The sequence below is a fragment of the Gorilla gorilla genome, chromosome 7 (assembly GCF_029281585.2).
Source record: "Gorilla gorilla gorilla isolate KB3781 chromosome 7, NHGRI_mGorGor1-v2.1_pri, whole genome shotgun sequence".
Classification (NCBI taxonomy): domain Eukaryota; kingdom Metazoa; phylum Chordata; class Mammalia; order Primates; family Hominidae; genus Gorilla; species Gorilla gorilla.
Window position 1 is genome coordinate 156,806,166 of NC_073231.2, and position 72,089 is coordinate 156,878,254.

Here is a 72,089-nt window from a genome sequence, read left to right on the forward strand (position 1 = left end):
TATTTCCATGTTTATACAGATAGCGTTGTAGATATTTCCATGTTTATACAGATAGCTGTGTAGATATCTCCATCTTAATACAGATGGCGGTGTAGATATTTATATGTTCATACAGATGGCGGTGCAGATATTTAAATGTTCATACAGATGGCGGTGTAGATATTTCCACGTTCATACAGATAGCGGTGCAGTTATTTCCATGTGTAAAGAGATACCTGTGTAGATATTTAAATGTATATGCAGATAGCAGTGTAGATATTCCCATTTTCATGCAGATAGCGGTGTAGATATTTCCATGTTCAAACAGATAGCGGTGTAGACATTTCCATGTTCATACAGATAGCGGTGTAGATATTTCCATGTTCATACAGATAGCGGTGTATATATTTCCATGTTTATACAGATAGCGGTGAAGATCTACGCATGTTTACAGAGATAGCGGTGTAGATATTTCCATGTTCATCCAGATGGCTTTGTAGATATATCCATGTTCATACAGATAGCGGTGTAGCTATTTCCATGTTCATACAGATAGCGGTGTAGATATTTCCATGTTCATACAGATAGCGCTGTAGATATTGCCATGTTCAAACAGATAGTGGTGTAGTTATTTCCATGTGTAAAGAGATAGCTGTGCAGATATTTAAATGAATATGCAGATAGCAGTGTAGATATTTCCATTTTCATGCAGATAGCGGTGTAGATATTTCCATGTTCAAACAGATAGCGGTGTAGATATTTCCATGTTCATACAGATAGCGGTGTGGATATTTCCATGTTCATACAGATAGTGGTGTAGATATTTCCATGTTCATACAGATAGTGGTGTAGCTATTTCCATGTTCATACAGATAACGGTGTAGCTATTTCCATGTTCATACAGATAGCAGTGTAGATATTTCCATGTTCATACAGATAGCGATGTAGATATTTCCATGTTCATACAGATAGCAGTGCTGATATTTCCATGTTTATACAGGCAGCGGTTTAGTTATTTCCATGTTTATACAGATAGCGGTGTAGATATTTCCATGTTTATTCAGATAGCGGTGTAGATATCTGCATTTTAATACAGATGGCGGTGTAGATATTTATATGTTCATACAGATGGCGGTGCAGATATTTCCATGTTCATACAGATAGCAGTGTAGATATTTCCATGTTCATACAGATAGCGGTGTAGATATTTCCATGGTTATACAGATAGCGTTGTAGATATTTCCATGTTTATACAGATAGCGATGTAGATATTTCCATGTTTATTCAGTTAGCGGTGTAGATATCTCCATCTTAATACAGATGGCGGTGTACATATTTATATGTTCATACAGATGGCGGTGCAGGTATTTCCATGTTCATACAGATGGCGGTGTAGTTATTTCCATGTTCATACAGATAGCGGTGTAGTTATTTCCATGTGTAAAGAGATAGCTGTGTAGATATTTCCATGTATATGCAGATAGCTGTGTAGATATTTCCATTTTCATGCAGATTGCGGTGTATGTATTTCCATCTTCAAACAGATAGCGGTGTAGATATTTCCATGTTCATACAGATAGCGGTGTAGATATTTCCATGTTTATACAGATATCGGTGAAGTGGATGCATGTTTACACAGATAGCGGTGTGGATATTTCCATGTTCATCCAGAGGGCTGTTTAGATATATCCATGTTCATACAGATAGCGGTGTAGATATTTCCATGTTTATACAGATAGCGGTGAAGATGTATGCATGTTTACACAGATAGCGTTGTAGATATTTCCATGTTCATACAGATAGTGGTGTAGATATTTCCATGTTCATCCAGATGGCTGTGTAGATATATCCATGTTCATACAGATAGTGGTGTAGATATTTCCATGTTCATACAGATAGCGGTGCTGATATTTCCATGTTTATCCAGGCAGCGGTGTAGCTATTTCCATGTTCCTACAGATAGCGGTGTAGATATTTCCATGTTCATACAGATAGCTGTGCTGATATTTCCATGTTTATACAGGCAGCGGTGTAGATAATTCCATGTTTATACTGATAGCAGTTTAGATATTTCCTTCTTAATACAGATGGCGGTGTATTTATATGTTCATACAGATGGCGGTTTAGATATTTCCATGTTTATACAGATAGCAGTGTAGATATCTCCATCTTAATACAGATTGCGGTGTAGATATTTATATGTTCATACAGATGGCGGTGCAGATATTTCCATGTTCATACTGATGGCGGTGTAGTTATTTCCATGTTCATACAGATAGTGGTGTAGTAATTTCCATGTGTAAAGAGATAGCTTTGTAGATATTTAAATGTATATGCAGATAGCAGTGTAGATATTTCCATGTTTATACAGATAGCGGTGTAGATATTTCCATGTTTATACAGGTAGCAGTGTAGATATTTCCATGTTTATACAGATAGCCGTGTAGATATTTCCATGTTCATACCGATAGCGGTGCAGATATTTCCATGTTTATACAGATAGTGGTGAAGATGTATGCATGTTTACACAGATAGCGCTGTAGATATTTCCATGTTCATCCAGATGGCTGTGTAGATATATCCATGTTCATACAGATAGCGGTGTAGATATTTCCATGTTCATACAGATAGCGGTGTAGATATTTCCATGTTCATCCAGATGGCTGTGTAGATATATCCATATTCATACAGATAGCGGTGTAGCTATTTCCATTTTCATACACATAACAGTGTAGCTATTTCCAAGTTCATACAGATAGCAGTGTAGATATTTCCATGTTCATACAGATGGCGGTGTAGATATTTCCATGTTCATACAGATAGCGGTGTAGTTATTTCCATGTGTAAAGAGATAGCTGTGTAGATATTTCCATCTATATGCAGATAGCTGTGTAGATATTTCCATTTTCATGCAGATAGCGGTGTATATATTTCCATCTTCAAACAGATAGCGGTGTAGATATTTCCATGTTCATAGAGATAGCAGTGTAGATATTTCCATGTTTATACAGATAGCGGTGAAGATGTATGCATGTTTACACAGATAGCTGTGTGGATATTTCCATGTTCATCCAGAGGGCTTTGTAGATATATCCATGTTCATTCAGGTAGCGGTGTAGATATTTCCATGTTCATACACATAGCAGTGTAGATATTTCCATGTTTATACAGAGAGCGGTGCTGATATTTCCATGTTTATACAGGTAGCGGTGTAGATATTTCCATGTTTATACAGATAGCAGTGTAGATATTTCCATGTTTATACAGATAGCGGTGTAGATATTTCCATGTTTATACAGATTTCGGTGTAGATATCTCCATCTTAATACTGATGGCGGTGTAGATATTTATATGTTCATACAGATGGCGGTGCAGATATTTCCATGCTCATACCGATGGCGGTGTAGATATTTCCATGTTCATACAGATAGCGGTGTAGTTATTTCCATGTGTAAAGAGATAGCTGTGTAGATATTTCCATGTATATGCAGATAGCTGTGTAGATATTTCCATTTTCATGCAGATTGCGGTGTATGTATTTCCATCTTCAAACAGAGAGCGGTGTAGATATTTCCATGTTCATACAGATAGCGGTGTAGATATTTCCATGTTTATACAGATAGCGGTGAAGATGTATGCATGTTTACACAGATAGCGGTGTGGATATTTCCATGTTCATCCAGAGGGCTGTGTAGATATATCCATGTTCATACAGATAGCGGTGTAGATATTTCCATGTTCATACAGATGGCGGTGTAGATATTTCCATGTTCATACAGATAGCGGTGTAGATATTTCCATGTTCATACAGATAGCGGTGCTATTTCCATGTTTATACAGGTAGCGGTGTAGATATTTCCATGTTTATACAGATAGCGGTGTAGATATTTCCATGTTTATACAGATATCGGTGTAGATATCTCCATCTTAAGACAGATTGCGGAGTAGATATTTATATGTTCATACAGATGGCGGTGCAGATATTTCCATGTTCATACAGATGGCGGTGTGGATATTTCCATGTTCATACAGATAGCGGTGTAGTTATTTCCATGTGTAAAGATATAGCTGTGTAGATATTTCCATGTATATGCAGATAGCAGTGTAGATATTTCCATTTTCATGCAGATAGCAGTGTAGATATTTCCACGTTCAAACAGATAGCAGAGTAGATATTTCCATGTTCATACAGATAGCGGTGTAGATATTTCCATGTTCATACAGATAGCGGTGTAGATATTTCCATGTTTATACAGATAGCGGTGAAGATCTATGCATGTTTACACAGATAGCGGTGTAGATATTTCCATGTTCATACAGAGAGTGGTGTAGATATTTCCATGTTCATCCAGTTGGCTGTGTAGATATATCCATGTTCATACAGATAGTGGTGTAGATATTTCCATGTTCATACAGATAGCGGTGCTGATATTTCCATGTTTATACAGGCAGCGGTGCAGATATTTCCATGTTCATACAGATAGCAGTGTAGATATTTCCATGTTTATACAGATAGCGGTGAAGATGTATGCATGTTTACACAGATACCGGTGTAGATATTACCATGTTCATCCAGGTGGCTGTGTAGATATATCCAAGTTCATACAGATAGCGGTGTAGATATTTCCATGTTCATACAGATAGCGGTGTAGATATTTCCATGTTCATCCCGATGGCTGAGTAGATATATCCATGTTCATACAGATATCAGTGTAGATATTTCCATGTTCATACAGATAGCGGTGTAGCTATTTCCATGTTCATACAGATAACGGTGTAGCTATTTCCATGTTCATACAGATAGCAGTGTAGATATTTCCATGTTCATACAGATAGCAGTGTAGATATCTCCATTTTCATACAGAGAGCGGTGCTGATATTTCCATGTTTATACAGGCAGCGGTGTAGATATTTCTATGTTTATACAGATAGCGGTGTAGTTATCTCCATCTTAATACAGATGGCGGTGTAGATATTTATATGTTCATACAGATGGCGGTAAAGACGTATGCATGCTTACACAGATAGCGGTGTGGATATTTCCGTGTTCATCCAGAGGGCTGTGTAGATATATCCATGTTCATGCAGATAGCGGTGTAGATATTTCCATGTTCATACAGATAGCAGTGTAGATATTTCCATGTTCATACAGATAGCGGTGCTGATATTTCCATGTTTATACAGGTAGCGGTGCAGATATTTCCATGTTCATACAGATGGCGTTGTAGATATTTCCATGTTTATAGAGATAGCGGTGTAGTTATTTCCATGTGTAAAGAGATAGCTGTGTAGATATTTCCATGTATATGCAGATAGCTTTGTAGATATTTCCATTTTCATGCAGATAGCGGTGTAGATATTTACATGTTCAAACAGATAGCGGTGTAGATATTTCCATGTTCATTCAGATAGCTTTGTAGATATTTCCATGTTCATACAGATAGCGGTGTAGATATTTCCATGTTCATACAGATAGCGGTGTAGATATTTCCAGGTTCATACAGATAGCGGTGTAGATATTTCCATGTTTATACAGATAGCGGTAAAGACGTATGCATGCTTACACAGATAGCGGTGTGGATATTTCCATGTTCATCCAGAGGGCTGTGTAGATATATCCATGTTCATGCAGATAGCGGTGTAGATATTTCCATGTTCATACAGATAGCAGTGTAGATATTTCCATGTTCATACAGATAGCGGTGCTGATATTTCCATGTTTATACAGGTAGCGGTGTAGATATTTCTATGTTTATACAGATAGCGGTGTAGATATTTCCATGTTTATACAGATAGAGGTGTAGATATTTCCATGTTTATACAGATAGCGGTGTAGTTATCTCCATCTTAATACAGATGGCGGTGTAGATATTTATATGTTCATACAGATGGCGGTGCAGATATTTCCATGTTCATACAGATGGCGGTGTAGATATTTCCATGTTCATACAGATAGCGGTGTAGTTATTTCCATGCGTAAAGAGATAGCTGTGTAGTTATTTCCATGTATATGCAGATAGCAGTGTAGATATTTCCATTTTCATGCAGATAGCGGTGTAGATATTTCCATGTTCAAACAGATAGCGGTGTAGATATTTCCATGTTCATACAGATAGCGGTGCAGATATTTCCATGTTGCTACAGATAGCAGTGTAGATATTTCCATGTTTATACAGATAGCGGTGAAAATGTATGCATGTTTACACAGATAGCGGTGTAGATATTTCCACGTTCATACAGATGGCTTTGTAGATATATCCATGTTCATACAGATCGCGGTGTAGATATTTCCATGTTCATACAGATAGCGGTGTAGATATTTCCATGTTCATCCAGATGGCTGTGTAGATATTTCCATGTTTATACAGATAGCGTTGAAGATGTATGCATGTTTACACAGATAGCGGTGTGGATATTTCCATGTTCTTCCAGAGGGCTGTGTAGATATATCCATGTTCATCCAGATGGCTGTGTAGATATATCCATGTTCATACAGATGGCGGTGAAGGTATTTCCATGTTCATTCAGATAGCGGTCTAGATATTTCCATGTTCATACAGATAGCGGTGTAGATATCTCCATGTTCATACAGATAGTTGGGCTGATATTTCCATGTTCATACAGATAGCGGTGCTGATATTTCCATGTTTGTACAGGTAGCGGTGTAGATATTTCCAGGTTTATACAGATAGCGGTGTAGATATTGCCATGTTTATACAGATAGAGGTGTAGATATTTCCATGTTTATACAGATATCGGTGTAGATATCTCCATCTTAATACAGATGGCCGTGTAGATATGTATATGTTCATACAGATGTCGTTGCAGCTATTTCCATGTTCATACAGATGGCGGTGAAGATATTTCCATGTTCATACAGGTAGCGGTGTAGTTATTTCCATGTGTAAAGAGATAGCTGTGTAGATATTTCCATGTATATGCAGATAGCTGTGTAGATATTACCATTTTCATGCAGATAGCGGTGTAGATATTTCCATGTTCAAACAGATAGCGGTGTAGATATTTCCATGTTCATACAGAGAGCGGTGCAGATATTTCCATGTTTATACAGATAGTGGTGAAGATGTATGCATGTTTACACAGATAGTGGTGTAGATATTTCCATGTCCATCCAGATGGCTGTGTAGATATATCCATGTTCATACAGATAGTGGAGTAGATATTTCCATGTTCATACAGATAGCGGTGTAGATATTTCCATGTTCATTCAGATGGCTGTGTAGATATATCCATGTTCATACAGATAGCGGTGTAGATATTTCCATGTTCATGCAGATAGCGGTGAAACTATTTCCATTTTCATTCACATAACGGTGTAGCTATTTCCATGTTCATACAGATAGCAGTGTAGATATTTCCATGTTCATACAGATAGTGGTGCAGATATTTCCATTTTCATACAGAGAGCGTTGCTGATATTTCCATGTTTATACAGATAGCGGTTTAGATATTTCCTTAATACAGATGGCGGTGTAGATATTTATATGTTCAAACAGGTGGCGGTGCCGATATTTCCATGTTCATACAGATGGTGGTGTAGATATTTCCATGTTTATGGATATAGCGGTGTAGTTATTTCCATGTGTAAATAGATAGCTGTGTAGATATTTTCATGTATATGCAGATAGCTTTGTAGATATTTCCATTTTCATGCAGATAGCGGTGTAGATATTTACATGTTCAAACAGATAGCTGTGTAGGTATTTCCATGTTCATTCAGATAGCTTTGTAGATATTTCCATGTTCATACAGATAGCGGTGTAGATATTTCCATGTTCATACAGATAGCGGTGAAGACGTATGCATGTTTACACAGATAGCGGTGTGGATATTTCCATGTTCATCCAGAGGGCTGTGTAGATATATCCATGTTCATACAGATAGCGGTGTAGATATTTCCATGTTCATACAGATAGCAGTGTAGATATTTCCATGTTCATACAGATAGCGGTGCTGATATTTCCATGTTTATACAGGTAGCGGTGTAGATATTTCCATGTTTATACAGATAGCGGTGTAGATATTTCCATGTTTATACAGATAGCGGTGTAGATATTTCCATGTTTATACAGATAGCGGTGTAGTTATCTCCATCTTAATACAGATGGCGGTGTAGATATTTATATGTTCATACAGATGGCGGTGCAGATATTTCCATGTTCATACAGATGGCGGTGTAGATATTTCCATGTTCATACAGATAGCGGTGAAGTTATTTCCATGCATAAAGAGATAGCTGTGTAGATATTTCCATGTATAGGCAGATAGCAGTGTAGATATTTCCATTTTCATGCAGATAGCGGTGTAGATATTTCCGTGTTCAAACAGATAGCGGTGTAGGTATTTCCATGTTCATACAGATAGCAGTGCAGATATTTCCATGTTCATACAGAAAGCAGTGTAGATATTTCCATGTTTATACAGATAGCGGTGAAGATGTATGCATGTTTACACAGATAACGGTGTAGATATTTCCATGTTCATACAGATGGCTGTGTAGATATATCCATGTTCATACAGATCGCGGTGTAGATATTTCCATGTTCATACAGATAGCGGTGTATATATTTCCATGTTCATACAGATGGCTGTGTAGATATTTCCATGTTTATACAGATAGCGTTGAAGATGTATGCATGTTTACACAGATAGCGGTGTGGATATTTCCATGTTCATCCAGAGGGCTGTGTAGATATATCCATGTTCATACAGATGGCGGTGAAGATATTTCCATGTTCATACAGATAGCGGTGTAGTTATTTCCATGTGTAATGAGATAGCTGTGTAGATATTTCCATGTATATGCAGATAGCTGTGTAGATATTTCCATTTTCATGCAGATAGCGGTTTAGATATTTCCGTGTTCAAACAGATAGCGGTGTAGATATTTCCATATTCATACAGATAGCGGTGAAGATATTTCCATGTTTATACAGATAGCGGTGGAGGTGTATGCATGTTTTCACAGATAGCGGTGTAGATATTCCCATGTTCATACAGACCGCGGTGTAGATTTTTCCATGTTCATCCAGATGGATGTGTAGACATATCCATGTTCATACAGGTGGCGGTGAAGATATTTCCATGTTCATACAGATAGCGGTGTTGATATTTCCATGTTCATACAGATAGCGGTGTAGATATTTCCATGTTCATACAGATGGCTGTGTAGATATATCCATGTTCATACAGATGGCGTTGAAGATATTTCCATGTTCATACAGATAGCGGTGTAGCTATTTCCATGTTCATACAGATAGCGGTGTAGACATTTCCATGTTCATACCGATACCGGTGCTGATATTTCCATGTTTGTACAGGTAGCGGTGTAGATATTTCCATGTTTATACAGATAGCGGTGTAGATGTTTCCATGTTTATACAGATAGCGGTGTAAATATTTCCATGTTTATACAGATAGCGGTGAAGTTATCTCCTTCTTAATGCAGATGGCGGTATAGATATTTATATGTTCATACAGATGGCGGTGCCGATATTTCCATGTTCATACAGATGGAGGTGTAGATATTTCCATGTTTATAGAGATAGCGGTGTAGTTATTTCCATGTGTAAAGAGATAGCTGTGTAGATATTTCCATGTATATGCAGATAGCTGTGTAGATATTTCCATTTTCATGCAGATAGTGGTGTAGATATTTCCATCTTTAGATAGCGGTGTTGATATTTCCATGTTCATACAGATAGCGGTGCTGATATTTCCATGTTTATACATGTAGCGGTGTAGATATTTCCATGTTTATACAGATAGCGGTGTAGATATTTCCAAGTTTATACAGAGAGCGGTGTAGATATCTCCATCTTAATATAGATGGCGGTGTAGATATTTATATGTTCATACGGATGGCGGTGCGGATATTTCCATGTTCATACAGATGGCGGTGTAGATATTTGTACGTTTATAGAGATAGGGCTGTAGTTATTTCCATGTGTAAAGAGATAGCTTTGTATATATTTCTATGTATATGCAGATCGCTGTGTAGATATTTCCATTTTCATGCAGATAGCCGTGTAGATATTTCCATGTTCAAACAGATAGCGGTGTAGATATTTCCACGTTCATACAGATAGCAGTGTAGATATTTCCATGTTTATATAGATAGCGGTGAACATGTATGCATGTTTACACAGATAGCGTTGTAGATATTTCCATCTTCATACAGATAGCGGAGTAGATATTTCCATGATCAAACAGATAGCGGTGTATATATTTCCATGTTCATACAGATAGCGGTGTAGATATTTCCATGTTCATACAGATAGCGGTGTAGATATTTCCATGCTTATACAGATAGCGGTGAAGATGTATGCATGTTTACACAGATAGCGGTGTAGATATTTCCATGTTCATCCAGATGGCTGTGTAGATATATCCATGTTCATACAGATAGCGGTGTAGATATTTCCATGTTCATACAGATAGCGGTGTAGATATTTCCATGTTCATACAGATAGCGGTGTAGATATTTCCATGTTTATACAGATAGCGGTGAAGATGTATGCATGTTTACACAGATAGCGATGTAGATATTTCCATGTTTATACAGATATCGGTGTAGATATTTCCATGTTCATCCAGATGGCTGTGTAGATATATCCATGTTCATACAGATAGTGGTGTAGATATTTCCATGTTCATACAGATAGTGGTGTAGATATTTCCTTGTTAATACAGATAGCGGTGTACCTATTTCCATGTTCATACAGATAGCGGTGTAGATATTTCCATGTTCGTACACATAGCGGTGAAGATATTTCCATGTTCCTACCGATAGCGGTGCTGATATTTCAATGTTTATACAGGTAGCAGTGTAGAAATTTCCATGTTTATACAGATAGCGGTGTAGATATTTCCATGTTCATACAGATAGCGGTGTAGATATTTCTATGTTTATACAGATAGCGGTGAAGATGTATGCATGTTTACACAGATAGCGGTGTATATATTTCCATGTTCATACAGATGGCTGTGTAGATATTTCCATGTTCATCCAGATGGCTCTGTAGATATATCCATGTTCATACAGATTGCGGTGTAGATATTTCCATGTTCATACAGATAGCGGTGTAGCTATTTCCATGTTCAAACAGATTGCGGTGTAGATATTTCCATGTTCATACAGATAGCGGTGTAGATATTTCCATGCTCATACAGATAGCGCTGTAGATATTTCCATGTTCATACAGATAGCGGTGCTGATATTTCCATGTTTATACAGGTAGCAGTGTAGATATTTCCATGTTTATACAGATAGCGGTGTAGATATTTCCATGTGCATACAGATAGCGGTGTAGATATTTCCATGTTTATACAGATAGCAGTGTAGATATCTCCATCTTAATACAGATGGCGGTGTAGATATTTATATGTTCATACAGATGGCGGTCCAGATATTTCCATGTTAATACAGATAGCGGTGTAGATATTTCCATGTTCATACAGATAGCGGTGTAGTTATTTCCATGTGTAAAGAGATATCTGTGTAGATATTTAAATGTATATACAGATAGCAGTGTAGATATTTCCATTTTCATGCAGATAGTGGTGTAGATATTTCCATGTTCAAACAGATAGCGGTGTAGATATTTCCATGTTCATACAGATAGCGGTGTAGATATTTCCATGTTCATACAGATAGCGGTGTAGATATTTCCATGTTTATACAGATAGCGGTGAAGATGTATGCATGTTTACACAGATAGCGGTGTAGATATTTCCATGTTCATCCAGATGGCTGTGTAGATATATCCATGTTCATACAGATAGCGGTGCAGCTATTTCCATGTTCATACAGATTGGGGTGTAGATATTTCCATGTTCATACAGATAGCGGTGTAGATATTTCCCTGTTCATACAGATAGCGGTGCTGATATTTCCTTGTTTATACAGGCAGCGGTGTAGATATATCCATGTTTATACAGATAGCGGTTTAGATATGTCCTTCTTAATACAGATGGCATTGTAGATATTTATATGTTCATACAGATGGCGTTGTAGATATTTCCATGTTTATACAGATAGCAGTGTAGATATCTCCATCTTAATACAGATGGCGGTGTAGATATTTATATGTTCTTACAGATGGCCGTGCAGATATTTCCGTGTTCATACAGATGGCGGTGTAGATATTTCCATGTTCATACAGATAGCGGTGTAGTTATTTCCATGTGTAAAGAGATAGCTGTGTAGATATTTAAATGTATATGCAGATAGCAGTGTAGATATTTCCATTTTCATGCAGATAGCTGTGTAGATATTTCCATATTCAAACAGATAGCGGTGTATATATTTCCATGTTCATACAGATAGCGGTGTGGATATTTCCATGTTCATACAGATAGCGGTGTAGATATTTCCATGTTTATAGAGATAGCGGTGAAGATCTATGCATGTTTACACAGATAGCGGTGTAGATATTTCCATGTTCATCCAGATGGCTGTGTAGATATATCCATGTTCATACAGATAGCGGTGTACATATTTCCATGTTCATACAGATAGTGGTGTAGCTATTTCCATGTTCATACAGATGACGGTGTAGCTATTTCCATGTTCATACAGATAGCAGTGTAGATATTTCCATGTTCATACAGATAGCGGTGTAGATATTTCCATGTTCATACAGATAGCGGTGCTGATATTTCCATGTTTTTACAGGCAGCGGTGTAGATATTTCCAGGTTTATACAGATAGCGGTTTAGATATTTCCTTCTTAACAGATGGTGGTGTAGATATTTATATGTTCATCCAGATGGCGGTGCAGATATTTCCATGTTCATACAGATGGCGGTGTAGATATTTCCATGTTTATAGATATAGCGGTGTAGTTATTTCCATGTGTAAAGAGATAGCTGTGTAGATATTTCCATGTATATGCAGAGAGCTTTGTAGATATTTCCATTTTCATGCAGATAGCGGTGTAGATATTTACATGTTCAAACAGATAGCGGTGTAGATTTTTCCATGTTCATTCAGATAGCTTTGTAGATATTTCCATGTTCATACAGATAGCGGTGCTGATATTTCCATGTTTATACAGGTAGTGGTGTAGATATTTCCATGTTTATACAGATAGCGGTGTAGATATTTCCATGTTTTTACAGATAGCGGTGTAGATATTTCCATGTTTAAACAGATAGCAGTGTAGATATCTCCATCTTAATACAGAAGGCGGTGTAGATATTTATATGTTCAAACAGATGGCGGTGCAGATATTCCCATGTTCATACAGATAGCGGTGTAGATATTTCCATGTTCATACAGATAGCGGTGTAGTTATTTCCATATGTAAAGAGATAGCTGTGTAGATATTTAAATGTATATACAGATAGCAGTGTAGATATTTCCATTTTCATGCAGATAGCAGTGTAGATATTTCCATGTTCAAACAGATAGCGGTGTAGATATTTCCATGTTCATACAGATAGCGGTGTAGATATTTCCATGTTCATACAGATAGCGGTGTAGATATTTCCATGTTTATACAGATAGCGGTGAAGATCTATGCATGTTTACACACATAGCGGTGTAGATATTTCCATGTTCATCCAGATGGCTGAGTAGATATATCCATGTTCATAGAGATAGCGGTGTAGATATTTCCATGTTCATACAGATAGCGGTGTAGATATTTCCATGTTCATACAGATAGCGGTGTAGATATTTCCATGTTCATACAGATTGCGGTGCTGATATTTCCTTGTTTATACAGGCAGCGGTGTAGATATTTCCATGTTTATACAGATAGCGGTTTAGATATTTCCTTCTTAATACAGATGGCAGTGTAGATATTTATATGTTCATACAGATGGCGGTGTAGATATTTCCATGTTTATACAGATAGCAGTGTAGATATCTCCATCTTAATACAGATGGCGGTGTAGATATTTATATGTTCTTACAGATGGCCGTGCAGATATTTCCGTGTTCATACAGATGGCGGTGTAGATATTTCCATGTTCATAGAGATAGCGGTGTAGATATTTCCATTTTCATACAGATAGCGGTGTAGATATTTCCATGTTCAAACAGATAGCGGTGTGGATATTTCCATGTTCATACAGATAGCGGTGTAGATATTTCCATGTTTATAGAGATAGCGGTGAAGATCTATGCATGTTTACACAGATAGCGGTGTAGATATTTCCATGTTCATCCAGATGGCTGTGTAGATATATCCATGTTCATACAGATAGCGGTGTACATATTTCCATGTTCATACAGATAGCGGTGTAGATATTTCCATGTTCATCCAGATGGCTGTGTAGATATATCCATGTTCATACAGATAGCGGTGTAGATATTTCCATGTTCATACAGATAGTGGTGTAGCTATTTCCATGTTCATAGAGATAACGGTGTAGCTATTTCCATGTTCATACAGATAACGGTGTAGCTATTTCCATGTTCATACAGATAGCAGTGTAGATATTTCCATGTTCATACAGATAGCGGTGTAGATATTTCCATGTTCATACAGATAGCGGTGCTGATATTTCCATGTTTATACAGGCAGCGGTGTAGATATTTCCAGGTTTATACAGATAGCGGTTTAGATATTTCCTTCTTAATACAGATGGCGGTGTAGATATTTTTATGTTCATACAGATGGCGGTGCAGATATTTCCATGTTCATACAGATGGCGTTGTAGATATTTCCATGTTTATAGAGATAGCGGTGTAGTTATTTCCATGTGTAAAGAGATAGCTGTGTAGATATTTCCATGTATATGCAGATAGCTTTGTAGATATTTCCATTTTCATGCAGATAGCGGTGTAGATATTTACATGTTCAAACAGATAGCAGAGTAGATTTTTCCATGTTCATTCAGATAGCTTTGTAGATATTTCCATGTTCATACAGATAGCGCTGTAGATATTTCCATGTTCATACAGATAGCGGTGTAGATATTTCCATGTTCATACAGATAGCGGTGCTGATATTTCCATGTTTATACAGGTAGCGGTGTAGATACTTCCATGGTTATACACATAGCGGTGTAGATATTTCCATGTTTATACAGATAGCGGTGTAGATATTTCCATGTTTATTCAGATAGCGGTGTAGATATCTCCATCTTAATACAGATGGCGGTGTAGATATTTCCTTGTTCATACTGATAGCGGTGTAGATATTTCCATGTTCATACAGATAGCGGTGTAGATATTTCCATGCTCATACAGATAGCGGTGTAGATATTTCCATGTTCATAGAGATAGCGGTGCTGATATTTCCATGTTTATACAGGTAGCGGTGTAGATATTTCCATGTTTATACAGATAGCGGTGTAGATATTTCCATGTTTATACAGATACCGGTGTAGATATTTCCATGTTTATACAGATAGCAGTGTAGATATCTCCATCTTAATACAGATGGCAGTGTAGATATTTATATGTTAATACAGATGGCGGTCCAGATATTTCCATTTTCATACAGATAGCAGTGTAGATATTTCCATGTTCATACAGATAGCTGTGTAGTTATTTCCATGTGTAAAGAGATAGCTGTGTAGATATTTAAATGTATGTACAGATAGCAGTGTAGATATTTCCATTTTCATGCAGATAGTGGTGTAGATATTTCCATGTTCAAACAGATAGCGGTTTAGATATTTCCATGTTCATACAGATAGCGGTGTAGATATTTCCATGTTCATACAGATAGCGGTGTAGATATTTCCATGTTTATACAGATAGCGGTGAAGATGTATGCATGTTTACACAGATAGCGGTGTAGATATTTCCATGTTCATCCAGATGGCTGTGTAGATATATCCATGTTCATACAGATAGCGGTGCAGCTATTTCCATGTTCATACAGATAGCGGTGTAGATATTTCCATGTTCATACAGATAGCAGTGTAGATATTTCCCTGTTCATACAGATAGCGGTGCTGATATTTCTTGTTTATACAGGCAGCGGTATAGATATTTCCATGTTTATACAGATAGCGGTTTATATATTTCCTTCTTAATACCGATCCAGTGTAGATATTTATATGTTCATACAGATGGCGGTGTAGATATTTCCATGTTTATACAGATAGCAGTGTAGATATCTCCATCTTAATACAGATGGCGGTGTAGATATTTATATGTTCTTACAGATGGCCGTGCAGATATTTCCGTGTTCATACAGATGGCGGTGTAGATATTTCCTTGTTCATACTGATAGCGGTGTAGATATTTCCATGTTCATACAGATAGCGGTGTAGATATTTCCATGCTCATACAGATAGCGGTGTAGATATTTCCATGTTCATACAGATAGCGGTGCTGATATTTCCATGTTTATACAGGTAGCGGTGTAGATATTTCCATGTTTATACAGATAGCGGTGTAGATATTTCCATGTTTATACAGATAGCGGTGTAGATATTTCCATGTTTATACAGATAGCAGTGTAGATATCTCCATCTTAATACAGATGGCGGTGTAGATATTTATATGTTCATACAGATGGCGGTCCAGATATTTCCATGTTCATACAGATAGCGGTGTAGATATTTCCATGTTCATACAGATAGCTGTGTAGTTATTTCCATGTGTAAAGAGATAGCTGTGTAGATATTTAAATGTATATACAGATAGCAGTGTAGATATTTCCATTTTCATGCAGATAGTGGTGTAGATATTTCCATGTTCAAACAGATAGCGGTGTAGATATTTCCATGTTCATACAGATAGCGGTGTAGATATTTCCATGTTCATACAGATAGCGGTGTAGATATTTCCATGTTTATACAGATAGCGGTGAAGATGTATGCATGTTTACACAGATAGCGGTGTAGATATTTCCATGTTCATCCAGATGGCTGTGTAGATATATCCATGTTCATACAGATAGCGGTGCAGCTATTTCCATGTTCATACAGATAGCGGTGTAGATATTTCCATGTTCATACAGATAGCGGTGTAGATATTTCCCTGTTCATACAGATAGCGGTGCTGATATTTCCTTGTTTATACAGGCAGCGGTGTAGATATTTCCATGTTTATACAGATAGCGGTTTAGATATGTCCTTCTTAATACAGATGGCAGTGTAGATATTTATATGTTCATACAGATGGCGCTGTAGATATTTCCATGTTTATACAGATAGCAGTGTAGATATCTCCATCTTAATACAGATGGCGGTGTAGATATTTATATGTTCTTACAGACGGCCGTGCAGATATTTCCGTGTTCATACAGATGGCGGTGTAGATATTTCCATGTTTATACAGATAGCGGTGTAGATATTTCCATGTTTTTACAGATAGCGGTGTAGATATTTCCATGTTTAAACAGATAGCAGTGTAGATATCTCCATCTTAATACAGATGGCGGTGTATATATTTATATGTTCAAACAGATGGCGGTGCAGATATTCCCATGTTCATACAGATAGCGGTGTAGATATTTCCATGTTCATACAGATAGCGGTGTAGTTATTTCCATGTGTAAAGAGATAGCTGTGTAGATATTTAAATGTATATACAGATAGCAGTGTAGATATTTCCATTTTCATCCAGATAGCGGTGTAGATATTTCCATGTTCAAACAGATAGCGGTGTAGATATTTCCATGTTCATACAGATAGCGGTGTACATATTTCCATGTTCATACAGATAGCGGTGTAGATATTTCCATGTTTATACAGATAGCGGTGAAGATCTATGCATGTTTACACACATAGCGGTGTAGATATTTCCATGTTCATCCTGATGGCTGCGTAGATATATCCATGTTCGTAGAGATTGCAGTGTAGCTATTTCCATGTTCATACAGATAGCGGTGTAGATATTTCCATGTTCATACAGATAGCGGTGTAGATATTTCCATGTTTATACAGATAGCGGTTTAGATTTTTCCTTCTTAATACAGATGGCAGTGTAGATATTTATATGTTCATACAGATGGCGGTGTACATATTTCCATGTTTATACAGATAGCAGTGTAGATATCTCCATCTTAATACAGATGGCGGTGTAGATATTTATATGTTCTTACAGATGGCCGTGCAGATAATTCCGTGTTCATACAGATGGCGGTGTAGATATTTCCATGTTCATAGAGATAGCGGTGTAGTTATTTCCATGTGTAAAGAGATAGCTGTGTAGATATTTAAATGTATATGCAGATAGCAGTGTAGATACTTCCATTTTCATACACATAGCGGTGTAGATATTTCCATGTTCAAACAGATAGCGGTGTGGATATTTCCATGTTCATACAGATAGCGGTGTAGATATTTCCATGTTTATAGAGATAGCGGTGAAGATCTATGCATGTTTACACAGATAGCGGTGTAGATATTTCCATGTTCATCCAGATGGCTGTGTAGATATATCCATGTTCATACAGATAGCGGTGTACATATTTCCATGTTCATACAGATAGCGGTGTAGATATTTCCATGTTCATCCAGATGGCTGTGTAGATATATCCATGTTCATACAGATAGCGGTGTAGATATTTCCATGTTCATACAGATAGTGGTGTAGCTATTTCCATGTTAATACAGATAACGGTGTAGCTATTTCCATGTTCATACAGATAGCAGTGTAGATATTTCCATGTTCATACAGATAGCGGTTTAGATATTTCCATGTTCATACAGATAGCGGTGCTGATATTTCCATGTTTATACAGGCAGCGGTGTAGATATTTCCAGGTTTATACAGATAGCGGTTTAGATATTTCCTTCTTAATACAGATGGCGGTGTAGATATTTATATGTTCATACAGATGGCGGTGCACATATTTCCATGTTCATACAGATGGCGTTGTAGATATTTCCATGTTTATAGAGATAGCGGTGTAGTTATTTCCATGTGTAAAGAGATAGCTGTGTAGATATTTCCATGTATATGCAGATAGCTTTGTAGATATTTCCATTTTCATGCAGATAGCGGTGTAGATATTTACATGTTCAAACAGATAGCAGTGTAGATTTTTCCATGTTCATTCAGATAGCTTTGTAGATATTTCCATGTTCATACAGATAGCGCTGTAGATATTTCCATGTTCATACAGATAGCGGTGTAGATATTTCCATGTTCATACAGATAGCGGTGCTGATATTTCCATGTTTATACAGGTAGCGGTGTAGATATTTCCATGGTTATACACATAGCGGTGTAGATATTTCCATGTTTATACAGATAGCGGTGTAGATATTTCCATGTTTATTCAGATAGCGGTGTAGATATCTCCATCTTAATACAGATGGCGGTGTAGATATTTATATGTTCGTACAGATGGCGGTGCAGATATTTCCAAGTTCATACAGATGGCGGTGTAGATATTTCCATGTTCATACAGATAGTGGTGTAGTTATTTCCATGTGTAAAGAGATAGCTGTGTAGATATTTCCATCTACATGCAGATAGCTGTGTAGATATTTCCATTTTCATGCAGATAGCGGTGTATATATTTCCATCTTCAAACAGATAGCGGTGTAGATATTTCCATGTTCATACAGATAGCGGTGTAGATATTTCCATGTTTCTACAGATAGCGGTGAAGATGTATGCATGTTTACACAGACAGCGGTGTGGATATGTCCATGTTCATCCAGAGGGCTGTGTAGATATATCCATGTTCATACAGATAGCGGTGTAGATATTCCCATGTTCATACAGATAGCGGTGTAGATATTTCCATGTTCATACAGATGGCGGTGTAGCTATTTCCGTGTTGATAGAAATAGCGCTGTACTTATTTCCATGTGTAAAGAGATATCTTTGTAGATATTTCCATGTATATGCAGATCGCTGTGTAGATATTTCCATTTTCATGCAGATAGCGGTGTAGATATTTCCATGTTCAAACAGATAGCGGTGTAGATATTTCCATGTTCATACAGATAGCAGTGTAGATATTTCCATGTTCATACAGATAGCGGTGAAGATGTATGCATGTTTACACAGATATCGGTGTAGATATTTCCATGTTCATACAGATAGCGGTGTAGATATTTCCATGTTCATCCAGATGGCTGTGTAGATATATCCATGTTCATAAAGATGGCGGTGAAGATATTTCCATGTTCATACAGATAGCGGTGTAGTTATTTCCATGTGTAAAGAGATAGCTGTGTAGATATTTCCATGTATATGCAGATAGCTGTGTATACATTTCCATTTTCATGCAGATAGCGGTGTAGTTATTTCCATGTTCAAACAGATAGCGGTGTAGATATTTCCGTGTTCATACAGATAGCGGTGTAGATATTTCCATGTTCAAACAGATAGCGGTGTAGATATTTCCGTGTTCATACAGATAGCGGTGTAGATATTTCCATGTTCATACAGATAGCGGTGTAGATACTTCCATGTTCATACAGATAGAGGGGCTGATATATCCATGTTCATACAGATAGCGGTGCTGATATTTCCATGTTTATACAGATAGCGGTGTAGATATTTCCATGTTTATACAGATAGCGGTGTAGATATTTCCATGTTTATACAGATAGCGGTGTAGGTATCTCCATCTTAATACAGATGGCGGTGTAGATATTTATGTGCTCTTACAGATGACGGTGCAGATATTTCCATGTTCATACAGATAGCGGTGTAGTTATTTCCATGTGTAAAGAGATAGCTGTGTAGATATTTCCAAGTATATGCAGATAGCTGTGTAGATATTTCTATTTTCATGCAGATAGCGGTTTAGATATTTCCATGTTCGTACAGATAGCGGTGTAGATATTTCCATGTTCATACAGATAGCCTTGTAGACATTTCCATGTTTATACAGATAGCGGTGAAGATGTATGCATGTTTACACAGATAGCGGTGTAGATATTTCCATGTTCATACAGAAAGCGGTGCTGATATTTCCATGTTTATACAGGTAGCGGTGTAAATATTTCCATGTTTATACAGATAGCGGTTTAGATATTTCCATGTTTATACAGATAGCAGTGTAGATATTTCCATGTTTATGCAGATAGCGGTGTAGATATCTCCATCTTAATACAGATGGCGGTGTAGATATTTGTATGTTCATACAGATGGCGGTGCAGATATTTCCATGTTCATACAGATGGCGGTGTGGATATTTCCATGTTCATACAGATAGCGGTGTAGCTATTTCCATGTGTAAAGAGATAGCTGTGTAGATATTTCCATGTATATGCAGATAGCAGTGTAGATATTTCCATTTTCATGCAGATAGCGGTGTAGATATTTCCATGTTCAAACAGATAGCGGTGTAGATATTTCCATGTTCATACAGATAGCGGTGTAGATATTTCCATGTTCATACAGATAGCGGTGTAGATATTTCCATGTTTATACAGATAGCGGTGAAGATGTATGCATGTTTACACAGATAGCGGTGTAGATATTTCCATGTTCATCCAGATGGCTGTGTAGATATATCCATGTTCATACAGATAGCGGTGTAGTTATTTCCATGTTCATACAGATAGCGGTGTAGCTATTTCCATGTTCATACAGATAGCGGTGTAGATATTTCCATGTATATACTGTTAGCGGTGAAGATGTATGCATGTTTACACAGATAGCGGTGTAGATATTTCCATGTTCATACAGATAGTGGTGTAGATATTTCCATGTTCATCCAGATGGCTGTGTAGATATATCCATGTTCATACAGATAGTGGTGTAGATATTTCCATGTTCATACAGATAGCGGTGCTGATATTTCCATGTTTATACAGGCAGCGGTGTAGCTATTTCCATGTTCCTACAGATAGCGGTGTAGATATTTCCATGTTCATACAGATAGCGGTGCTGATATTTCCATGTTTATACAGGCAGCGGTGTAGATATTTCCATGTTTATACAGATAGCGGTTTAGATATTTCCTTCTGAATACAGATGGCGGTGTATTTATATGTTCATACTGATGGCAGTGTAGATATTTCCATGTTTATACAGATAGCAGTGTAGATATCTCCATCTTAATACAGATGGCGGTGTAGATATTTATATGTTCATACAGATGGCGGTGCAGATACTTCCATGTTCATACAGATGGCGGTGTAGTTATTTCCATGTTCATACAGATAGTGGTGTAGTTTTTTCCATGTGTAAAGAGATAGCTGTGTAGATATTTAAATGTATATGCAGATAGCAGTGTAGATATTTCCAATTTCATGCAGATAGCGGTATAGATATTTCCATGTCCAAACAGATAGCGGTGTAGGTATTTCCATGTTCATACAGATAGCGGTGTAGATATTTCCATATTCATACCGATAGCGGTGCAGGTATTTCCATGTTTATACAGATAGTGGTGAAGATGTATGCATGTTTACACAGATAGCGGTGTAGATATTTCCATGTTCATCCAGATGGCTGTGTAGATATATCCATGTTCATACAGATATCGGTGTAGATATTTCCATGTTCATACAGATAGCAGTGTAGATATTTCCATGTTCAGACAGATGGCTGTGTAGATATATCCATGTTCATACAAATAGCGGTGTAGATATTTCCATGTTCATACAGATAGCGGTGTAGCTATTTCCATTTTCATACAGATAACGGTGTAGCTATTTCCATGTTCATACAGATAGCGGTGTAGATATTTCCATGTTCATACAGATGGCAGTGTAGATATTTCCATGTTCATATAGATAGCGGTGTAGTTATTTCCATGTGTAAAGAGATAGCTGTGTAGATATTTCCATGTATATGCAGATAGCTGTGTAGATATTTCCGTTTTCATGCAGATAGCGGTGTATATATTTCCATCTTCAAACAGATAGCGGTGTAGATATTTCCATGTTCATACAGATAGCGGTGTAGATATTTCCATGTTTATACAGATAGCGGTGAAGATGTATGCATGTTTACACAGATAGCGGTGTGGATATTTCCATGTTCATCCAGAGGGCTGTGTAGATATTTCCATGTTCATACAGATAGCGGTGTAGATATTTCCTTGTTCATACTGATAGCGGTGTAGATATTTCCATGTTCATACAGATAGCGGTGTAGATATTTCCATGTTTATACAGATAGCGGTGAAGATGTATGCATGTTTACACAGATAGCGGTGTAGATATTTCCATGTTCATCCAGATGGCTGTGTAGATATATCCATGTTCATACAGAGAGTGGTGTAGATATTTCCATGTTCATAAAGATAGCGGTGTAGCTATTTCCATGTTCATACAGATAGCGGTGTAGATATTTCCATGTTTATACTGATAGCGGTGAAGATGTATGCATGTTTACAGAGATAGCGGTGTAGATATTTCCATGTTCATCCAGATGGCTATGTAAATATATCCATGTTCATACAGATAGTGGTGTAGATATTTCCATGTTCATACAGATAGCGGTGCTGATATTTCCATGTTTATACAGGCAGCGGTGTAGCTATTTCCATGTTCCTACAGATAGCGGTGTAGATATTTCCATGTTCATACAGATAGCGGTGCTGATATTTCCATGTTTATACAGGCAGCGGTGTAGATATTTCCATGTTTATACAGATAGCGGTTTAGGTATTTCCTTCTTAATACAGATGGTGGTGTATTTATATGTTCATACAGATGGCGGTGTATATATTTCCATGTTTATACAGATAGCAGTGTAGATATCTCCATCTTAATACAGATGGCGGTGTAGATATTTATATGTTCATACAGATGGTGGTGCAGATACTTCCATGTTCATACAGATGGCGGTGTTGTTATTTCCATGTTCATACAGATAGTGGTGTAGTTATTTCCATGTGTAAAGAGATAGCTGTGTAGATATTTAAATGTATATGCCGATAGCAGTGTAGATATTTCCAATTTCATGCAGATAGCGGTGTAGATATTTCCATGTCCAAACAGATAGCGGTGTAAGTATTTCCATGTTCATACAGATAGCGGTGTAGATATTTCCAAGTTCATACCGATAGCGGTGCAGATATTTCCATGTTTATACAGATAGTGGTGAAGATGTAAGCATGTATACACAGATAGCGGTGTAGATATTTCCATGTTCATCCAGATGGCTGTGTAGATATATCCATGTTCATACAGATAGCGGTGTAGATATTTCCATGTTCATACAGATAGCGGTGTAGATATTTCCATGTTCATCCAGATGGCTGTGTATATATATCCATGTTCATACAGATAGCGGTGTAGATATTTCCATGTTCATACAGATAGCGGTGTAGCTATTTCCATTTTCATAGAGATAACGGTGTAGCTATTTCCATGTTCATACAGATAGCAGTGTAGATCTTTGCATGTTCATACAGATAGCGGTGTAGATATTTCCATTTTCATACATACAGCAGTGCTGATATTTCCATGTTTATACAGGCAGCGGTGTAGATATTTCCTTGTTTATACAGATAGCGGTTTAGATATTTCCTTCTTAATACAGATGGCGGTGTAGATATTTATATGTTCATACAGATGGCGGTGCAGATATTTCCATGTTCATACACATTGTGGTGTAGATATTTCCATGTTTATAGATATAGCGGTGTAGTTATTTCCATGTGTAAAGAGATAGCTGTGTAGATATTTCCATGTATATGCAGATAGCTTTGTAGATATTTCCATTTTCATGCAGATAGCGGTGTAGATATTTCCATGTTTATAGATATAGCAGTGTAGATATTTCCATGTTTATCCAGATAGCAGTGTACGTATTTCCATATTTATACAGATGGCGGTGAAGATATTTCCATATTCCTACAGATGGTGGTGTCGATATTTCCATGTTTACAGAGTTGGCGGTTTAGATATGTACATGTTCCTACAGATGGCGGTGTAGATATTTCCATGTTTATACAGATAGCGGTGTAGGTATTTCCATGTTTGTACACATTACGGTGTAGATATTTCCATGTTTTAAGAGATAGCGGTGTAGATATTTCCATGTTTACACAGACAGCGGTGTAGATATTTCCATGTTTATACAGATAGCATTGTAGATATTTCCATGTTTATACTGATAGCGGTGTAGATATTTCCATGTTTACACAGATAGCGGAGTAGATATTTCCATGTTTATACAGATAGCTTTCTATGTATTTCTTGTTTATACAGATATCGGTGTAGACATTTCCACGTTTATATAAATACTTGTGTAGATATTTCCATGTTTATACAGATAGCGGTGTAGGTATTTCCAAGTTTATAGTGATAGCGGTTTAGACATTTCCATGTTCCTACAGATGGTGCTGTAGATATTTCCATGTGCATACAAATGGCGGTGTAGATATTTCCATGTTTATAGATATAGCGGTGTAGATATTTCCATGTTTATCCAGATAGCGGTGTACGAATTTCCATGTATATACAGATGGCGTTGTAGACATTTCCATGTTTATAGAGATAGCATTGTAGATATTTCCATGTTCCTGCATATGGCGGTGTAGATATTTCCATGTTTACAGAGTTGGCGGTGTAGATATTTCCACGTTCATACAGATGGCGGTGTAGATATTTCCATGTTAATACAGATACCGGGGTAGGTATTTCCATGTTTATACACATTACGCTGTAGATATTTCCATGTTTTTACAGATAGCTCTGTAGATATTTCCATGTTTATACAGATGGCGGTGTAGATATTTCCATGTTCATAGGGATGGCGTTGTAGGTATTTCCATCTTTATAGAGATGGCAGTGTAGATATTTCCATCTTTATACAGATAGAGGTGTAGATATTTCCATGTTTAAACAGATGGCGGTGTAGATATTTCCATCTTTATAGAGATTGTGCTGTAGATATTTCCATATTCATACAGATGGCGGTGTAGATATTTCCATGTTTATATAGGTGGCGGTGTAGATATTTCCATCTTAATACAGATAGCGGTGTAGATATATCCATGTTTATGCAGATGGCGGTGTAGATATTTTCATGTCGATACAGATGGCAGTGTAGGTATTTCCATGTTTATAGAGAAAGCGGTGTAGATATTTCCATGTTGATAGAGATAGCGGTGTAGATATTTCCATTTATATACAGATAGCGGTGTAGATATTTCCATGTTTATACAGATAGCGGTGTAGATATTTTCATGTTTATACAGATAGCAGTGTAGATATCTCCATCTTCATACAGATGGTGGTGCAGATATTTATATGTTCATACAGATGGCGGTGCAGATATTTCCATGTTCATACAGATGGCGGTGTAGATATTTCCATGTTCATACAGATAGCGGTGTAGTTATTTCCATGTGTAAAGAGATAGCTGAGTAGATATTTAAATGTATATGCAGATAGCAGTGTAGATATTTCCATTTTCATGCAGATAGCAGTGTAGGTATTTACATGTTCAAACAGATAGCGGTGTAGATATTTCCATGTTCATACAGATAGCGGTGTAGATATTTCCATGTTCATACAGATAGTGGTGTAGATATTTCCATGTTTATTCAGATAGCGGTGAAGATCTATGCATGTTTACACAGATAGCGGTGTAGCTATTTCCATGTTCATCCAGATGGCTGTGTAGATATATCCATGTTCATACAGATAGCGGTGTAGATATTTCCATGTTCATACAGATAGCGGTGTAGATATTTCCATGTTCATCCAGATGGCTGTGTAGATATATCCATGTTCATACAGATAGCGGTGTAGATATTTCCATGTTCATACAGATAGCGGTGTAGCTATTCCCATGTTCATACAGATAACGGTGTAGCTATTTCCATGTTCATACAGATAGCGGTGTAGATATTTCCATGTTCATACAGATAGCGGTGTAGATATTTCCATGTTCATACAGATAGCGGTGTAGCTATTCCCATGTTCATACAGATAACGGTGTAGCTATTTCCATGTTCATACAGAGAGCGGTGTAGATATTTCCATGATTATACAGATAGCGGTGTAGATATTTCCATGTTCATACAGATAGCGGTGCTTATATTTCCATGTTTATACAGGCAGCGGTGTAGATATTTCCTTGTTTATACAGATAGCGGTTTAGATATTTCCTTCTTTATACAGATGGCGGTGTAGATATTTATGTGTTCATACAGGTGGCGGTGCAGATATTTCCATGTTCATACAGATGGCGGTGTAGATATTTCCATGTTTATAGATATAGCGGTGTAGTTGTTTCCATGTGTAAAGAGATAGCTGTGTAGATATTTCCATGTATATGCAGATAGCTTTGTAGATATTTCCATTTTCATGCAGATAGCGGTGTAGATATTTACATGTTCAAACAGATAGCGGTGTAGATATTTCCATGTTCATTCAGATAGCTTTGTAGATATTTCCATGTTCATACAGATAGCGGTGTAGATATTTCCATGTTCATACAGATAGCGGTGTAGATATTTCCATGTTCATACAGATAGCGGTGCTGTTATTTCCATGTTTATACAGGTAGCGGTGTAGATATTTCCATGTTTATACAGATAGCGGTGTAGATATTTCAATGTTCTTACAGATGGCGTTGTAGATATTTCCATGTTCATACAGTTGGCAGTGTAAATATTTCCACGTTTATAGTGATAGCGGTGTAGTTATTTCCATGTTTATAGAGATAGCGTTGTAGATATTTCCATGTTTATACAAATAGCAGTGCAGGTATTTCAATGTTTATAAAGATTGCAGTGTAGATATTTCAATGTTTATTGCGATAGCGGTGTAGATATTTCCCTGTTTTACAGGTAGCAGTTTAGATATTTCCATGTTTATAGAGATTGCGGTGTAGATATTTCCATGTATATACAGATAGCGGTGTAGATATTTCCATGTTCATACAGATGGCGGTGTAGATATTTCCATCTTTATAGAGATGGCAGTGTAGATATTTCCATCTTAATACAGATAGAGGTGTAGATATTTCCATGTTCAAACAGATTGCGGTGTAGATATTTCCATCTTTATAGAAATTGCACTGTAGATATTTCCATGTTCATACAGATGGCGGTGTAGATATTTCCATGTTTATATAGATGGCGGTGTAGATATTTCCATCTTAATACAGATAGCAGTGTAGATATTTCCATGTTTATACAGATGGCGGTGTAGATATTTTCATGTCGATGCAGATGGCGGTGTAGGTATTTCCATGTTTATAGAGATAGCGGTGTAGATATTTCCATGTTGATAGAGATAGCGGTGTTGATATTTCCATGTATATACAGATAGCGGTGTAGATATTTCCATGTTTATACAGATAGCGGTGAAGATATTTCAATGTTCATACTGATGGCGTTGTAGATAATTCCATGTTCATACAGATGGTGGTGTAGATATTTCCACGTTTATAGAGATAGCGGTGTAGTTATTTCCATGTTTATAGAGATAGCGTTGTAGATATTTCCATGTTTATACAAATAGCAGTGTAGGTATTTCAATGTTTATAAAGATAGCAGTGTAGATGTTTCAATGTTTATAGAGATAGCGGTGTAGATATTTCCCTGTTTTACAGGTAGCAGTTTAGATATTTCGATGTTTATGCAGATAGCAGTGTAGATATTTCCATGTTTATAGAGATAGAGGTGTAGTTATTTCCATGTTTATACAGATAATGGTGTAGATATTTCCATGTTTATAGAGATAGCGGTGTATATATTTCCATGTATATACAGATAGCGGTGTAGTTATTTCCGTGTTTATACAGATGGCCCTGTAGATATATCCATGTTTATAGAGATGGCGGTGTAGTTATTTCCTTGTTTATACAGATAGCGGTGTAGATATTTCCATGTTCATACGGATAGCACTGTAGATATTTCCATGTTTATAGAGATAGCGGTGTAGATATTTCTATGTTTATACAGATAGCGGTGTAGATATTTCCATGTTTATACAGGTAGCGCTGTAGATATTTCCATATTTGTTCAGGTAGCAGTGAAGATATTTCCATATTTATACAGCTAGCGGTGCAGATATGTGAATTCATTAAACCTCTTTTTCTTTATAAATTACCCAGTCTTGGGTATGTCTTTATCAGCAGCATGAAAATTGACTAATACACTCACTGTCCATGAATCATACTCTGTTAGCCCATTTGCATTGTTATAAAGAAATACCTGAGGTGGGGTAATTAATAAAGAAATGAGGTTTATTTGGCTTCTTTTTCTGAAGGCTGTACGTGAAGCATAGTACTGGCACCTGCTTCCAGGGAGGGCCTCAGGAACCTTCCAATCATGGTGGAAGGTGAAGGGAAACCAGCATATCACATGGTGAGAGAGGAAGCAAGAGAGACAGGGAGGAGGTGTCAGTCTCTTTTAAACAACCAGATATCGCATGAACTCACAGGGTAAGAACTCATTCATTACCAAGAGGACAGCACCAAGCCATTCAGGAGGCATCTCTCTCCAACATTGGGGATCACATTTTAACGTGAGATTTGAAGGGGACAAACATCCAAACTATGTCAGATACCAAAGCTGACAATGCTTAGGATCTTTAGCTGTTCCAGGTTCTGGGAAAAGGGAGAGAGTTAGCTTCCCTCGTCTATGCTGTGCTACTCCATATTATATTAGTAATTATTGTTCTCTAAAGGTTCTTGAAAGCAAATAAACAAATGCAAGGCAAAACATATGAAATGCAAGGCAAAACATATGAAATGCAAGGCAAATGCATTAAAAACTTTTGAGTGTTAATATATAGGTTTTATTTTATCTTTTTAATTTCTTTTGCTTAACCAAATAGATTATGTAGTTTTGATTAACTGGCCATGAAATAGCTCTGCCTACATAGAATTTCCCATGAATAATTGGTTGTGGAGACTTTTGTGTGTGACCCAAATCCTCCCTCAAAACTGAAGTTTGCCCAGCTATTGGGAGTGTTGGCAAATCATGCCTCTCAGCTGATTCTCTCTAGAATTTATTCTCAGGAGATCTAATTAATAACTTGTCAAGCTGATGTCCATCCTTGGGGACAACTCGTATCTGAAGAATGGCCAGTGAAAGGTATTAAAACTCCATACTCCTGCCTCAATTTAGGGCAACTCTGAAGGGTCACCCCTGCTTCTCAGCTCCCCCTTGAGATTAGCTGAGGTATTTGTTGTGACTGCCTCACATCTCAAATCCCTTTGTCCAATTCAGCTTTTTCGCCACAGTTGTTGGCTCCTAGGATTTTACCCAGTTAAATGTTCTCTACACAAATCTCTATCTCAAATCTGCTTTACAGGGAATGTGGCCTCAGACAGGTTTTCATTAGGTTCTGGACGTAACTCTCATTAGTCATTGATATGATTCGGCTGTGTCTCCACCCGAATCTCACCTTGATTGTAATTATCCCCGCATGTCAAGGATGGAGTCAGGTGGAGATCATTGAATCACAGGGGCGGGTTCCCCCTACTGTTCTCCTGGTAGCGAATAAGTCTCACGAGATCTGATGCTTTTAAAATGGGAGTTTCCCTACACAAGCTTTCTTCTCTGCTACCATTTAAGATGTGCCTTTGCTTCTTTTTTGCCTTCTGCCGTGACTGTGAGGCCTCCCCAGCCATGTGGAATTGTGAGTTCATTAAACCTCTTTCCTTTCTAAATTACCCGGTCTTGGGTATGACTTTATTAGCAGCATGAGAACAAACTAGTGCAGTCTGTTCTATAAGCCCAAGTCGGATCACAGAGTCCCGCTTTCTGTTTTTTTTTTCTAGCCCATATTTCTACTAAAACTTGACTCATATAGACTTAAAACAAAATAATTAAGCATGGCTAGTATTTATTTAATATTTTATACGTGTCAGGTACTGTATTTTGTAACTTATCTTTTAATAATCTTTCCAAATCTCTAAAAGGATAATTCTGCTCTTTTATAGAGAAAATAAGGATGGCTCAATCTTTTGATTTTTATTACAAGCTTTATTTTGTATAACATATAATAAACTAAAAATATTGAAAGTTTAGAAACCATCAGCACGCAATCGAGGTGATGGAAATATACTTCACCTCCAGTTTCCTGATGCCTCTTTATAATACATTTCTCTGGCCCCTCATTCCTGGCCCTTAAAAACCACCAAACTGCTTTCTGTCACTGGACAGTAATTTATACAGTCAAAAAATGTATATAAATAAAATTTTACACTATGCACTTTTTTGTCTGACATTTTATGTTTTTTTCTCTGCATGTTTTACCTCTAGAGTCTGCCTTGTTTCACTTAGTATAGTTATTTTGAGATTCATTCATGTTATAGTATGTATCCATAATTAATTCGGAGAAAGCAAGTTAATTCATTAATGTATTGATTGATATTTAGACTGTTTCTAGTTTGGGCTATTATGAATACATGTGCTATGAACATTTGTGTTGATATCATTATATGAACACCTACTTTTATCTCTCTTGGGTAAATACCCAGGAGTGCAATGGCTGAGTCTTACGGCAGAAGTATGTTTAACTTTTTAAGGGACTCTTAAACTGTTTTTCAAAGGTTACACTTTTTTGTATTCCCATCAGCAGTGTATGAGAGTTTCAGCTTCTCCACATCCAAGCCAGTGCTTGGCTGTTATCAGTCATGCTAATCTTAGCTATTTAAAAATAGATAGTGGCGTCTCATTTTGGTTTTAATTTGCATTGCCCTAAGCATTAATTATGTTGAGCATATGTGCTTATTTACCAAACAAATGTCTACTTTGTAATGTCTGTTCCAGTCTTTCACCCAAGTTTTAAATGGGGTTGTTTGTTTTTCATTATTAAATTTTGAGCTTTTAAAATATATTTTTGATGCAAGCCTTTCATCAGATATATGAATTGCAAATATTTTCTCCCAGCCTGCAGCTTGTCTTTTCAGTCTCTTAATAGATTCTTTTGAAGAGCAGATTCTTTTTTTTAAATTTGATGAGTTCTTCTTATCAATATATTATTATATAAATCATGCTGTGGGGTCATATCAAAGAAAGCTTTGCCTGACTCAAAGTCCCAAATGTTTTCACATCTTCCCTCTCCTCTCCTTTGGGAACTGAGATTACACGTAAATTCAGTTACTTGAAATTTACTGTCTACTATTGCTCTGTTCATGTTTTTTAAAAATTTATTTTCTCTCTCTATTTTATTTTGAGAGGTGTCTATCTTTTCTTCTTTAATGACTAATGTGCTATCAGCCTACCATGTAGCTGGGACTACAGCCGCATGCTACTATGCCCCGCTAATTTTTGTATTTTTAGTAGAGATGGGATTTCACCATATTGGTCAGGCTGGTCCTGAACTCCTGACTTCGTGATCCACCTGCCTCGGCCTCGCAAAATGCTGAGATTACAGGCGTGAGCCACTGCGCCCAGCCTCCTTTAGTGTATCTTGCATGTCTCTATTTTAGAACATATAGAATACTGTTTCAATAAGCATTTGAATGTTCTTAACTGATAACTCTGGCACCTTGATTTACTCTGGATCAGTTCTGACTCAGTGATTTTTCTCCTTATTATGAGCCACGTTCTTCTGTCTTTTGTTGTTACTGTTGTGTCTCTGCTAAACTGTGTCTGGATGTCAGATATGGTGACTTTTATCTTATTGAGTGCTGGAAGTATATATAAATATTCTTGATCTTTGTATTGGTATGTATTTAAGTTTAGTTGGAAAGAGTTTGACTCTTTTTGGTCTTGCTTTAAAAATTCATTAGGTGGGATCAGACCAGTTCTCATTTTAGAGCTAATCACTCCCAACTAGTGAGGCAAGATCCTTCTGGGTATCCCTGGGAATCTTGAGGTGTTTCTGGTTTGGCTGATAAAATAAGCACTATTACTGGACCTTGGTGAGCATGTGTACTGTTACTTTTCATCTTATCTGGGTGTTGTTTCCCCAACCGTAGGTACTTTTCTCTAGGCCTGTCCTAACAATTACTTAGCTATGTACTTTAGGGGGACCCTTTGCAGAGCTCTGGAGTTCTCTTTCTGTGCAGCCCCTTCTTCTCGGAAACCTTGTCCTGAGAGCTCATGTCAACATGGTTTCTGTGGACTCTCAGCTCTGTCCCCTCAGCTCAGGGAGAACAATGGGCTCCTCTTGGGCTTTTCTCCTGGAGTAGTGGGCTGGAAAACTTTCTCCAGGCATAAATTAGGGCCGTTGATAGGCTCACCTTGTTTGAGACTGACTTTACAGGGTCTTGCAAACTTTTGTGGCATACATTTTGGCCATTTTTTTGGTTGTTTCAGGAGGGAGAGAAAGTCTAGTTCTTGTTACTCCATCATGGTCATTGCAGAAGTCAAACTAACTGATATTTATCAATACAGTCTGTTGCTACACATTGAACTTGCTTAAGATAATTTTTAGATGGCACAGAACTTTCTGTCCATTGAATGAGACTCTCTGCTTATTTTGCAAGTGCTCATTTGTATGGAGACATTTGTATGGAGAAACTTCAAAAAGTTTGTGGAAAAATGAAGTTAAAAGATAAACATTGAAAATGTGATCTTCGGTTTTCATCCCTAAAGAACTGATGGTCCTGGGAACTTAACAATGTCAATGCAGTCTCTTATACATTATTAACTTAAGAAAAATGGGTGCCCTTTCCACATTTGTTGAGATTGGGAAACAAAAAGAAGTCAGAAGGAGCCAAATCAGAGCTGTAAGGTGGATGCCTGACAATTTCCCATTGAGACTCTCACAAAATTGCCTTTGCTTGATGACAGGAATGAGCAGAAACATTGTGGTGTTAGAGGACTGTCTGCTAAAGCTTTCCCAGGTATTTTGCCCTAAAACTTTGGCTAACTTATTCAAAACACTCTCATGATATGCAGATATTATTGTTCTTTGACCTTCCACAAAGTCAACAAGCAAAATGCCTGGAATGTCCCCAAAAAACTGTTGCCGTGACCTTTGCTCTTGAGTGATCCCCTTTAGCTTTGACTGGACCACTTCCACCTTTGGTAGCCATTGCTTTGATTGTGTTTTGCCCTCAGGATCATACTGGGAAAGCCATGTTTTATCTTCTGTTACAATTCTTCAAAGAAATCCTTCAGGATCTTGACCCTAGTTCTTTAAAATTTCCATTGAGAGCTCTCCTCTTGTCTGCAGCTGATCTGAGCACAACACTTTTGGCACCCATGCAGTGGAAAGTTGGTTCAACTTTAATTTTTTAGTCAGAACTGTGTAAGCTGAACCAATTAAGATGTCTATGATGTTGGCTATTGTTTGTGCTGTTGATTATCAGTCCTCTTCAATTAGGGCACAAACAAGATTAATTTTTTTCCTTGCAAATTGATATGGATGATCTGTCCCTGTGGACTTCATCTTCCACATCATCTCGTTTCTTCTTTAAAAAAGCTGTCCGCTTGTGAACTACTGATTTCTTTGGTGCATTGTCCCCTCAAGCTTCTTGTAAAGCATCAGTGATTTCACCATTCTTTCACTCAAGCTTCATCATAATCTAATGTTTGTTCTTGCTTCAATTTTAGCAGAATTTACATTGCTCTGCTAGGGGCTCTTTTCAAACTAATGTCTACTCCTTCTTACTGTCTCAAACTAGATCCTGTTCAAACATGCTATAATAAATTAGTATGAGTTTATTTTGCTGCCAAAATTGAAACCTTTGCATAGTTTTTTTCATAATATACATTTTCCATGAACTTTTTAAGGCCTCTCATGTATCCACAGGTAGAGTGCCTTACCTATTCTGACTTCAGTCAATTATTCAAGACCTTTCCTTGTCAGTGATACATTAGAAAGGTAGAGTATTGAAAAATAAGAGTAGCTTCTGCTGATTAAGAAATACTATATCTTTTTCTACTTCTTTCTTTTTTTTTTTTCTTTTTTTTTTTTTTTGAGACAGCATCTTTCTCTGTCACCCAGGCTGGAGTGCAGTGGTGTGATCTCAGCTCACTGCAACCTCTGCCTCCCAGGGTCAAGTGATTCTCCTGCCTCAGCCTCCCGAGTAGCTGGGACTATAGGTGCCTGCCACCACACCCAGCTAATTTTTGTATTTTTAGTGGAGACAAGGTTTCACCATATTGGCCAGGCTGGTCTTGAACTCCTGACCTTGTGATCTGCCTGACTCGGCCTCCCAAAGCGCTGGGATTACAGTCATGAGCCACCGTACCTAGCTTTCTACTTCTTTCTTATTATTTTCCTCCTCTCTCATTCCTATATTCTCTCCTTTCTCCTACTTTCCTCCCCACTCCCTGTTTCCTTCCTTTCATCTTTCCTATTTTCAAGACTTAATATTTCTTGAACCTCCGATGTTATCATAGTATGTTATTTGTTTAATTTTCACATAACAATAATAGTTTAAATACAAATAATATTTATTTTCATCCCCATGTTATCAGTATAACAGTAAAGATGTGGAGAGGCCAGCTGGGCATGGTGGCTCAAGCCTGTAATCCCAGCACATTGGGAGGCCGAGGTGGGTGGATCACGAGGTCAGGAGATCGAGACCATCCTGGCTAACATGGTGAAACCCCATCTCTACTAAAAAATAGAAAAAATTAGCTGGGCGTGGTGGCGCGTGCCTGTAGTCCCAGCTACTCGGGAGGCTGAGGCAGGAGAATAGTGTGAACCCGGGAGGCAGAACTTGCAGTGAGCCAAGATCACGCCACTGCACTCCAGCCTGGGTGACAGAGCGAGACTCTGTCTCAATAAATAAATAAATAAATAAATGAAAATAAAATAAAAAAAATGATGTGGAGAGGCCAAACCAATGGCTCTTATATCCACGTTCTTTCTTCTAAATGATTTCACCTTAGTTTTGGTCTGCATCTCTAACCATAGCTAGTTGCAGCAGGACTTCTATCTGGCCTTGCTGCTCTCATTTTTGGACCTCCTCACTGAAATCAAATTGATCTTTCTAAAATGCAAACCTGGTCTTAGTATTTTATTACTTAAAACCCATTGGTGGCTTTCCATGATTTATGGAATAAAGTCAAAATTCCTGTTTTTGCCCATGTTTCTGTGTGCCTCTCATCCCTACATTTACTGATTCCTGTGTGCCATAAATTGCCAGTTGTCCAGAGTTCATTCTCTTTTTGTACTTGGGAGGACTTCTGCATCCTGCAACTTTTCCCCTGAAACGTGCTTGGAAAATACCTACTCATTTTTTTCAGATTCAGGTTAGCTTTTTACTTCAGTTTCTTTTCCTGAAGCTTATACTGACTGCTCCATATGGCTTTGGGGATTAGCTACTCATTCCTTTGTGCCCTTTGTAGATACACATTTATCATGGAGTCTTTTTTTTTTTTTTTGAGACAGAGTCTCACTCTGTCACCCCGCTGGAGTGCAGTGGTGTGATCTCAGCTCACTGCAACCTTTACCTTCCAGGTTCAACTGATTCTCTTGCCTCAGCCTCCCAAGTAACTACAGGCGTGCACCACCGTGCCCAGCTAATTTTTGTATTTTTAGTAGAGACGGGGTTTCACTATGTTGGCCAGGATGGTCTCGATCTCTTGACCTCGTGATCTGCCCACGTTGGCCTCCCAAAGTGCTGGGATTACAGGCATGAACCACCGCTCCCAATCAGTCATGCAGTCTTTATACTTACTTGTTTACTTGCCTGTGAGCTCACTGAATGCAGGGACTATTTCCTTGTTGCTCTAGCACCTACACCAGTACCTGGTATCCAGAAGCTGTATGCTAAATGTTTGTTGAGTGGCTGTTTGACTGAATGATTGTACTCCTAATTAGTAGATAGAAAGCCATGAACTTCCCAGTTCATCATTCTTTGTGCTCAATTCTGGTTTCTTTATTGTGTTCAAAAGAGTTCCTTAGTGACATAAAACTATGGAGCTAGTATGTCAGCTCATTTAAGCAATGATTGGTTTATGTATATAAGAGGCTTCAATAATTATATATTTTTATTTCAGTTTCAATAAATGATCAATTTATTAATTTTCTCTGTTTTGGCTTATTGTTCACATTTAATATCAAATAAAAGTGTTTTACTTAAAATTATTCATGCCAATTATGACAGTTAGGTGAATATTACTTTGATTTACATTCCAGTAGTAGTTTTGGTTGAACCCTGAATATGCTAAGACGTCCCTTTTCTTTTTTCTTATGAACAGGATACTGTGTTTACATATATTATTAAAATCTTCTTTGGAAATACGAAGAGTGTTACATTTCTTATATTTAGTTCTCTGTGCTTCAGAATTCCTGTGATACTTGCACTTAAGTCCTTCTGAGCAGTTGATGTTGATATTTATGTGGTTAATTTCATGAAACGTGGTGGTTTTCATTTCTATCATTAATTTATACAGGAGATAGACTGTTTTCCAGGTGTAAGCTCAGTCATATAATTAGAAAATTTATAAGCAGAAAGGAGTTATTTGGTCTAACCCATTTATTCTACAGATAGAGAAATTAGAGTCCAGAAACTCTGTCTTCTTTAAAGTCTTACAGGTATTTAAGAAAAAAGAATAGACTTGAGGTTTCTGTGCTCTGAACCCAGTGATCTTGACACTGTAATGATCTTCATCCATATTATTCACAGAAGTAAATATAATCACATATTAAATAAGAAATAAAAATACTAAGGAGATATTATACTGAAAAATGAAATAATATTATCTTAATTATTTTGATCAGATTCAATCTATAGCAGCTTGAAGGCTAATAATTCCAATGATTCTCTGAATAAACCATTTTTCTAATAAGATTACAGGTTTTAGTAATCTAATTATTTTGACTGATGCAAATGTTACCCCGCCAGTCTGAAAAATGTGTTTATTTATATGTCATAAAGAATAATTTATTCCAAAAAGGCTAATTTTCAAAATATATGTATCTTCTGAAACTGTATCTATTTTTTCCCCACGTTTTCTAAATATATTTTAGAGGGCATTTGTAGATTTTCATGGTGCTGAAAAATTAAGGTATAATGGTCTCATGAAGGAGAATAATGTCATTTAGACATTGTAATTTTGGAGGATCACAATACTTTTTGGAATGTGGTTGTTGCAGCACTGGTCACTTATACTAATTATATAATAACATACTATACTAATGCAATAATATACCATATGAAATTATTCAGTGGTAAATTTGTCTTAAATCCTCTAGAATACTGCAAAGAAATAGTTTATATAAGAAAGAGTACCATAGCAGATGTGAACACAATATTTCCTATTTTTTTCTTCTTTTTTATTTTTTTGAAGACAAGTTCTCACTCTGTTGCCCAGACTGGAGTTCAGTGCCATGTTCATAGTTCACTGCAACCTCAAACTCCCAAGCTCAAGTGATCCTCTTGATTCAGCCTCTGAAGTAGCTGTGCCTATAGGTGTGCACCACCACACCGGCTAAGTTTTAAAATTTTTTATAGATATGTTGCCCAAGCTGGTCTCAAATTCTTGAGCTCAAGAGATCTTCTCACCTTGGCCTCCCAGAGTGTTGGGATTACAGGCATGAGCCACCATACTCAGCCAATATTTCTTTTGTAAAAGACATTTTCTAACATACTTCTCATTTTAACTAACATAATATTCAAAGTGTAGATCTGAGAAAGAGATAGTGCCTGCAGATCTGGGATCCTACATGCTAATATTATGGGATGCATTCAGATTTGATCAGCAGATATTCCATTTATTCTAGAACACCACCAGCAGAAGAATGTAATTACGTCTATCACTAAAACTTTGTGTCAATACAGACTACTGTATTTGTTATCATAGATGGTCCTTGGATGGCAGCCTTAAGCAATTTTAAACCTAGACAGGTGATGTACTTTTTCTTCTTGGATAATTTTCATGGTTTTATCTAATTTGGTTGTAACTAATGTGTTTAATATGGCTTGCTTGTTTTTTAAAAAGTTGTTCAGTATCCTTAGAACTCAGTGCTGATTTCTTTTTCTAGCAGGCCTTTTATATAGGACATCTCACTTTCTCCTGACTCTCTACTACTAGCATGAGGTCTCTGAAAAATCAAGACAGCAAAATAATTTGTTATAGAACAGCCTATGTAGAGGGACAGGGGAGGAGTCATATTCCAAGAGGGAAAGACCTTTGAGCCAGGCTCAATTTGTAGAGGCTGTTGAATGAAAATGAGGGAGAGAGAATGCACACTTTACTGCACTATTAAAGCAAAATTCTGACAATAACTTCTAAAAATGATTCAACTCTTATACACTGAGAATATGACAGACCTTCCAAAAGTATAATTTCTTACATGAACGTCCAGGTATATAAGGAAAAATAACTATTTCATACCAATATCTCCAGCCGCCTTTATTGTTGGTTCACCACATAGGTTTTTATCAGAATCGCAGAACATTAATTTTTTAAATTAGCTACCATTACAACTAGCTTGAGAAGAACTTTCTTTTTAATAATTCGACCCAGATGCATTCTAGATACTCCAGTGTTACGAATCGATGGCTTCATGAGGAGCCGCTGTTGACTCATGCTATCTCTGGACACACTGACAGGAAATGTTTTCTTACACCTGTTTTCCTCCTGCTTTTCCTTGGTAGGACTTAGTTCCTTGGCATAGTTCAGTATCAATGGCAGTCATAGAGAAGTGTTACAGAAACCCAGCTTATTCCAACTTGTGAATTATTTGGCACCCAGGAACCAGGTCTTACAATCTTCAACCCACTTTTTCTTAACATGGCCCCTTTTCTGAAATGTTTATTTATATATGATGTAGGCCTGGGGAAAGGACATGGACTTTCAAAGAAAATATTCTCCAATAGATCTCTCAACTCCAGAGAACCTTCTGACTAAATCTGAAAGAATTCCACTGTGCTCTGATAACATCCTTTAATAATGAAGGAAAAGATATTTTTCCCCCAGGAGGATTTTGTAGTGAAAAGATGGCATAATTTTTTTAAAAATGTTGTTTATAATCTCATTTGTTTTTTCATTTGTGGGGTGTGTCTTAAATCCTAAATGGTACATCCTTTTTAAAATACTTCTAGTAATAAAATGTTTCTGAAGTTATGTTGTAAATATCATTGGACTATGTTTAATAATGTTAAGTTGATCCCACTTCCCCTGAAATTATATACATAAATGCTGAAAGTATAAATTTACATATACAACTTCATGGAACATTTTTCTTCCAAGTGTGCATTTGCTAGAATTTGCATTGAAAGGTTTTGGAAGGAGCCTGTTGGTATGAATCCTGTGTGAGCAACACTCAGATTTGTTGCATACTGAACAGCATGCTAAATCTCACTTCACAATCTTAGATTTCTCATCTACCATCTTGAGCTGAATTTAAAATGTAACTGCAGTTTATTATGTCACCTGTTCGTCAAACACTGATGCAAAGCTTAGTTTTCAGTGTGAAGAACCCATGACTAGAGAAGGGAAGAAGAAAGGGTCAAGCAGACCTCATTAAAGAGTGTATGGGCAAGAAAACACATCAGATGTCTTGATAGGTTTTTTAAAGTCCTGTTAGACTTGTCATGATTTCCAAAACACTAAATGCCATCTAGTATTTTGGACCCTCCAAAATTACAGTAGAATATTATTATGGGTCATCTTAATTGGAAATATACAGGAAAATCCTGATGATTAATGTAGACTAGTGATAGCTCTCACACATTTATATAACCTATGTTGAAAAGAAAGAAGAAAGGCAGGAAGGAAAGAAGGAAAAAGAGCGGAGAGAGAGGAACAAGAAAACACGTGGATTTGTGGAAATGAAAATTTTTAAATTACTAATTTGCAAGAATGGGTAAGAAAAATACCGAGTATGAACATAAATGCTTTCAATTCCGTTTGTCTCTTAATCCTTCTCAGTCCGTGGCCAGTTTTGAAACTTGGTGTAACTTCCTTCCTTTATTCCTCCCTCCCTTGCTCCCTCCATCCCTTCTTGCCAGCCTCCTTCCCTTCCTCTCTCCTTGAGTTTCCTTCTTCTTTCTTGTTCCCTCCCTCCCTCCCTCTCTCTTTTTTCCCCTTAGTTTCCCCGGAAGCACATATACCAGCCATTTGAATGCTTTCTGCTCATAGATACTGCCAAGCCCCCTCACCCAGACTGCTGAATAGATTTGGTAGAATGGAATGAGAAACATAGACTTTGTGTCTGTGGCGGCCACCTCTGATGTTGCAGACTTTTGCCGTGATTATGCACTCCAGCCGAGGGACGCTAGAGAGGTTGAAATTTCAACTGTGGGATTTGCCATTTTGGAATTTGCAGAAATGTACTGGATATGCTAACAGCAGCCTGGCTAGCCTCCACTTCACAAGGAAGTATTTAAATATACACGTGTAATATGAAGAAAATTGCATTAGATCATAAGGGATGAATTATTTTGTAAATGACTATACCATCAAATACCATACCTGATATCAATCATCTTCATCAGACAGTATCTGTGTATGTAAGGAGATAAACAAAAAAGCAGGAGTTTATTTCTCTCTAATGTATCCTTGACTCTCTAGCAGTGACCTCTGAAATGTCTCTTCTGATCCAGACTTGTTTGAATCATGTGCAACATTTTAGATTTGTCTTTTCTCTGCAAGTTTTTTTTGTTAAGTACCATAACATATTGAACCAAATAGTTTTGCTTGCTTTCTATTGATGACACATGATTTTGGCTTTTATCTTCAGTGGAAAATCAATGTGTCACATGGAGTTCACTAAGAAAAAGGTATGGGGCCTCTTTGTAATTCTTTGTCAGATGATTGCTTTATCTTGATTTATGCCTTCAAACTTTTTCCCATTCAGCAGAAAATATTGTGTCGCTATCTGTGAGAGCAAAGCGATCTATACCAATTTATGCTCTAAGTGTAGCCTCCTTCCAGAACTGCTTATGGAACATATCAACTCACTATAGATTAGGGACATAATGGATTCTTCTTTCTTAAAAGTGGCAGATTGACAATTTTAGTTCATATACAAGCTTTTATATTAACATTAAAACAATATTTCTATGTAAAGTAAAATATTGTAGTTGATTATTATTCGAGGGCCTCCCAGAATTTCAAGGTCTGAAAATAAATTCAGTGTTCCTGGTGGTAACAAAATTGCCCCTACTTCCTTGTATCAGGACTGCCATTTGGAACTGCTGGGGAAGCTCTTTTCAGAAATTATTTTCAAAACAGCATTGTTGCCTTTTGCCAAACTGAAATCTGGTTGTAAACTTTTGAAAACTAGTTCCTTGGAATGGAATTCAAGTTGTCTTCTAAGCAATTTTTTTTAACTCAAACATACATTCTATCTTGCTTTATTATGTCACTATTTGTGTAGGAAACATATTTCTATTTTTACCATTTTCAATTTATTTACATTTACATTTACATTTGTGTGTATATATATATACACACATACATACACTTTAAGTTCTGGGATACATTTGCAGAACTTGCAGTTTTGTGAAATAGGTATACATGTGCTGTCGTGGTTTGCTGCACCCATCAACTCGTCATCTACATTAAGTATTTCTCCTAATGCTATCCCTCCTCTTTCCTTCCTACCCACTGACAGGCCCCAGTGTGTGATGTTCCCCTCCCTGTGTCTATGTGTTCTCATTGTTCAACTCCCACTTATGAGTGAGAACATGTGGTGTTTGGTTTTCTGTTCTTGTGATAGTTTGCTGAGAATGATGGTTTCCAGCTTCATCCATGTCTCTGCAAAAGACATTAATCCATCCTTTTTTATAGCTGCATGGTATTCCATGGTGTATATGTGCCACATATTCTTTATCCAGTCTATCATTGATGGGCATTTGGGTTGGTTCCTAGTCTTTGCTCTTGTGAATAGTGCTGCAATAAACATATGTGTGAATGTGTCTTTATAGTAGAATGATTTATAATCCTTTGGATGTGTACCTAGTAATGAGACTGTTAGGTCAAATGATATTTCTAGTTCTGGATCCTTGAGGAATTGCTACACTGTCTTCCACAATGGTTGAACTAATTTACACTCCCACCAACAGTGTAAAAGCATTCCTATTTCTCCACATCCTCTCTAGCACCTGTTGTTTCCTGACTTTTTAATGATTGCCATTCTAACTGGCGCGAGATGGTATCTCATTGGACCAGGGGTGATGAGCTTTTTTTTTTTTTTCTTCGAGACAGCCTCACTCTGTCACCCAGGGTGGAGTGCAGTGGCACAATTTCGGCTCACTGCAACCTCCACCTAATGGGTTCAAGCAATTCTCCTGCCTTAGCCTCTTGAGTAGCTGGGATTACAGATATATACCACCACGCCTGGCTAAAGTTTTTTTGTGTGTTTTTGGTAGAGACAGAGTTTCACCATAGTGGCCAGGCAAGTCTCAAACTCCTGACCTTGTGATCCACTCGCCTTGGCCTCCCAAAGTGATGGGATTACAGGCGTGAGCCACCACGCCCAGCCTATGATGAGCTTTTTCTCATGTGTTTATTGGCCGCATAAATGTCTTCTTTTGAGAAGTGTCTGTTCATATCCTTTTCCCACTTCTTGATGGGGTTGTTTTTTTCTTGTAAATTTGTTTAAGTTCCTTGTAGATTCTGGATATTAGCCCTTTGTTAGATGGATAGATTGCAAAAATTTTCTCCCACTCTGTAGGTTGTGTGTTCACTCCGATGATAGTGTCTTTTGCTGTGCAGAAGCTATCTTTAGTTTAATTAGATCCCATTTCTCAATTTTGGCTTTTGTTGCCACTGCTTTTGGTGTTTTAGTCGTGAAGTCTTTGCCTATGCCTATGTTCTGAATGGTATTGGCTAGGTTGTCTTCTAGAGTTTTTATGGTTTTAGATCTTATGTTTAAGTCTTTAATCCATATTGAGTTAATTATTTTATAAGGTGTAAGGAAGGGGTCCACTTTCAGCTTTCTTCATATGGCTAGCCAGTTTTCCCATCACCATTTATTAAATAGTCAATCTTTCCCCATTGTTTGTTTTCGTCAGGTGTGTCAGAGATATGTTGTATATTTCATGGTACAATGCCTTCTGTCAATGGGGAAAAATAACAAGCATATATGGGATGAATGAAGTCTGCTATGGTTAAGGTTGAGAATATTTACTGATCCTTGAGTTCAGTCTCCAGGAATGTTGGAAATAGAGAATAGAGATAATGGAGATAAAGAAAAGTTCTGAAAATGACACTTCCCATAGTGTCAAAATTGTGATCTATTGGAGAATTCTGTGATACATCAAAATCTCTGTTTATGCTGAGGTTTGTTATTGTGTATGAGCATATCTTTATCAGGTGTAGGCTATTTCTATACTTTCATGTCTTTAAATCAATGTTTCTATTCACATATGTATATGTGCAAATAGAAGCATGCTAATATTATATATATATTGTCTGTCATTACCATGATTGCTATGATTATCATTAGCATGTATTATTAGTGTGACCGAAGTATCATCAGTATCAGTTTCTTTCTCACTGCAGTGCTCCTGTAATGCTTCATTTCTACAGAGCCAACCTACACCCACCGTTTCCCTGACTATAACTTTACCTAAAGTATAAGCCCTTATAAAGCCATGAAAGCCTACCAAGAATTGTCAAAGAAGCTAGGCAGCAGCCAGGCTCTGCCTTAGGAAAAGATTTTACTTTTTATTATCATGTGCAGTACTTAACTACTTGTTTTGACCTCTAAGATTTTGCTCTCCTATATTTCTATCCCCTGGCTTTCTGATATTTCATGTGATTATATTTGAAATTTTAACCTTGCTTTTCTTTTTGGAATCTCTGATATCTCTGCTGCCACAGGTAATGACAGGTTCCTCTCTAACTGTTGGTGTTATCCCTGGTCAGATTATTACTGATGACAGAAGTAGATGTTTTACGTGGATTCTCTCGATATCAGAAACAAATACAGATATCACAACTCAAAAATGACAGACTGATAACCATTATGAACTTAGATGCAACATTCTTAATACAATATTAGCAAATTGAGTCTAGGAATATTTAAAAATGATAATGTGTTTTAACCAAGTGGGGTTTATCTCAAGTTGGTTTCAACAACTGAAAATCTACCATGCTGACAGAAAAAAGAAAAATCACGTGACACTCTCAATAGATGCAAAAAAGGAATTTACAAAATGTAACACATTTTTTAAATTAAAAACTCCCAGCAAACTGAGGATAGAAAAGTACATTTTCAAACTGATTATGTGTTTACAAAAAATCTATAGCAAACATCTTACTTAAAATGGTGAAAGCCTTAATACTTTCTACATAAGATTATGAAAAATGCAATGATGTCCTCTCTCCCTAGTTCTTTAAAGTATTGCATTCAATATTAAATAAGTGGAAATATATACCAAGTTCATTGATAAATATTTAATACTTATGAGATGATAATTCTCCTGAAATTGATCTCTAGATTCAGTGGAATTCCCATGAAACCTTATAGGTCCTTTTGGATAAATTACAAAACTGATTCTAAAACAGGGAGAAAGAAAGAAGGGAAGGAAGGAGGAATGGACAGAAAGAAGAAAGAAATAAGGAGAAAAGAAAAGAAAATAAGAAATAAGTGACACCCAAGTTGGGAAGAAAGAAAAATACTATTCTCACGTGATGTAAACATATACATAGAAAATCCTTAGGCATCTGCAGAAGTGTGCTAGAGGTATGAAGTGAATTTAACAAAGTTGTAGGATGAAAGATCAATAAATAAAATCAATTGTGTTTCTATACACAATCAACACCAATTAGAAAATAAAATTATGTAAGCAATTTAACTTATAATAGCCTCAAAAATAATAAAATAATTCAGAATAAATTTAATAAAAGGTATGCTGATCCAAAATTTCTAAATCACTAATACGAGAGATTGAATAGGTAGAAATATGTATCAAGTTCATTGGTAAATATACATGTCATACTTATTAGATGATAATTCTTCTGAAACTGATCTCCAGATTTGGCACAATCCCAGTCAAACCTATAGGCCTTTTTGGAGAAATTACAAAGCTGATTCTAATTTTTTTTTTAAATGCAGAAGTCCTAGAATAGCCAGAGCATGTTTTAGAAAGAAGAATAAAGTTGGAAAACTTTCCAAATTTCAAGACATATTGTAAAGCTACACTAAACAGTACAGTAAACTTACTGGCATGAAGAAGACATATATATCAGTGAAACAGAATAAATAATTTAGAAATATATCCTGCCTTACATGGCCAAAGTTGCCAAAATATTTCAATAAGGAAATCAATGTCTTTATAAAGATGGTACTATTAAAATTGGATATTAAATGGAGAATATGAACTTCAGAATTACCTCACACCATATCCTCAAATTAACTCAACATGTATTTTATACATAATGTAAATATAAAATGTATAAAGCTTACTGAATAGGAAAAATTTTTAATAATCTTACTATAGCTAAAAACTTTTTAGATAAGAAAAGGATGGATGAAAATGGAAAAAAATAGTAAGTTGGACTTCATGAAATTAAGACTTTTGCAACTTAAAACATAGCATCAAAAAATGAAAAGGCAAACCACAGATTGGGACAGAATAATTTTAAATATGTCTGATAAAGAACTTTCATCTAGAATGTACACATAACTAAAAAACTAAATAACAAAACACAAATAACTCATTTAACGTAATATTTTGACCTAAATGGGCCAAATATTTGTACAGATATTTTAATTTAAAAAGAGATGATGTCCAATACACAAATGAAAAGATACTTAACATTACCCGTCATCAGGGAAATGCAAGTTAAAACCACATTGAGGTACCACTGTACACCCACTGGAGTGGCTGACACGAGCAGAACTGACCATACCACATGATGTGAAGAATTGCTATTCACACCTGGCTAGTGGGACTTCAAAATGGTACAGACATTTTGGAAAGCAGTTTGGCAGTTTCTTTTAATGTTAAACTTAGTACTGATCATATAGCCAAATAATCCCACTGCGACTCAAAATAAATAAAAACATATCCGTACCAAGCCTCATCCTTGAAGTTCATAGCAGATGTGTCCATCAACTTGTAAATGGATAAACCAGTTGTAGATGGAGTACCACTCAACAATAAAAAGGAGCAAACTGATACAACAGCAATATAAATGAATATCAAAAGCATTATGCTCAGTGAAAGAAGCTAGACATGAAAGACACCAATGTATCATTCCACTAATAGGATACTCTAGAAAATGCAAACTGTAGAAACAGAAGCAGATTAGTGGTTGCCTGTGTTCAGGAATGGAGAAAAGATCAAATGCAAAACAGCAAAAGAAAACGTTTTGTGATGATGCAGATTTTCTGTATCTTGATCATGATTGTGGTCAAATGATGATATTCATCTGCCATAACCCATTAAATTGCACATTGAAAAGGGTGAATTTTACTGTGTGTACATTATACTTAAATGGAGCTGTAAATATGTTTGGAGCTTATCTGTGAACATTAGTTGCAGAGCAGGAGTTACTTTTATAGAGTGGAAATCTGCTGAGTGCCAACTTGAGAAGGGTTGAAAAAAATTAGAACCTTCTTCCAACACATTTCAGTTAGAACACTCTTAGGATGTCGTTACAGCTGCGCTCTATATTGGAGTCTCTGATGAAATCACATGTCTGACGATCTCAGCATGCCTTTAATCAACAGAATATACACGTGTTTTCTTTTATTACTATAAAGGATATACCAAACAACTTTTTCAAGACTTTACTTCAAAAAGGCACGTAGTTTTGCAACATTTTTGGTAAGTCTTTAATTATTTCAAAATGAAAAATTGAAAATAAAATGCAATTATTTACTCAGGCCCCCCAAAAAAAGGTCTGTACGGGGAATGCATGTGGTGTGTGTGTGTGTGTGTGTGTGTGTGTGTGTGTGTAAGTGTGTGATTTGAAGAATTGAAAAAATTTTAGTGGGGTTTTGTAGCATCACTTTGATAGCATCCTGTAATTTTGTATTGTGTTTGAAATAAAAATAAAGTGAATACACTGATAAAAGAATTTGAAAAGAATTTGCATTATTGCCTAAATTATGTGTGGTTTCCACAGTGGCATGAATCGAGCATCTTTAACCTACATAACAATATATCAGAAGTATTAGGTAAAAAATAAGTAAACTAGTATAACAAAGTTAAATATTTCTAAAGTAAAATTATAGCTTTATTTTTTTTCCTGAAATGTTTTGAGGAGATATTTACACCAAAAGATATTATCACTGATCAATGAAACTTTTTAAGAATTTGCTTGTGTCCCACCAATATTTGATTACATAGTGCTTCTGTGAGTTCCATTTCATTAATTTAGCTTTGACAGGAGAGAAGGCAATGGCTCTGCAGCCTCTCTCGGTGTGGCATGATCCTGGTTCCGCTGGCTGATCTCTATTAGAACCATGGCCTTAATCATGCCTTTCATGCTTCTAACTTGATTTGCATTTGTTGTGTGATCCAAATTTATTCTCTCGTTTAGTCGCTTCCACCCATAGAAAAGCAGGTCTTTTTCATTTCTCCTTCACCATTGCCCCCATTTTTTCTTTTTGTCCTCCCATGATGAAAAACAAGACAGAAAACAAACTATAACAACAACAGACACCTTTTGTCTGTGGTCACCAATGCATTGTAGCACTAAACTTTGTTCAAAATCTCTAGATCTGACCTCTATATCTGCTGTTCCCAGAGTTTTTCAATGTGTTCTCTAGACTGCTGTGACCCACTGACAGAAAGTCTAGCTATATTTAATTGAAAGTTATTACTGTCTGATATGGTTTGGCTGTGTCCCCACTGAAATCTCATCTTGCACTGTAGCTCCCATAATTCACATGTTGTGGGAGGGACCCAGTGAGAGGTAAGTGGATCATGGGGGCAGTTTTCCCCACACTGTTCTAGTGGTAGTGAATAAGTCTCATGAGATCTGATGGTTTTATAAGGGGAAACCCCTTTCGCCTTTCACTTGGTTCTCATTTGCTGTTTGCCTACTGCCACGTAAGATGCGCCTTTCGCCTTCTGCCATAACTGTGAGGCCTCCTCAGCCATGTGGAACTGTGAATTCATTAAACCTCTTTTTCTTTATAAATGACCCAGTCTTGGGTATGTCTTTATCAGCAGCATGAAAATTGACTAATACACTCACTGTCCATGAATGATACTCTGTTAGCCCATTTGCATTGTTATAAAGAAATACCTGAGGCTGGGTAATTTATAAAGAAATGCGGTTTATTTGGCTCCTTGTTGTGAAGGCTGTACATGAAGCATAGTACTGGCACCTGCTTCCAGGGAGGGCCTCAGGAACCTTCCAATCATGGTGGAAGGTGAAGGGAAACCAGCATATCACATGGTGAGAGAGGAAGCAAGAGAGACAGGGAGGAAGTGTCAGTCTCTTTTAAACAACCAGATATCGCATGAACTCACAGGGTAAGAACTCATTCATTACCAAGAGGACAGCACCAAGCCATTCAGGAGGCATCTCTCTCCAACATTGGGGATCACATTTTAACGTGAGATTTGAAGGGGACAAACATCCAAACTATGTCAGATACCAAAGCTGACAATGCTTAGGATCTTTAGCTGTTCCAGGTTCTGGGAAAAGGGAGAGAGTTAGCTTCCCTCGTCTATGCTGTGCTACTCCATATTATATTAGTAATTATTGTTCTCTAAAGGTTCTTAAAAGCAAATAAGCAAATGCAAGGCAAAACATATAAAAGGCAAGGCAAAACATACGAAATGCAAGGCAAATGCATTAAAAAACTTTTGAGTGTTAATACATAGATTTTATTTTATCTTTTTAATTTCTTTTGCTTAACCAAATAGATTATGTAGTTTTGATTAACTGGCCATGAAAGAGCTCTGCCTACATAGAATTTCCCATGAATAATTGGTTGTGGAGACTTTTGTGTGTGACCCAAATCCTCCCTCAAAACTGAAGTTTGCCCAGCTATTGGGAGTGTTGGCAAATCATGCCTCTCAGCTGATTCTCTCTAGAATTTATTCTCAGGAGATCTAATTAATAACTTGTCAAGCTGATGTCCATCCTTGGGGACAACTCGTATCTGAAGAATGGCCAGTGAAAGGTATTAAAACTCCATACTCCTGCCTCAATTTAGGGCAACTCTGAAGGGTCGCCCCAGCTTCTCAGCTCCCCCTTGAGATTAGCTGAGGTATTTGTTGTGACTGCCTCACATCTCAACTCCCTTTATCCAATTCAGCTTTTTCACCACAGTTGTTGGTTCCTAGGATTTTACCCAGTTAAATATTCTCTACACAAATCTCTATCTCAAATCTGCTTTACAGGGAATGTGGCCTCAGACAGGTTTTCATTAGGTTCTGGACGTAACTCTCATTAGTCATTGATATGATTCGGCTGTGTCTCCATCCGAATCTCACCTTGATTGTAATTATCCCCGCATGTCAAGGATGGAGTCAGGTGGAGATCATTGAATCATAGGGGCGGGTTCCCCCTACTGTTCTCCTGGTAGCGAATAAGTCTCACGAGATCTGATGCTTTTAAAATGGGAGCTTCCCTACACAAGCTTTCTTCTCTGCTACCATTTAAGATGTGCCTTTGCTTCTTTTTTGCCTTCTGCCGTGACTGTGAGGCCTCCCCAGCCATGTGGAATTGTGAGTTCCTTAAACCTCTTTCCTTTCTAAATTACCCGGTCTTGGGTATGACTTTATTAGCAGCATGAGAACAAACTAGTGCAGTCTGTTCTATAAGCCCAAGTCGGATCACAGAGTCCCGCTTTCTGTTTTTTTTTTTCTAGCCCATATTTCTACTAAAACTTGACTCATATAGACTTAAAACAAAATAATTAAGCATGGCTAGTATTTATTTAATATTTTATACGTGTCAGGTACTGTATTTTGTAACTTATCTTTTAATAATCTTTCCAAATCTCTAAAAGGAGAACTCTGCTCTTTTATAGAGAAAATAAGGATGGCTCTGAAAATGTTAGCATTAGGGGAAGTAGGGTGAGGGACATAGGGGGCACTTTGTGTTATTTGTGCATTTTGCTATCAATCTAAAATCAGGTCAAAATAAAAATTAAAAAAATGGGTAGTAGAAGCAGGTTGTTAAGATTTTCAGTGTGACTCTAGAATTTTTTTGTTTGTTGTTTGTTTTGGAGTGTAGTGGTAAGATCTCTGCTCACTGCAACCTCCACTTCCCAGGCTCAAGCAATTCTCCTGCCTCAGTCTCCCAAGTAGCTGGGATTATAGGTGCCCGCCACCACACCCAGCTAAGTTTTCTATTTTTTTTTTTTTAGTAGAGATGGGGTTTCAGCATGTTGGCCAGTCCAGTCTCCTACTCCTGACTTCAAGTCATCCGCCCGCCTCAGCCTCCCGAAGTGCTGGGATTATAGGCATGAGCTCCCACTCCTGGCCCAAAGTTCATATTTTAACTACTAACCTAAATTATTTTAAAAACAAAAGCCTCCTTGGACTCAAACCAGGTCAGAGTGACATGATCATGTGCCTGTTTTGTGCAGGGTGAAGTGAGATTATTATCTAGGAAATAGCTGAAATGTCTTGTTGTGGGCATACATATTTCATATAAATTCTAAGCTTCATATTAGCACTTAGATTATAATTATCTAAAGAATAGAGAACAATTTCATATAATTTTCAGTGTATCAGGCGAATCAAAAGTATACATACAAGCATGCAGATGAATTTCAGTGAATATAGTGGTGACAATGCTCAACAGAATATGTGTCCCCCACCCAACCCTGCTTCTTGCTCTTTCACTGTCCTAAAGATAGAACAAAATGGTTCAGGCATCCAGCTTGTCCCCTCCACACTTCACACTTTTACTTAATAGCAGCTTATCTTTAACACTTTGTCATCTTTAAGATGTTGCTAATTCTTTCTGGTAGATCCCAGGACTGAGGATGAGGAAGAATGATTTTATTTAAATAAAGTTGCTTAATTAAAAAACAATTTTTTTAGTTTTAAAATATTTTCATTATTTTATAAAATTTTTGTGGGTACATAGGAGGTTTATATATTTGTGGGGTACACGAGATGTTTTGATACAGGCATGCAGTGTGAAATAATCACGTCATGAGGAATGGGCTTTCCATTCCCTCAAGCATTTATCCTCTGAGTTAAAAACTATTCAATTGGCTGGGCATGGTGGCTCACGCCTGTAGTCCCAGCTCTTTGGGAGGGCGAGGTTGGCAGATCGCCTGAGGTCAGGAGTTTGAGACCAGCCTGGCCAACATGATGAAACCCCATCTCTACTAAAAATACAAAAATTAGCCGGGTGTGGTGGCGAGTGCCTGTCATCCCAGCTACTCGGGAGGCTGAGACAGGAGAATCATTTGAACCTGGGAGGTGGAGGTTACAGTGAGCCGAGATCATGCCATTGTACTCCAGCCTGAGTGACAAGAGTGAAACTCCATGTCAAAAACAAACAAAAATCAATTACATTCTTTAAGTTATTAAAATTAAACATTGTAAATGATTTTTTTTCCCAAAGCTTTTTCAAAGAAAAAAAAGTAGAAACAAAGACACTTTCTACTGATTTCCAATATGGTGACTCTGTATTTCTAGCATGTGTTAAGGTGAAAAATTGATTTTATGTTTAATACAAAACATAGCATAATGTAATGAAAAGCAAGATTGTAATGATAAAGGAAAATAACACTAGTGCTAATTTTTTTCAATTTGAAGCATTGGATTAAAATGAATTAGGTTATATTCCAACATGTTTATATTGAATTTCTTTTTTCTCCAATTGGTTTCTTTTTATTAATGGGGGAGTGTTGCATTTGTATAAGGTTTCCCTATTATATTCAATTGTTTTGAGATGCTTTTAATTTGAAGTTTTTATGTTTTCTTTTTGATGTATACATGTTATGCTTTTATGCTGAATTTGATAATTGGTGCTGTATATGCAAAGCAAATGTAATTTCCCAGCTTTTATTTTTTAAAGCCCTGGGAAGCAACATAATAAAGTAGAAATAGTATCAAGACAGGAGTTAGAATACCTGGATTCTAAAATTTAAATTAAATTAGGATCTAGTGACATTATAGGTGTTCCTTGATCTTCTGATGACCTGATTCCTCAAAAGAAAAATAAAATAATCTATAAATTGTTTCTAATTCTAAAACTCTATAAATCCTATTTTTAAAATTATAATTAGTTGAACTCTATAAGGTCACAAAAATCCCTATTAAGAAACTAAAATAAAATTTTATCATATCTTAAAAATACTCTGATCTTTTTTTATATGCTGACATGAATTCTAGTTATTTTTGAGCCCCTAAAAAACATTTAAGATCACAGTTTATGTTTTATTATTGACTTTCAGATAATTAACATTTTACTGATAGATATGAACAAATCTACTCTAACAGAGATAGTCATTAGTTTATTTCTCTCTTTTCAGTATCAATAAAAAGTATCGATTTACCAATAACAATGAATTAATTGCCTGAAATAAATGAAACATAAGCAGCAAAAGTGAACTTTTTAGTATAACTCTTCTTGTAAACATTGACTTAGTTCAAAGGGAGCTTATCTTTAAAAAAAAAAGCGCTAATTCATGTCTATTGGTATAGATATAATCTTTTTTTCCTTGAAAATAGATCCTACTATACTCCAGACACTATGCCACTAGGTGCAGATATTAACACAAATAGCAGGTGATCATTGTCCTCATGGAGTTTATTTTAAAGAGAACAAAGTGAGACAAAGGCACACAAGCAAAGAACTACAATACAAAGGGGATGGCATCTGACTCAGCATGGAGGTGTCACGGAAGGTGTTGTTTTGCTTAGGTTTTGAAGTGTGGGTAGGAGATGGCCCATGTTGAGAGTGGGAACTGGGAATTAAAAAGATGAGGAGGTCTCTGCAAATCTACATGGATGGGAAGTAGCATGCTGATGTGGGAAACAACTAAAAAGTTCCAGAATGCATGGTTTATAAAGCGTGAGTCAGAGAGGGCTAGACCAGTAGCCAGATCAAGGATATCTCAGATGTTATAGTCATGAATTAGTGCATTGACCTGCAGGCCATGGGAGTCACTGAAGGTTTCAGTCAGGTAAGTGAGCTGATCAGAACAGTCCTTTAGATAGGCCGCTCTTTTGGCTGTAATGGGGACACGTTTGAAGTAGGGCTATAGCTAAAAATATACAGACACTTCCTCTTGTCTACAGCCCTGCTGGCATCTGTTGTATTTTGACTTTTTAATAATAGCCATTCCAACCGGTATGAAATGGTATCTCATTGTGTTTTGATTTGCATTTTTCTGATGATTAGTGATTCTAAGCATTTTTTTTTCGTGTATTTGTTGGCCATTTGTATGTGTTCTTTTGAGAAGTGTTTGTTCATGTCCTTTGCCCATTTTTTAATTGGGTTATTTTTTTTTCTAATTGATTTAAGTTCCCTGTAGATTCTGGATACTAAAAAACAAACAAAAACCAGAAGTAAATAAATTCTCAGGACACACACACCCACACCCACACCCACAGAGAGAGAGAGAGAGAGAGAGAGAGAGAGCGCCTAGGTAAGAGGCCACCAACCACCAGGGTCTAAACTGGGAACACTTTCTAGTACAGAATGAATGGAAAGGATTCATGAAATATCTAGAAAGTAATGTTAATGAGATTTACATGTATGGAGTGAATGAGGGGAAACAGGGATCATTCAGGATTCTGGTGGGAATAACAGGGGGAGCCATTAGTTGAAATTTTGAAGTGGGAGAAGGAGAGGGAGTTTTAGGGAGAAAGATGAGTTGTTTTTTTAGGTATTTCAAACCCTTGAAGCTTCTATGGGACATCGAAGTGGAAATAACAGTCTGTGGGTTGGGACAATAAAGAAAGAAATTGGTTGAAGACTAGGGGAAGAGTATAGAGCAAAGAAATATTTAAGATAATAAACATATAGAGATAGCTGAAAATGTGGGACTGGATTACAAAGGAAGAATGATTTAGTTATGAAGCCCAAGGGCTGACAGGAATGGGTGACTAGTCGAGGAGTTCATATGCATCTGTTATTGTATGAATAAAAAAAATTATCTGTTCCTTCCTAAAGATATCTTCAACCTGTTTTTGGATACATATGGGCACTGCTTTTCACTCTCTTAGCCCCATTTCTTATTTTAGCCTCTGCTGTAGCGATCAGTTCTGCACAGGCTTTGACCCAGGCTTTGACTAGTTGGTGCAGGTGTGATATGACACTTACCTGGAATGGCCCACAGTTTGTGGCTGCTCTTACTTAAGCAGGTGGGATGCTCATGTAGGTGTAACCTAGCAGCTTGGTAGAGTTTATGCCCATGGGGCAACCTGTGACCACTCAAAAATAAAGCCCTTTCCTCCTCCCAGATTGAGGAGTCTTGCATTATGTAATAAAACTCCTTAGAAGGCCTATTAGGTTCCAATACAGCATTAGGCAACTTGATAAGGTATCCCATCATCAGCCTTCCTTTCTTCCCTCATTCCTCTGCCTCTCACTCTTTCTTCCTAAGTTAACTTCTTAGATAAAATGCCAACATTCTATATTTTGTCTCACATCAGGGAAAATAATTGTATACCCCATTTCAAAAGCACATAAAAAGGTTACTGTATAGAAAATTTGTCTTTAAGAGATTAAGCTGTAATTTTCCAAATACTTTAAAATTTTATTTCAGATACGTTTTTCATTTTTATAAGCTTCATCTAAAAGCAGAGTTCACCTAAGAATATACCTAAGAGCATATTACATAGAATATATTTTATATTTCAGTAGTTTAGCTAGGATTCTTTCAAAATTGAGAGGATCTACAAATATTTCTAACACATTAGTTTTCAGTCTTAAGGCTGAGTCAAGAACAAAGCTCCTAAACTTTGCATTGGTGATTGAGAACATTTTAAAATTGTTATTTAATTCATTAATTTATTTTTAAAAAATTTTCACATTGTAATTATATAGATTTATAGGATACAATTTGATGTTTCAATGAATATGTATGTTGTCTAATGATCCAATAAGGATAGTTAGTGTATTAATTACCTCATGCATTCATCATTTCTTTTTAATAAGAAATTTCAAAATCCTTTCTTCTAGATACTTTGTAATATACAATACTTTACTTTTAACTATAGTCACCCTGCTTTGCAAAGAACACTACAACTTATTCTTCCTATATAATTGTGATTTCATAACTGTTAACCAATCTATCTCCATTTTGCCCTCCCCACTTCTTCCTCACTGTTTGGTAACCACTATTCTACTCTACTTCTCTATTAACATTTTTTTTTTTAAGATTCCACATATGAGCGAGATCATGCGGTATTTGCTTTCTGTGTCTGGCTTATTTCACTTAACATTGTATCCTACAGGGTCATCCATGTTGTTGCAACTGGCAGAATTTCATTCTTTTTTTATGGCTGAATAGTATTTCATTGTGTGTGTGTCCATATATATATATATATATACATATATAATTTTATGTGTAATTATAATTACACATAAAATTATATATAATTATAATTAATTTTATGCATAATTATAATTACACATAAAATTATATATAATTATAATTATAATTATATATAATTATATATAATAATATATATATTATATGTAATATATAATATACATAACATACATAATGTATATTATATATAATATACATAACGTATATTATATACATTATACATTATATATATTATAATACACATAATATATATTATGTATATAATATACATAATATGTATTATATATAAAATATACATAATATATAATGTATATTATACATATAATATATATTATATATTAATAACATATTAATATTAATATTAATTATTATTAATTATTAATAATTATTAATAATTATTAATTAATAATTATTATTTTTTATTAATATTATTAATATTAATATATAATACATTAATATTAATAATATATTAATATATAATATATTATATATTATACATAATATATTATATATAATATACATAATATGTATTATATATAATATACATAATATGTATTATATATAATATACATAATATATATTATATATATATAATTCACTTGTTTGTTTTTATACACATAGGTTGATTCCATATCTGATTATTAGAAATAGTGCTACAGTAAACATAAGAGTGCAGATATTTTTCAAACACAATGATTTCATTTCCTATGGATATATACCCAGTAGTGGGATTGCTGGGTTATGTGATCGAATGATTGTTTTTTTTTTTTATTTTTTATTTTTTAGCGAACTTCCATAAAGTTTTGCTTAATGGTTGTACTAGTTTACAACCCCATCAACAGTGCGTAAGTGTTCCGTTTTCTCCACTTCCTTGCCAACTCTTGTTATCTTTTACCTTTTTGCTAATAGCCATTCTAATGGGTGAACTGGTATCTCATTGCGGTTTTGATTTGCATTTCCCTGATGGTTAGTGATGTTGAACATGATTTTATTATATATTCGTCTTGACAATTTCTATATTTTCTCTTGTGGCATTTCTTTTAGTTTATTTTGTCCTTTTTTTTTTTTTTTTTTTGCGAAGGAGTCTTGCTCTCTTGCCCAAGCTGGAGTGCAGTGGTGCAATCGGGGCTCACGGCAACCTCCATCTCCCTGGTTCAAGCAATTCGCCTGCCTCAGCCTGCTGAGTAGCTGGGGTTACAGGCACACGCCATCATGTTTGGCTAAATTTTTGTATTTTTAGTAGAGAAATGATTTCACCATATTGGTCAGGCTGGTCTCAAACTCCTGACCTCAGGCAATCCGCCTGCCTCAGCCTCCCAGTTTTGCCCATTTTTAAATAAGTTATTTATGTTTTTGCTGTTGAGTTGTTTAAGTTTGTTATATAATCTGGGCATTAACTCCTTAGCAGATGTATAGTTTGCAAATATTGTATCCCATTCTGTAAGTTGTTTTTTCACTCTGTTAAGTTTCCTTTGCTGTGCAAAAGCATTTTAGTTTGATGAAACCCCATTTATCTCTTTTTGCTTTTGTTGCCTGTGCTTTTGACGTCTCATTTAAAAAATCCTTGTAGAACCCAAAGTTATAGAGAATTTCCCACATGTTATCTTCTAGTAGTTTTTCATAGTTTTCAATCTTACCTTTAGGTCTTTAATCGCATTTGAGTTGATTTTTGTATAAGGTAAAAGATAGGGGTCTAATTTCATTATCCCACATGTAGATATCCAATCTTCTCAGTACCATTTAATGAAGAGACTGTCTTTACCCCTGTGTGTGCTCTTGACTCCTTTTTGGAAAATCAGTTGACTTTAGGTATGAGAATTTATTTCTGAGCTGTATATTCTCTTCCATTGGTCTATGTGTTTGCTTTATGGCAGTGCCATGCTGTTTTGCTTACTATGGCTTTGTAGTATATTTTGAAGTCAGGTAGTGTGGTGCCTCCAGCTTTGTTATTTTTGCACAGGATTGCTTTGGTTATTTGGGGTCTTTTCTGGTTTCATACAAATTTTAGGGTATTTTTTTCTATTTCTGTGAAGAATTTCATTGGTATTTTGATAGGGATTGCATAGAATCTGTAGGACATTTTGTTAGTATGGTCATTTCAATAGTATCAGTTCTTCCATTCCATGAGTATATAGTGTCCATTTTTTGTGGATCGTAAATTTTTCCATCAGTGTGTTATAGTTTTCATTGTAGAGATCTTTCACGACCTTGATTAAATTTATCTGCAGATTTCTTGGTAGCTATTGTAAATGGAATTCCTTTCTTGATGACTTTTTCAGATAGTTCACTATTAGTGTATAGAAACACCACTGAATTTTCTGTGTTGATTTTGTATACTACAACTTTACTGAATTTATTTATGATTTCTAGTAGTTTTTGGTCAAGTCTTTAGGGTTCTCACTCTATATAAGTATATATAGAAAGAACCCTAAAGAGAGAGAGATCATATATATCTATATGATCATATATATAGATGTATACATATGTATGTGAGATCACATTTTCTACAAACAGAAACAATCTGACTTCCTTCTTTCCAGTTTGGATCCCTCTTATTTATTTCTTTTGTCTAATTGCTCTGGCTCTGACCTCCAGTACTATGCTAAATAGAAGTGGTAGAAGTTGACATCCTTGTCTTCCTCCACATCAAAGAGGAAAAGCATTTAACTATTCACCATAAATAAGATGTTAGCTGTGGGTTTGTCACCTATGGCCTTTACTGCGTTGAGGTACACTCCTATACCTACTTTCTTGACAGTTTTTATCATAAAGGAATGTTGACTTTTGTCAAGTGTTCTTTTTGCATCTGTTGAAATGATCACATGGTTTTTGTTCTTCTTTCTATTGTGGTGGTGTATCATATTTACTGATTTGTGCATGTTAAGCCATCCTTTCATCCCTGGGATGAACCCCACTTGATTATAGTGAATACTCTTTTTAGTGTGCTGTCGAAGTCAGTTCACTTGTATCTTGTTGAGAATTTTTGTATCTATGTTCTTCAGGAATATTGGCCTGTTATTTTCATTTTGTGCGTGTCTTTGTCTGGTTTTAGAATCAGGATATTGCGAGCCTCATAAGATGAGTATGGAAGTATTCCTTCCTCATTACTTTTGTGGAAAAGTTTGTGGAGAATTGGTAGTTATTCTTTAACTGTTTGGTAGAATTCAGCAGTGAAGACATCAGGTCCTGGGTGTTGGTTGTTGTTGTTGCTGTTTTGATGGAAGATGTTTTATTATTGATTCAATTTCCAAACTCATTATTGATGTGTTCAGATGTTATATTTCCTCACAATTTAATCTGGGTAGTTGTATGTGTGCAGAAATTTATTCATTTTATTCTACACTATCAAATTTATTGGCATATAGTTATGAGTAATGTCTTACAATCCCTTCTATTTCTGTGGTGTATCAGTTGTAATGTCTCCTTTTTCATCTTTTATTTATTTGAATTTTCTCTCCTTTTGTCTTAGTTTAGCTAAAGGTTTGTCAGTTTTACCTTTACACTTTGTCTTATTTATCTTTTGAAATATTTTTTAGTGTCTGTTTCATTTATATCTGCTGTGAGCTTTATTATTTCCTTCCTTCTACCAATTTTGGGTTTAGTTTGTTTTTGATGTTCTAGTTACTTGAAGTGTATAATTTTGCTTTGTGATTTGAAAATCTTTCTTCTTTTTTGGTGTAGGCTTTTATTGCTATAAATTTCCCTCTTAGAACTGCTTTTGCTACGTTCCATAGGTTTGGGTATGTTGGATTTTCATTCTTACTTGTCTCAGTGACTTTTGAAATTTTCCTATTAATGTCTTAATGAGACCTATTGATTTCTTGGGTGCGTGCTATTTAATTTCCATGTTTTTATAAAATTTCCAAGGGCTTTCCTGTTGTTGATTTCTGGCTTTATATCCCTGGAATCAGAAAAGATACTTCATATGATATCTGTCTTCTTAAGTTTGTTAAGACTTATTATGTGTCATAATGTATGATTGGTCCTAGAGAATGTTTGGTGTACAGTTGAGAATAATTTGTATTCTGCAGCTGTTGGATGATGTATTAGTCTGTTTTCATACTGCTGATAAAGACATACCCGAGACTGGGTAATTTACAGAGAAAAAGAGGTTTAGTGAACTCATAGTTCCACGTGGCTGGGGAGGTCTCCCAATCATGATGGAAGGCGAAAGACACATCTTACATGGTAGCAAACAAAATAGAATTGAGAACCAAGTGAAAGGGTTCCCCCTTATAAAACCTCAGATCTTGTTAGACGTATTCACTACCACAAGAACAGTATGGGGGAACCGCCCCCATGATTCAATTATCTCCCACTGGTTCCCTCCCACAACATGTATGAATTATGGGAGCTATAATCAAGATGAGATTTGGGTGGGGATATACAGCCAAACCATATCAGGTGAGATCTTCTTTACCTGCTAGGTCCATTTGGTCTATGGTATAGTTTGAGTCTGTCATTTTTTGGTTGATTTTCTCTTCATAGAATCTGTCCATTTTTAAAGTGGAGTGTTGAAATTTCCTACTAATATTGTATTGCAGTCTATCTCTACCTTTAAATCTAATATTTGCTTTATATATCTGGTTGTTCTGGTGTTGGGTACATATATAGTTACACCTAAGTAATATATATGTTATGTCCTCTTATTGAATTGGGCCTTTTATCATTTCATTATACAGTGACATTCTTTTTTTATATAGTTTTTTTTATTTAAAGCCTTTTAAAATATGACATGACTGTGGCTACTCCTGCTTGCTTTTCATTTGTTTGCATAAAATATATTTTTCCATCTCTTCACTTTCAGTCTATTTGTCTTTAATAGTGAGGTAAGTATCATGTAGGCAGCATATAGGTGGGTTTTGCTATCCGAATCCATTCATCCACTTTATATCTTTTAAGTAGAGTTTAATCCACTTCTATTGAAGTTTATTATTGATAAATTAGGACTTCCTTCTACCATTTCATTAGTTGTTTTTTAGATTACTTGTTCACTTCTTCCTTTCTTATTGTTTATCCCTCTAGTTTGGTGGTTTTCTGTGGTGCTAAGCTTTGTTTCTTTTCCCTTTTTTGGTGTGTGTGTGTGTATCTGCTGTAATTTCTTTCTTTCTGGTTAGTGAAACTAACATACAGAGTCCGGTATTTGTAACAGACTATTTTACACTGATAACAACTTAACTTCTGTCACATAAAAATACTCTTGACTTCTCCTCCCCACACACACAATTTATATTTTTGTTACCTTACATTGCATCTTTATGAATGGTAGACTCCATGGAACATAGGATCTATGTCACAACTAAATCAATTATTTAATGGCAGCATTAAAGCAGCCCAAAGAATGTGAAAAACTGGTGTGGGTGTATTTAACTTTTTAAAAACTATGTTTCATAATGTTTTCATTAAAAAGTCTTTATCAGTTTGCTAATGCCTAATTTTTACAACCAGCCACCATAGATTTTACAGGATAAATATATTATTTCAGTGGTAATTGAAGCAGAATTTTTGTTGCTCTTCTTACCCTTAGAGATTGTGTATTATCCTCAGACGTAATTCTTTGATTTTTTTTTTCTTTTCATGTTGTTACACATAGTTACCAACAGTCAACGTGAGAATAACCTTTGAATATTTTCAAGCATTAAGATTTGTTTATACAGCTGCACAATTAGACAACCAACACTCTTGGGTCTTTACCTCTCAGCATACACCTGATTATTAACTTAAAGGTATGATGGGAAAAGTATCAATTTTTGTTGGTCACCTAGATTTGGAAATATGTAATAATTATAAGCTTGGGTCTGCTTCTTCAGAAGCCTAGGAATTCGAGTGATGGTTCTCTGAAGAGGCTGGAAACAAAGTATGTGTTTCCAGAAGGCTTAATAGAATATGTTGAGACATAGGCCATTAACACAAAAGTGAAAGAAATGCAAAAAAGTATAAAAGTAAGGATTTGAGAAGGGAAATTTTATTTTTAAGTCTAAGATTCCTATGAATTATGTGAAAGTAAATGTCCTATCCTTAAAATTAGCCAAAGGAAGCACTTTACTTATCAATATGATATGACGTTTCATACTCTTATCTAAAGATATCCTAAACTAAGATCCAGTTTTCTAAGTAAAGACCTTTTACTCATGCTTTAAAGCATGTTAGATGATTCCTACCACATCACATCATGTTGTTTACATGTATGATTTAAACTGCATTTATTCTTCAACTCACTGGTTCCTTAGGCTTCTTATCTTTCCTTGCACGCTTAGATAATTTTATGTAAAATTGATTTTTAGAAGTTTAGTTGCTGGGCGTAGTGGCTGTCGCCTGTAAACCCAGTACTTTGGGAATTCAAGGCAGGTGTATTGCTTGAGTCTTGGAGTTTGAGGCCTGCCTGGGAAAGATGACAAACCCCATTTGTACAAAAATAAAAATATTAGCTGGATATGGTGGCACATGCCTGTGGTCCCAGCTACTCCAAGGCTGAGGTGGGAGGATGGCTTGAGTCCGAGAGGCAGAGGTGTGAGCCAAGATCATGCCCTACTCTTCAGCCTGGGCAACCAAGCCAGACCCTGTTTCAAAAAAAAAAAATCTAGTGAGATTTGATTTCTATTTCTATGTGATTCAAAAGTAGGAGAGCTTCAAGGCTAATGACTATTAAAAAATGGCCATTGCTACTTGCATTTTCTATGAAGCCAGCATACACAGCAAAGTGCAACCTAAAAACCAAGCTATTTAATATGTAGCTTAGATTTCAGGTTTGATTGTCTTTGAGGTTTGATTATTGCAGAGATCAATTGCCAGACCAAACATAGTCTATTTCTGTATTTGGTCTTTTTATCATATGAAACATCCCAGCCTTGGGTATAAATTAAGAGCAAATACAGACATTTATACCGATAGCGGTGTAGATATTTCCATGTTTATACAGTTACCGGTGTAGATACTTCCATGTCTATACAGATAGCGGTGTGGATATTTCCGTGTTCATACAGATAGTGGTGTAGATATTTCCATGTTTATAGAGATAGTGGTGTAGATATATCCATGTTTATAGAGATAGCGGTGTAGATATTTCCATGTTTATACAGATAGCGGTGTAGATATTTCCATGTTTATACAGATAGCATTGTAGATATTTCCATGTTTATAGAGACAGAGGTGTATATATTTCTATATTTATAGAGATAGCGGCGCACATATTTCCATGTTTATAGAGACAGCGGTGTAGATATTTCCACGTTTATACAGACAGCGGTGTAGATATTTCCATGTTAATACAGGTAGCGGTGTACATATTGCCATGTTCATACAGATAGCGGTGTAGATATTTCCACATTTATACAGATGGCGGTGTACATATTTCCATGTTCATACAGATGGCGGTGTAGATACTTCTATGTTTATAGAGATGGCGGTGTAGATATTTAAATGTTTATACAGATAGCTGTGTAGATATTTCCATGTTTATAGAGATGGCGGTGTAGATATTTCCATGTTTCAACAGATGGCGGTGTAGATATTTCCATGTTTATACAGATGGAGGTGTAGATATTTCCACGTTTTTACAGATAGCGTTGTAGATATTTCCATGTTCACACAGATAGCAGTGTAGATATTTCCATGTTCATACAGATAGCGGTGTAGATATTTCCATGTTCATCCAGATGGCTGTGTAGATATATCGATGTTCATACAGGTAGTGGTGTAGATATTTCCATGTTCGTACAGATAGCGGTGTAGCTATTTCCATGTTCATACAGATAGCGGTGTAGAAATTTCCATGTTCATAGAGATAGCGGTGTAGATATTTCCATGTTCATACAGATAGCGGTGCCGATATTTCCATGTTTATACAGGTAGCGGTGTAGATATTTCCATGTTTATACAGATTGCGGTGTAGATATTTCCATGTTTATACAGATAGCGGTGTAGATATTTCCAAGTTTATACAGATAGCGGTGTAGATATCTGCATCTTAATATAGATGGCGGTGCAGATATTTATATGTTCATAGAGATGGCGGTTCAGATATTTCCATGTTCATGCAGATGGCGGTGTAGATATTTGTATGTTTATAGAGATAGCGCTGTAGTTATTTCCATGTGTAAAGAGATAGCTTTGTAGATATTTCCATGTATATGCAGATCGCTGTGTAGATATTTCCATTTTCATGCAGATAGCGGTTTAGATATTTCCACCTTTATACAGATGGTGGTGTAGATTTTTCCATTTCCATACAGACGGCGGTTTAGATATTTCCATTGTTATAAAGATGGCGGTGCAGATATTTCCATTGTGATACAGATGGCGGTGTAGGCATTTTCATGTTGATACAGATGGTGGTGTACATAGTTCCCCATTCATACAGATGGCGGTGTAGATATTTTCATTTTCCTACCGATGGCGGTGTAGATATTTCCATGTTTATACAGATAGCGGTGTAGATGTATCCATGTTCATACAGATGGCAGTGTAGATAATTCCATGTTCATACAGATGGAGTTGAAGATATTTCCATGTTTATAGATATGGCGGTGTAGATATTTCCATGTTTACACAGAAGGCGGTGTAGATATTTCCATGTTTACACAGATAGCGGTGTAGATATTTCCATGTTTATACAGATAGCGGTGTAGATATTTCAATGTTTATAGAGTTGGCGGTGTAGATATTTTCATGTTCCTACAGTTGGTGGTGTAGATATTTCCATGTGTACACAGATAGCGGTGTAGGTATTTCCAAGTTTATGCAGATAGCGGTGTAGATATTTCCACTTTTAGGCAGATAGCGGTGTAGATATTTCAATGTTTAAACAGATAGCGTTGTAGATATTTCCATGTTCCTACAGAGGGCGGTGTAGATATTTACATGTTTATAGAGATGGCGGTTCAGCCATTTCCACATTCATACAGATGGCGGTGTAGATATTTCCATGTTTATACAGATAGCGGTGTAGATATTTCCGTCTTTGTACACATAATGGTGTAGATCTTTCCATGTTTTTAGAGATAGCGGTGTAGATATTTCCATGTTTACACAGATAGCGGTGTAGATATTTCCATGTTTATACAGATGACTCTGTAGATATTTCCATGTTTACGGAGATAGTGGTGTAGATATTTCCAAGTTTACAGAGATATCGGTGTAGATATTTCCATGTTTACACAGATAGCGGTGTAGATATTTGCATGTATATAGAGATAGCGGTGAGGATATTTCCATGTTTACGCAGATAGCATTGGAGATATGTCCATGTTTATACAGAGAGCGGTGTAGATAATTCCATGTGTACACAGATAACGGTGTAGATATTTCCATGTTTATACAGATGGCGGTGTAGATATTTCCATACCCATACAGATGGCGGTGTAGATATTTCCATGTTTATAGATATAGCGGTGTAGGTATTTCCATGTTTACACAGACAGCGGTGTAGATATTTCCATGTTTACACAGATAGCGGTGTAGATATTTCCATGTTTATAGAGATATCAGGGTAGATATTTCCAGGTTTATACAGAGCGTAGTGTAGATATTTCCATGTTTATATAGATGGCTCTGTGGATATTTCCATGTTTATAGAGATAGCGGTGCAGATATCTTCGTGTTTACACAGATAGCGGTGTAGATATTTCCATGTTTACACAGATAGCAGTGTAGATATTTCCATGTTCATACAGATAGCGGTGTAGATAATTCCATGTGTATACAGATAACTGTAGATATTTACATGTTCCTACAGATGGCTGCGTAGATATTTCCATGTTTATACAGATAGCAGTGTAGATATTTACGTCTTTATACAAATAATGCTGTAGATCTTTACATGTTTTCAGAGATAGCGGTGTAGATCTTTCCATGTTTACACAGATAGCGGTGTAGATATTTCCATATTTATACAGATAGCAGTGTAGATATTCCCATGTTTATAGAGACAGTGGTGTAGATATTTACATGTTCCTACAGATGGCTGTGTAGATATTTCCATGTTTGTACAGATAGCGGTGTGGATATTTCCATGTTTACACAGATAGTAGTGTAGATATTTCCATGTTTACACAGATAGCGGTGTAGATATTTCCATGTTTACACAGATAGCGGTGTAGATATTTCCATGTTTATACAGATAGCGGTGTAGATATTTCCATGTGTATACAGATAACTGTGTAGATATTTACATGTTCCTACAGATGGCTGCGTAGATATTTCCATGTTTATACAGATAGCGGTGTAGATATTTACGTCCTTATACACATAATGCTGTAGATCTTTCCATGTTTTCAGAGATAGCGGTGTAGATCTTTCCATGTTTACACAGATAGCGGTGTAGATATTTCCATATTTATACAGATAGCAGTGTAGATATTTCCATGTTTATAGAGATAGTGGGGTAGATATTTACATGTTCCTACAGATGGCTGTGTAGATATTTCCATGTTTATACAGATAGCGGTGTAGATATTTCCATGTTCATACAGATAGCTGTGTAGATATTTCCATGTTTATACAGTTTGTGGTTTAGATATTTCCATGTTTACACAGACAGTGGTGTAGATATTTCCAAGTTTATGCAGATCGCGGTGTAGATATTTCCACTTTTAGGCAGATAGCGGTGTAGATATTTCAATGTTTAAGCAGATAGCGTTGTAGATATTTCCATGTTCCTACAGAGGGGGGTTTAGATAATTACATGTTTATAGAGATGGCGGTTTAGACATTTCCACGTTCATACAGATGGCGGTGTAGATATTTCCATGTTTATACAGATAGCGGTGTAGATATTTCCAGGTTTATACAGATAGCAGTGTAGATATCTCCATCTAAATACAGATGGCGGTGTAGATATTTGTATGTTAATACTGATGGCGGTGCAGATATTTCCATGTTCATACAGATGGCGGTGTAGATATTTCCATGTTCATACAGATAGCGATGTACATATTTCCATGTTTATACAGATAGCGGTGAAGTTGTATGCAAGTTTACACAGATAGCGGTGTAGATATTTCCATGTTCATGCAGATGGCTGTGTAGATATTTCCAGGTTCATACAGATAGCGGTGCTGATATTTCCATGTTTATACAGGTAGCAGTGTAGATATTTCCATGTTTATACAGAGAGCGGTGTAGATATCTCCAATCTTAATACAGATGGCGGTGTAGATATTTATATGTTCATACAGATGGCGGTGGAGAAATTTCCATGTTCATACAGATGGCGGTGTAGATATTTCCGTGTTTATAGAGATAGCGGTGTAGTTATATCCTTGTGTAAAGAGATAACTTTGTAGATATTGCCATGTATATGCATATAGCTGTGTAGATATTTGTATTTTCATGAAGATAGCGGTTTAGATATTTCCATGTTCAAACAGATAGCGGTGTAGATATTTATATGTTCATACAGATAGCGTTGTAGATATTTCCATGTTTATACAGATAGCGGTGAAGATGTATGCATGTTTACACAGATAGCAGTGTAGATATTTCCATGTTCATACAGATCGCAGTGTAGATATTTCCATGTTCATCCAGATGGCTGTGTAGACATATCCATGTTCATACAGATGGCGGTGAAGATGTTTCCATGTTCATACAGATAGCGGTGTAGATATTTCCATGTTCATACAGATGGCTGTGTTGATATATGCATGTTCATACAGATGGCGGTGAAGTTATTTCCATGTTCATACAGATAGCTGTGTAGATATTTCCATGTTCATACAGATAGCGGTGTAGATATTTCCATGTTCATACCGTTAGCTGTGCTGATATTTCCATGTTTATACAGGTAGCGGTGTAGATATTTCCATGTTTATACTGATAGCTGTCTAGATATTTCTATGTTTATACAGATAGCGGTGTAGATATTTCCATGTTTATACAGATAGCGGTGTTGATATCTCCTTCTTAATACAGATGGCGGTGTAGATATTTATATGTTCATACAGATGGCGGTGCAGATATTTCCATGTTCATACAGATTCCGGTGTAGATATTTCAGTGTTTATAGAGATAGCGGTGTAGTTATCTCCATGTGTAAAGAGATAGCTGAGTAGATATTTCCATGTAAATGCAGATAGCTGTGTAGTTATTTCCATTTTCATGCAGACAGCGGTGTAGATATTTCCATGTTGAAACAGATAGCGGTGTAGATATTTCCATGTTGAAACAGATAGCGGTGTAGATATTTCCATGTTTATACAGATTGCGGTGAAGATGTATGCATATTTACACAGATAGCGGTGTAGATATTTCCATGTTCATACAGATAGCGGTGTAGATATTTCCGTGTTCATCCAGATGGCGGTGTAGATATATCCATGTTCATACAGATATCAGTGTAGATATTTCCATGTTCATACAGGTAGTGGTGTAGATATTTCCATGTTCATACAGATAGCGGTGTAGCTATTTCCATGTTCATACAGATAGCGGTGTAGAAATTTCCAAGTTCATAGAGATAGCGTTGTAGATATTTCCATCTTCATACAGATAGCGGTGCTGATATTTCCATGTTTATACAGGAAGCGGTGTAGATATTTCCATGTTTATACAGATTGCGGTGTAGATGTTTCCATGATTATACAGATAGCGGTGTAGATATTTCCAAGTTTATACAGATAGCGGTGTAGATATCCCCATCTTAATATAGATGGCGGTGTAGATATTTATATGTTCATACAGATGGCGTTGCAGATATTTCCATGTTCATATAGATGGCGGTGTAGATATTTCCATGTTTATAGAGATAGCGCTGTAGCTATTTCCATGTGAAAAGAGATAGCTTTGTAGATATTTCCATGTATATGCAGATCGCTGTGCAGATATTTCAATTTTCATGCAGATAGCGGTGTAGATATTTCCATGTTCAAACAGATAGCGGTGTAGATATTTCCATGTTCATACAAATAGCGGTGTAGATATTTCCATGTTCATACAGATAGCGGTGTAGATATTTGCATGTTCATACAGATAGCGGTGTAGCTATTTCCATGTTCATACAGATAGCGGTGTAGGTATTTCCATGTTCATCCAGATGGCTGTGTAGATATATCCATGTTCATACAGATGGCGGTGAAGGTATTTCCATGTTCATACAGATAGCGGTGTAGATATTTCCAAGTTCATACATATAGCGGTGTAGGTGTTTCTATGTTCATACAGATAGCGGTGCTGATATTTCCATGTTTATACAGGTAGCGGCGCAGATATTTCCATGTTTATACAGATAGCGGTGTAGATATTTCCATGTTTATACAGATAGCGGTGAAGATATCTCCATCTTAATACAGTTGGAGGTGTGGATATTTATAGGTTCATACATATGGCGGTGCAGATATTTCCATGTTCATACGGATGGCGGTGTTGATATTTCCATGTTTATAGAGATAGCGGTGTAGTTATTTCCTTGTGTAAAGAGATAGCTTTGTAGATATTTCCATGTATATGCAGATAGCAGTGTAGATATTTCTATTTTCATGTAGATAGCGTTGTAGATATTTCCATGTTCAAACAGATAGCGGTGTAGATATTTCCATGTTCATAAAGATAGCGGTGTAGATATTTCCATGTTTATACAGATAGCGGTGAAGATGTATGCATGTTTACACAGATAGCGGTGTAGATATTTCCATGTTCATACAGATCGTGGTGTAGATATTTCCATGTTCATCCAGATGGCTGTGTAGACATATCCATGTTCATACAGATGGCGGTGAAGATATTTCCATGTTCATACAGATAGCGGTGTAGATATTTCCATGTTCATACAGATAGCAGTGTAGATATTTCCATGTTCATACAGATGGCTGTGTAGATATATCCATGTTCATACAGATGGCGGTGAAGATATTTCCATGTTCATACAGATAGCGGTGTAGATATTTCCACGTTCATAGAGATAGCGGTGAAGATATTTCCATGTTCATACCGATAGCTGTGCTGGTATTTCCATGTTTACACAGGTAGTGGCGTAGATATTTCCATGTTTATACAGATAGTGGTGTAGATATTTCCATGTTTATACAGATAGCGGTGTAGATATTTATAAGTTTATACAGATAGCGGTGTAGATATCTCCTTCTTAATACAGATGGTGGTGTAGATATTTATATGTTCATACAGATGGCGGTGCAGATATTTCCATGTTCATACAGATGGCGGTGTAGATATTTCCATGTTTATAAAGATAGCAGTGTAGTTATTTCCATGTGTAAAGAGATAGCTTTGTAGATATTTCCATGTATATGCAGATAGCTGTGTAGATATTTCCATTTTCATGCAGACAGCGGTGTAGATATTTCCATGTTCAAACAGATAGCGGTGTAGATATTTCCATGTTCATACAGATAGCAGTGTAGATATTTCCATGTTTATACAGATTGCGGTGAAGATGTATGCATATTTACACAGATAGCGGTGTAGATATTTCCATGTTCATACAGATAGCGGTGTAGATATTTCCATGTTCATCCAGATGGCTGTGTAGATATATCGATGTTCATACAGGTAGTGGTGTAGATATTTCCATGTTCGTACAGATAGCGGTGTAGCTATTTCCATGTTCATACAGATAGCGGTGTAGAAATTTCCATGTTCATAGAGATAGCGGTGTAGATATTTCCATGTTCATACAGATAGCGGTGCTGATATTTCCATGTTTATACAGGTAGCGGTGTAGATATTTCCATGTTTATACAGATTGCGGTGTAGATATTTCCATGTTTATACAGATAGCGGTGTAGATATTTCCAAGTTTATACAGATAGCGGTGTAGATATCTGCATCTTAATATAGATGGCGGTGCAGATATTTATATGTTCATAGAGATGGCGGTTCAGATATTTCCATGTTCATGCAGATGGCGGTGTAGATATTTGTATGTTTATAGAGATAGCGCTGTAGTTATTTCCATGTGTAAAGAGATAGCTTTGTAGATATTTCCATGTATTTGCAGATCGCTGTGTAGATATTTCCATTTTCATGCAGATAGCGGTTTAGATATTTCCGTGTTCAAACAGATAGCGGTGAAGATATTTCCATGTTCATAGAGATAGCGGTGTAGATATTTCCATGTTTATACAGATAGCAGTGAAGATGTATGCATGTTTACACAGATAGCGGTGTAGATATTTCCATGTTCATATAGATAGCGGTGTAGATATTTCCATGTTCATCCAGATGGCTGTGTAGATATATAAATGTTCATACAGATGTCGGTGAAGATATTTATATCTTCATACAGATGGCGGTGTAGATATTTCCATGCTCATACAGATAGCGGTGTAGATATTTCAATGTTTATACATATAGCGGTGTAGATATCTCCATCTTAATACAGATGGCGGTGCAGATATTTATATGTTCAAACAGATGGCGGTGCAGATATTTCCATGTTCATACAGATGGCGGTGTAGATATTTCGATGTTTATAGAGATATCGGTGTAGTTATTTCCATGTGTAAAGAGATAGCTTTGTAGATATTTCCATGTATATGCAGATAGCTGTGTAGATATTTCCATTTTCATGCAGATAGCGGTGCAGATATTTCCATGCTCAGATAGCGGTGTAGATATTTCCATGTTCATACAGATAGCGGTGTAGATATTTCCATGTTCATACAGATAGCGGTGTAGATATTTCCATGTTCATTCAGATAGCGGTGTAGATATTTCCATGTTCATACAGATAGCGGTGTAGCTATTTCCATGTTCATACAGATAGCGGTGTAGATATTTCCATGTTCATCCAGATGGCTGTGTAGATATTTCCATGTTCATACAGATAGCGGTGCTGATATTTCCATGTACATACAGATGGCAGTGTAGATATTTCTATGTTTATAGAGATATCGGTGTAGTTATTTCCATGTGTAAAGAGATAGCATTGTAGATATTTCCATGTATATGCAGATAGCTGTGTAGATATTTCCATTTTCATGCAGATAGCGGTGTAGATATTTCCATGCTCAAACAGATAGCGGTGT